The sequence below is a fragment of the Diadema antillarum genome, unplaced genomic scaffold (assembly GCF_040938485.1).
Source record: "Diadema antillarum isolate AM-2024a unplaced genomic scaffold, OU_Dant_1.0 seq00000239_RagTag, whole genome shotgun sequence".
In the NCBI taxonomy this organism is placed as follows: domain Eukaryota; kingdom Metazoa; phylum Echinodermata; class Echinoidea; order Diadematoida; family Diadematidae; genus Diadema; species Diadema antillarum.
The window spans coordinates 192,658-264,746 of NW_027271286.1; the positions used below are offsets into that span (position 1 = coordinate 192,658).

The window sequence follows — 72,089 nt, forward strand, 5'->3', positions numbered from 1 at the left end:
AAAAACCCAACAGGTTAATATTTTTAATACTTTTATAGACACGTGGTCACACAACACGGTTAGTATGATCTGCATACCAGATCAATTAACTGTCAAAGAGGTTAAGAAATAAGTAAAACTTTGATTGAGTGGGAAGTGTCGTGCTCACTAGCAGTTCGACAGAGAACCGGAAAGGAGGCTCTGAAAGTTAGTGAAGTAATCGTATGGGAACACGATGAGTAGGGCTTATAGTTTCCGGAGTCTGTGACTTGAATTGAAAAAGACATAAACAGGGCCGGCGGAACGGTAGTCTGGTTTCCAGACCCTTTGCCAACTGGACTCTGCGGCGACGAAGTCGCTGTCTTTGCCGAAAGGACAAAACCACCTTAAACTATACTAGTTTTCGACGCTGAGGGCGTCAATATCCCGAACAGCGAAATAGCATGGCCAGAGGGTCTGGAAACCAGACTAGCGGGGAACGGGGGGTGGTGGGGGTGGGGAGGCTGCTCGATCGAGTCCCGCTTTTTTGTTTTTGCACAATACATAAGAATGTATATGGTGTAACAATGCACTTTTGTCCCCCCCCCCCCTTTTTTTTAAAGGGGATGGCTAGTACCAGGTAACTGATCAGTGGGAATCAGTGGGAATCCTCGGGATGATTGTTCCAATTCCTGTGGGATTCATTTAAGAGCACATTACATATCTATTTTTGTGTGAAAATCATTTGCTTCAGAACGGTCTCATATTCAAGTAATGTGCAGTTTAATGCTCCGTCACTGTACAGGCATGCTAACCTGGAAACATTACTTGAATATGAGACCATTCTGGAGCAAACAATTTTCACACAAAAACAGATATATAATGTGTACTCTTCAATGAATCCAAAAAGGATTGGAACAATCACCCCAACATTCCTACTAGCCATCCTCTTTAACCCCGGAAATGGCACCGAGCAAACAAGAATAGATTGTGGTTAAAGGGATCGTATAGTTTTGGTTGAGACCTATAGTTTTACGTTTCTAACATTTTTTTGGTGAGATAATGAGAAATCTCTTATGAAATATGAAAGAGCATATCATTCCATGAGGAATTCAACGTTTATTTGATGAAAATGGGTTTTGAAATGGCTGAGATATCCAATACAGAGCGATTCTAATAAATGTGGGACCCACACTTTATTACGATCGCTTTATTTTACTTTGTTTTTTAATGTTTCAGTCATTCCATACCCGATTTTCATCAAATAAACTTTGAATTCCTCTTAGAATGGTAACTGTGTAGGTTCATTGGTGTTTTCTTGGTATCTCGCAAAAAAAGTAAAATCCCAATTCTCATCTCCACCAATACTGTACCATCCCTTTAAGCTTTTGCCGATTGAAAGAAAGTTGCGCGGCTTTTTCTTTTGTTTGTTTGTTTTTGCTTGTTAGCTGATGAAACCCAGAAGTGGCATAAGAAATATAAACTGCCGATCCGCCCCCCCCCCCCCCCCCCGTTGCGCCAGCCTGATAAAGATGATCCAGTGCCAAGATACTAATACATTTATGTTATTCCAAGAAATGCATGGGGGAAAAAAGGCGCTATTAGAGCGCTCTCACAATATGTCATGTGGTGACTTAATTTCAGTCCAATTGAGTCGGATAGGGCGGCAGCTGAGACAGCGCAGAGACTGGATGTGCTCGGATCGACATCATGGGACCATCAGATATCCTGAGAGGAGCAACAAAACAGGTGACCAGTCAACAAGACAGTGCCCACTCTCTCTCTCTCTATTTAAAAAAAAAAAAAAATGAGTGAAAATATTCACTCTTGAAGGAGTGAATACAAAATTGAAGAGTAAAATTGGAGTGAAATTGGGGTGAATTTTGAGTGAAAAAGTTTATTTTCACTCATTTTGGAGTGACCTCAGGGATAACTCGAAGATTTTGGAGAGATCCCTGAGGTCACTCTAAAAACGAGTGAAAATGAACATTCTCACTCAAAAATCACTGCAATTTCACTCTAATTTCACTCTTTTTGTATTCACTCCCTCTAGAGTGCATATTTTCCCTCGATTTTTTTAGAGAGCAGCTGACGGCATTCAAATTGAACAGTGTGGTGATTTTTAAATAACCTCGATCAGTTCTCTCTATAATACACTGCTACGAAACATAATTATGAAGAAAACAAAAAAAAAGTTTATAATTTTGGTTGTAGGCCTATTCTTTCAATTATTAGTTGCAAAGAAATCACTCCATCGCCATAAAAGTCAATCAGTTAGGCCTATGTTTTCATTAGTACGGTAGGTCTACTACCTAAATCATATCAAACATGGACCATGTTTAGATCAAAATAAAATGTATCACCCTAGGCCCACTACGTGAAGAAACAAATTTACTAGGCAAGACTAGGGCAATGAATTACCCACCCTTGCACTCTTCCCTAACCCAGAGACTCTAACTCTCCCGTTTTCGACGGGAGATCTCCCGCCGAAAACCCATTTTTGCAAAATCTCCTGTTCTCCCGCTTGAGATTTAATTTCTCCCGCCCTGGCTCTGTGTCTCCCGTTGGAAAGGATTTCTTACTTATTGCTATTGTATGTTGAAAAAATAAGCCTTAGATAGCACCAGAGAGCATCTAGAAAACTAAAAACTTGGCGCTTCGCACACATCAACTTGGAGTCTCCCGTTTGCTAGGGGTTTCAGGCGGGATCTAATCTCCAAATCAGAAGGTGCTTTGGGTTGGAGTCTCTACTAACCCTAACCCTAATCCTAATCCTGAACCTAATCATAACCCTAACCCTAACCCAAACTCCGAACGCTAAACCTAACTCTAGTCTAACCCTAATTTGCACTCTAACTGAACCAGTAATTAGCCGGGGGTTGTCCTGATACGATTTACAAGAACAGGGGCGGATCCAGGGAGGACCGCAACCGGCGCACGCCCCCCCCCCCCCCCCTTTATTTTTTGTTGAAACAAAAGAAATAAAAAGAAAAAAAGGGGGAGGGGTGCGTGCGCCTCCCCTTTATTTTCGTAAATGCGCCCCCTCTTTACGGAATTCCTGGATCCGCCCCTGAAGAATACTTTAACTAGTACACAAGCTGTAGTACCAAAGGATTGTTTACGAGCGGACGTCGGTGGCGGTTTCCATATAATTATAACTAGTGGATTTTCCGTGCCGGTCACATGATCAAGGTCAGCTGACTCTGCAAGTGCACTTCAACCACAGTACAGTACCGAACTCTACACACACACACACAAGCCGAAGAAGCAGATCTTTATCAACAATACACTACAATACCTGTGTTACGAGAAAACGAAGAACCATGAAATCCGAAATCGCGCTCGTGTGCTTCGCAGCCTTCTTGACAATTTGTCAGGGTGCAAATAACACGACTCTTCCTTTGGTGATCTGGCATGGAATGGGTAAGTCGTTTTACTGGTTGTTATATCTAATTCTCGTTTTCATGTATAGATTCTGACGATGTTCTTAGGCAAATTTTACTACTTACTAGTGTAGTCCCATACGTTCAATATTGTGAAAGCAAAAGGAAAGAAAAGAGAGAAGAAAGAGGAGGAGGAGGAAAAGAAGAAGAAGAAGAAGAAGAAGAAGAAAACAGGTTTAGACCTAGATCTAGAGCTAAATCTAGCCTGCCCTAACAGTTAGTAGGACCCTAGGCCTAAAGTATTAAGTAACGTCAGTAATTTAATGAGTAACTTTTGCCGCAACCCGTATAGATCTAGACCCTAAACATTTACCCTCTTTTTTGTGGAATTATTTGTCTACACACATTAACAAATATGACTGATATGATATCAGTTCAGTTGATCCACCTTGCATATAACCAGAAACATTGTTAAAAAAGAGTACAAAGACTTTTTCCTAGGTGTAAGCAATTGCTTTAGAGTGGGGAATACAGTTTATTACAATGTTAGATCATCTTGTGGACTTTATTAAAAAAGAACACGTAATTTACTGCAATGTGCGATGCTGACCTTTGCGGCTTTATGTGACGTATAAACAAACAGCTAGTTGATCGAGGACACTCAGCAAGATCAAAATTGCAATTGAAAGGAGAAGAAGAAACAGAAGAAGAAAAGAAAAGGAGGGAAAGAATGCAGATGTGTAAGTTTTTCCTAATATAAAAAAGACTAGAACCCTAGTTAGTTTCTTTTGTGTCAGGATGTCAGTTAAATGATTGATTGATTGATTGCTTGATTGATTGATTGATTGATTGATTGATTGAGTAAGCGATTGATTGATTGATTGAGTGTGTGAGTGAGTGATTACTGTATTGTCCACTCTGGAAATTCTATGTACATTGGATATCACAACAAAATAAACGTTCAATACATCACAGGTACACCGCAGACATAACACAGAATATGAATGAAACTCAGTCATGTATACACAATAAACGTATGCACCATAACAACATAGTGTACATTAACCCGACATTTACAATTGTACAAAACTATGAATATGTATCACTTTCATACAATTATTAAACTCATGAATATATTCGAGTATCCCTTCCTGCATCATCATTATACACCGAACAATATATTACCTACATTGTGCATATCCCAATATATGTTATATAATTCACTCCAAAAAATGTATACATTACCATGGCAGTGCCTTATCAAAATAACACAAAGTGTGTCTTACATAACTACACCTATAAATCATTACACATTCCAAATTTAAAATAACATTACTTAAATGGTGTGGAAATAATTCACTCCACAAAATTTAGAAAAAAATGATATTACTACGGCAATACTTTCTCCAGCAAACACACACAAGGAAACGTATCTAACACATGTGCACCTCACTTTCATCATATACACCAAATTTAAATTCAATTACTTCAAATTTATGGAAATAATCACTCAATATCACCATATACCCCAAATTTCATCAAAATGAATTCAAAGATGTAGAAAACGTTTGCAATGCAAACTTTTTGATGAACCGCTGACCAACCACACACAGATTCCTATATACCCTCTTATACTCTGAGTATGCGGGAGTATAATAATGAAAATACACACAAAAAAACCTAATAATAAAACTTGAGTACTGAGTTCGAATTTTGCTTTGATTTTTGAATGTTTGTGAAACTTCATTCTAAACCCAATGAGAATGACAGCTGAGCTTGCTATTAATGTTCTTCATGTGAAATGAATCCTATTGTCACTTCAGTGTACATTTTTATGTGCAGATTCTAATTTCTCATGGCAGTAAATGTGCATTGTACAAATGCATAGCAAGCTACGCATAATTCTACCGTATCTACCCATCCAAAATTTTACCGCCAGCTATTATGTACAAACCTAGAATAGATGCACATGGTTGAATTTTGGCATGGGAGGTCGAACCTTGGTGCAGGTGCTTTTATGTAGCAAATGGTCACGAGTGCAATGGTCAAGATTTTGCACAAGGTTAATTTGGCTTGTTGAATAGAGCACATCTATCTTTAACCGAGTGCGAAATTTTGTACCATCTCACTCGAGACCATTTACTACACCATTTGTATATTATCATGCAAGAAAAATCATGACTCTCTTTTGCCAATCTGCAGGTGACAGTTGCTGCAATCCCCTTAGCATGGGGAGCATCAAAAGTCTGGTGGAGAAACAGATCCCTGGTATCTACGTCCTCTCTCTGGAGATTGGGGATAACATTGTCGATGTAAGCCAACCAGTGGGAGTAGATTCTTTAACACTCAACACATTGGTGATAACATAGTCAATGTATAAAGCCATCCAGTGGGAGTTGATTCTTTAACACTCAACACATTTGTGATAACATCGTCGATGTAAGCCAACCAATGGAAGTACAACTGTAGATTCTTTAACACTCAACACATTGGTGATAACATTGTTGATGTAAGCTAACCAGTGGGAGTTGATTCTTTAACTCTCAACACATTGGTGATAACATCGTCGATGTAAGCCAACCAGTTGGAGTAGATTCTTTAACTCTCAACATGTAGAAATCACCATTTGTCGGACCGTATCTTTTCACATTGCTGGATTCAGGGTTTGTTTACTATGGTTAAGATTTTACTATTTTCAAATAATGATAATGAAAAGTACGAAAGTGTTGCATGTATATATTATGTATCTTAATAGAATTTTTCTCATGAAAGCAGCTGTACTTCAATTTAAGGTTAAAAGTATTGGCCAATGGAGCACCACTTTGCAATGTTCCTGTCAGAATGATATATAAAAAGGAGAACTGAATAATGAAATTCTCTCAGAGTGTGACAGTGTGGTTTTGATTGAATTCCATGGAGTTTTCCCAACAGTGTACTGTTTAAGTGGAAATGTTAGCGCATTCAATGTGACATACAGTTGTACAATAAGTGCCAAAATAAAACAAATGGAGAACATTTTTGTTTGTTGTATGCAATACAATTTTATGTGTATATTATGCTTCCACTCAATTAAAAAAAAAAAAAATTGCAAAGTTAATCTTACCTGACTGAGCGCAAAAAATTGTTCTTGCGAAATTTTCCACTTTTGCAGTAATGTTGAGTTTCTTTAATGTGGAATCCTGCTTATTCATAGGACATGGCAAACGGATTCTTGATGGAAGGTTTCACTCAAGTCAAGATGGCCTGTGACATTATCGCTAAAGATCCCAAGCTGAAGAATGGATACAATGCCATTGGTTTCTCACAAGGAGGCCAGTTTCTGTAAGTCTTCATAAGAGTAGAAAGTGAGGCTTCACACTGTGAGCAACCATAGACTGTATGTGGTACAACCAAACCAACACTTACAGTTGTATAAATAACAATTGCAAACACTCAAGAAAAACACAACAGACAGCCACTATAGACATGTTGGGAGCCAATTTGAAATTGTTCATAAATTACCTGGGGCCCGTTGCATAAAACTTAACCGTTTAATTTCAATGGTAACTACCGTCAAAATTAGGCGTCACAGCCAATCAGCATCAAGGATTATAAAATTTACCGCTAATTTGAAGACTTACCGCTAGAAAGAATTCCAGCGGTAAGGGTTTTATGCAACAGGGCCCGATATGGAAATCACAATTATTCCTCCTTTTTCTGTGCACCTCCCATACGGCCATATGACGGTACTAGTTGTCTCATTTCAGAAAAGCTGTTGAAAAAGAAAGAAGGAGAAGGAGAAGAAAAAGAGATTTGGTTTTTCGCTTCCTTTACTCTAGTTAATTGGTGCTTACAAGCATGGGATGTTATGTTAGACGCACAATTTTTTGCAGAAAGAGTAGCAACTAATATGAAGTAAGGTACCAGGTGGTGCTGTCTCTGAGTCTTTGGCTGCAGTACTTGGTGAAAAATTACCCTGGAAGACAATCTACCGCCTAGTTTGGACATGTCAGGTGGCTGCTTAATGTGAGGTTTTTAATCCTGTATACAACCGGCACATACAATGATCATACAGAAGTATAACTTACTTATACATAAGTATAACTTACCAAACTTTCAAGTCTGAAATTTCCTTGAAGGTCCAGCCCAGAGCCTCTACTATTTATCTACATGTATGTATGTATGTATGTATATGTATGTATGTATGTATGTATGTATCTACAGCTGTATGTATCTATCTATCTATCTATGTATATCTCTCTATCTATCTTTCTATTTCTTTCTATCTATTTATCTATCTATCTGGAATGTTTTTATCTATCTATCATGAGATCTATTTCTTTTTTTTTCGGTTCTCTTTCCAGACGCGGTGTTGCTCAGATATGTCCTAATCCTCCCATGCATAACCTGATCTCGGCAGGTGGACAACACCAAGGTAAGAAGCCCCTTGATATCCAGCATTTAAACCAGTAATATGTGACTGTAGAAGTTTACATTTAGTATGTACACTAAAACAATCGTGAATTAAGTGCACATATGCGTCAAGCTTGCATTTGTGGTTGGATGTCTGCGGATGTGTATGAGGTGTCTTGCCCTCTTTTTGTACTGTATTCATGTCCTATGGACATGGCTGATTATTGGCTGGAAAAAAAGAAATAATTCATTGATTATAAAATTCTAAATTTATTGTATGGTTTGGGACCATTTGTCAAGATGCTTTCTCATGGGGGAAAAAAAAAAATCCAAGAATTCTTTGTTAATGAGAAGAAAAAAATTATTCTGTTGATTATAAAATTCTAAATTTATCATATGGTCTGGGACCATTTTTCAAGATGCTTTCTAATGGGAAAAAAAAACAATTGAATATTGTTTTGTTAATGAGAAGATGTTAAAGGGATGGTATAGTATTGGTGGAGACGAAGAATGTGCTTGTAACTTTTTGTGAGATGCAAAGAAAGCACTCATGAAATAGTACAGAACATACCATTCTAGAGGACTTTAAAGTTTGTTTGATGGAAGTTGGTTTTGGAATGGCTGAGATATCTAGAAACAAAATAAAACAAAGCGATCCGAAGAAGAGGTGGGTCCCACCTTTTATTAGGATTGCTTTGGTTTGGATATCTCAGCCATTTCAAAACCAATTTTCACCAATTAAACATTGAATCTCTCTTGGAATTTCATGCTCTTTCATATTTCATAAAAGGTTTTTCATTATCTCCAAAAAAATGTTAGAAACCTGAAGTTAGGTCTCAACTGAAACTATGCGATCCCTTAAACAAGCGATCTCCTGTTATGCCAGGTTCTCAAAGACTTGCGATCTGCTATGCACGCCATGATTGGCCGTTTGAGGTTAATCATGGAATGTTTATTCATGTCCATCACAATTTGTGCCACGATTGAAATTGTTGTATGAATTGTGGAGTATAAAAATATGATCTTATTAGATCTTGAGGTCAGTCATGCCAATCTCATTGATCGCATACAGTTTTAGAAACGTCTAAAACTTTTCTACGATCATTGCGATTGCTACAACTGACCTCAAGATCAGATATGATCTCCACAATTTTTTTGCAATCAACTACATGCCAATGGCCAGTTGTGTCATGCATAGTAGGTTGCACAACAGTGGGAACCCAGCATTAAACGACTGTGTTGAGTCATTTACACATTGGCATCTGGTTAACCTTCAAAGTATTCTTTCTTTGTTTCCCATCTCTCAGGCGTATATGGGTTCCCCAGATGTCCAGGTGACAGCAGTGCTCTCTGTAACTATGCCAGGGAGCTGCTTAACCTTGGTGCATACACTGAGTGAGTATTAGGAGAAAGGCCCAAATTTGTAGACTTGGCATAATTTACCATTTGAAGGCATTTACAAGGCATAATTTACCATTTGCAGTTGAAACAAAAACCCGGCATTAGTGCCTCAAAATAGTTCTACAATGTGAGTTAGATATAGAAACAACCAATCATGTAAAGAATTTGAGCCAGTATAATGGATGTTAAGTTTTGTTAAATGTACAAAATGTGAACAATAGTTATAATAAGAATATTTCCAGACTAAACCGTCAATATGGTTTAATGAGAAAAATAGTGATATCTCCCTATATTTTAGGCTCTATTGCAACAATTTCATATGGTAGGATGTTTTGTGATACAACTGACCTATACGTATGCATCTGAAGTTCATCTTTTAAATCACTGCTCCCATTAGTAAATAGGACCTTTAAGACTCTCAATTTGTAGGCTGTTTGTTGATTGTTTTATTTTTTAGATAGACAACCCATGTCAGTCCACACACAGGGTATCTTGTAGTTGGTGTAAATTCCCACAGAGGCCACATATTTGACATCCCGTACTTGAAAAAGCAGCAGTGCAGCAGTGCCTTGAGACTTCATTGAATGCTCTAGTCTCTGAATGAATCAAATGCCTGTGACTCGTATGAGTATTGTTTGCTTAGATACACATAGTAAAAGGGCGTGAAGGTTCCCATAATCTATGGCATTTGTGGCACCTTACCACCCTTACCAGTATTTTCTCAATTGAGATATGTAAATACACACAATTTTCTCTCCCTTATTAAGATACATAACTTGCCCATTTTTCCTTTTTTGTTTGCCAATTAGTCGGTTTTTTTAAGAGTTGTCAGTTCAAATGCACTCATGAATATGGCAAAATGGCTTGCCTCTGGCTTGTTCTGAATTGCAACATTTGTGCAGAGCTTTACCTTAGCTGCAGATGGAATGTTGGTACATGAGTAGAGTTCCAGTAATTAAGATGTTGATGATTCATGGGTTGGGAACACAATTACTTTTGCATTACGGTACTGATGATTTTAGAAAGCTTGTAAATAGTTGTATTGCATTTTCCACTTTCTGTCTTGCATGCCTGGACTATGATGTCAATCTGTCGCCAAAAAAGATTTGTCCAGGATCAGTAAGTATCAACACCTTTTCAACAATGTTTTTATTGGTATTTTCTTTGTGACTTGTATCGTTTGAAGTATACGTGTATAGTAATCGTTAATGTTTGTAGCACAATACTGGTGTAAACTTTTTGGTCTTTGAGAACTTCATTCATACATTGATGAAGATGATTTCGTTGGTGGGGTGACAAAACCTCGTATCTCAATATTTGGTGAAAATGAGTTTTCTTCATTATATTGAAGCTAGGAACCATTACTATGTAATTCCCAATCCTTATAAGCCCATCTGCAAAAATAAGGTCACAAATGATAAATAAAAGTTGGCTGTTTCCATTGACTTACATGTTATGGCAGCCATGTTTTTTAGCTCTCCTGAACATTTGACATTTTTGAGATACGAGGTTTTGTCACCCCACCAACGATTTGTGGAGTTCACACAGAATCTCATAACCTCCACACCTGTTAATATTTCCTGTGTATGGTTAGCTACTGAACTGGTTACTTTTGATGGAATGAGCAAAAAAAAACATCTTGGCAATAATTATGAATTTCTTGTGTTTCAATACATTTTCTTCTGTGAAATCCCTTGATGAAGCTCCATCATTACTGACCTAAGAATTCCATGGAAATAGGAATGTCATTATTACACCTTGTATAAACATTTAATTACTACTACTAACTACAAATCTATTACTGCTACTACTACTACTACTACAGGTTATATCAATACTATTACTACTACTACTTGTACTACAACATATCTACATATCTACTACTACTTGTACTACAACATATCTACATATCTACTACTACTCCTAACTACTTTTACATATATCTACACTGTACTACTACCTCCACTACTACTACTACCACTACTACTACTACTACTACTGCTACTACTACATACATTGTATCTACTATCACTACTACTACTACCACTACTATCTACTACTACAACACCTTTACCACTACACGTATCTTCTGCTACTACTACTACGCGCACGCTGTACATATCTTCTACCATATGTACTACTACAACCAATACGGGCACACTGTACATATCTTCTTCTTCTACTACTACTACTACTACTGCTACTACATGTACTACTACTACTACTACTACTACTACTACTACTACTACTACTACTACTACTACTACTACTACTACTACTACTTTTACTAAGTACTACATATCTGCTAGTACTTCTTCTACCACTACTTCAGAGACTCCAACCCAAAGTACCTTCTGATCTGGAGATTCTCCCGACTGAAACCCCAAGCAAACGGGAGACTCAAAGTTGATGTGTGCGAAGCGCGAAATTCCTAGGGTTCTAGATGCTCTCTGGTGCTATCTAAGGCTTATTTTTTCAACATACGATAGAAATATGCAAGAAATCCTTTCCAACGGGAGACAAAGAGCCAGGGCGGGAGAAATTAAATCTCAAACGGGAGAACGGGAGATTTTGCAAAAATGGGTTTTCGGCGGGAGATCTCCCGACGAAAACGGGAGAGTTGGAGTCTCTGCTACTTCACTTCTGCTACTACTGTTCCTGCAAGTGCAATCTCCTGATACTGCTTGGTTCACCACTGCTATAACTGAACTTACAGACTACATCAAAGGAAACTTCTTCTTCTTCCCTTTTGCAGCCTAGTACAGGCTGAGTACTGGCAAGATCCCTTCGCATTGGACGAGTATCGCAAAGTCAGCAAATTTCTGGCACCACTTAATCAAGAGAATGTGAGTATAGGACTCACTGAATTTTTTTCCAGTTTTGCTATTGGTGTATTCTTCAGTGAAAAGGACTCATTCTGTTTTCTGTAAAAACACTGTTATTATTAATCAGTTGTGGAGTGAAGGTTTCTTTTTGAACAGGAGAATGTAAAATTTGCATTGAACATGTACCAACAGACACCTCAGTTTCTGTATCAGCTGTTTAGCACCACCAAAAAATGACAAATATTTAAAAAGCAAAACTTAATTACCTGATATCACAAAGCAAGTGGCCACTAGAACATATAACCTTTGTTCAGTTAAAAAATACTTGAGTACACAGAACAGCCTTTATTTATATGGCATGTCAACACAGATTTATCTTAATTAGGAGCTTGTACACAATACATTGTACCGAGTATGTGTAAAGGACATTCCATGTGGAAACCTAATTGTCATCACATACAATGTACTTTTTATGTGTTTTTGTTTGTACTTTATCACTCTCAGTCCCAGAAATTCACATACAGGTGTACTGGAAAAAACTTAGATATGAACAACCACACCGAAAAATAAACCAGTTTTCCATTTACAACTTATATGGGTTGTGTAGGAAAGAATTACTGGCACCATCCATCTATTACACGTCTGTTTTGATCAATTCACAGCATTGAAAGGATGCCAACTTCATTAACAGAATTGCAGTATTCTGAGGGGGGGGGGGGGAAATACATTTTTTTTTTGGCAGAAAAATAGTATATTTTTTCTCCTGCATTGGACATGTGTAGTGATAGGATTTAGGGAAAACAATATTTTCCATGAAACCTGCAGTATTTTGACTAAAAACAACAAAAACAGACAGCAAAACAACAACAACAGAATACTAACAACAACATCAAACAGTATAAAGTGCAGCAAAAACAGTAACAGTTGGCATCTCTGCTCTTGGTCGTTTCCTTAGTTTGTGAACCAGACTTACAAGCAGAACCTGATGAAGCTGAACAAGTTTGTGATGGTCATGTTTGGCGAGGACACCATGGTTCAACCCAAGGAATCAGAGGTTGGTATCCTTCAGTGGTGGATCCAGAGGGGGCGCAAGAGGCGCATGCCACCCCCCCCCTTTAATCATTGTTAAAAACAGAAGAAATAAAGAGAAAAAACTGAAATGAAACCCGCAAGTGGCACAAGAAATATTAGTTGCGCCCCCCCCCCCCCCCCCCCCCCCCCCCTTTTACAGAATTCCTGGATCCACCCCTGATCCTTGGTACCCTTGGTACCTTTGCTACCATTGCCGGCTCATCTTTTGAGCTCAAGTACCACCAATCAGTTGAAATGTACAAAATGTGCACAAGTCAAAGCTTTTGCTGCATAGATGCTTTGTACAGTATGTCCCCAAAAAAAATTACAATCAGATTTTTGCATTGATAACACCCAAAACCAATTAAAAGCTACTTCAGGGTTTTAAGATATAACATGTTAGCTCTATTTTTTAGCAGAAAACCCCATTTTATTTGGTTAAGTAGTCACAGAGAAATGTGGATTGAGTGTGATTCTTCCAAGTTTAGCACTTGGATGCTCTTTGAACTGCTTATAGACAGAACTCGGAGGGAAGAGATTCCCGACATTCTCTACAAAATTCTTCATTTCTCTTTGACCACTGAAGCAAATCAAATGGGGTTTTCTGTAAGATGTGGGCAATGAGTTATTGTTTCATACCCTGAAATTGAAGGACTATTTGGATTGATTCACTATTTTTAAAGTTATTGTTGTGGAGGTTACAGTTGTAATTTTTTTTTGGGGGGGACATCGATATTTGGGCAACATTCTTGAGATGAATGCATTTTCTTAAGTATGTTCTTTTATATTTGTGTACCATTTGAAAAAATTATGAAAAGCCAAGTCTCAGTAGCATCTTTTTTTTTTTTATGCCTCCGCCACGAAGTGGTGCCGGAGGCATTATTTTGTTTAAATCTCTATCTATGATACACATGTATTTGATTTTGCTGCTGTTTTGCAGTTAGCCAGAAGTCTGCTTGATACTGAACATATGATCATTTCTCATATTCTGTTCATCAGTGGTTTGGCTTCTACCAGAATGGCACAACCTCCAAGCTGTACACACTACGAGAAAGCCCACTCTACATAGAGGTAAGTTCTCTAACTGCACGCCATCACTCTTATTTTTGACCTTTTTTTCTCCTTTTTTGCTTTCCTCTGTGCCTGCTGCCTCACACAATTATAAAAGATTAGAAGGCCACAATTTGATTTTTCTTAGTTCATTCAAAATAAAAGAAGAAATTTGGCAAATACTTTGCGTGTAGGCTGATAAGAACATGTGAAGGGATAACATCATCACATCTTATTTGCATATTTATTGTTTGTAATTGTGATATCATCCTGGTTTTATGAGAACAGAAATAAAAATGTGATTCCCTGAATTTTTATGCAGTGCCCAGATTTTATGAAATGGTTGTCTTCCCTTTTGTTTGATTCTATCCTTTTTTTTCAAAGTCAACAAGAAGAACAAGCTTTGGAGCTTACCTTTGTCGATGGAAAAGGTATTTAAAAATTGCAAGGCACACATTGCATGCCAATACAATAGATCATCTTTTGTATTCAGGCAATTACCCTAAATACTGGTTAGTGGTAAGGTTAAGAGTAAAAATTAGGGTTAGGATTAGGTTTAGGGCTAGGAGTTTGGGTTAGGAATAGGATTAGGTTCAGGATTAGGATTAGGGCCAGGGGAAGGGTCCAGGGTAATTGCCCTAGACCGTAATCTTTCTTCATACTTTTATTTGTGTCTTTGTTTTTGTTTTTGTTTTTTATACTCACTGTAGGACAAACTTGGCCTAAAGCAGATGGACAAGGACAAGAAGCTAGTCTTTCTCACAGCCCCTGGTGATCACCTCCAGTTTACTGACACATGGTTCATCAAAAACCTCATTCCTTACATGAAGTAATGAGGGCATTCTCTTGGATGATTGTGGGAGAAGGGGGGGGGGGGCGAGGGGTTGTCACACTTCGTCAGAACTATATGTGACCGTGCATCACAAAACGAACAAAAAGTCACACGCAGTGAATTTGGACTGAAAATAGGTGAAATGGGTCAACCTAGCCAATCTTGAGTTTTTCATACAACTTGTATTTTCTGAAAGAGCAAGTCTTCTTCTACATTATGTTAAAGTTTTGGATCATAAAACAAAGAGGAAACTGTGTTTTTAGCAGTTTTTCTCAAACACTTTATTTTAGAGCAGTGTGATTTAATAGATGTTTCTAATAGAGTCCACTTTTCATTTCCTAACAATCTTGTACACACCCTTCACTTTCAACTCTAATAACTTTTGAAAGAATAATGCTACTGCTTTGAAAGTTGGCATTATCCATGGACAAACTGTGTTGATAAAGCATGCCTAATTTAAGCTTAATCTGATAATCCCTTCATTGATATCGCTCCGGTGGTTAACAACCTGTTTTTTGTCCCTTTCATGGCACAGCTAACGTGGCTTGGACAAGATTAAGCGCTTGAATAGACTCTTTACTTCAGAGCCTCTTTTCTCAGTTCACACTTTTCTAGAGTGTGTGCTTTCTTTCCAACATTCAGATAAGTTAGGAGAGTCCATTTGAATTGAGTTATACATCAATTAAAAGCTTAGAATCTGCTCTTTTAGAATCTGCCCCTAACTAAAAATCCATGTCTGGCGACTTTTTGTTTGTTTTGTGGTGCAGGGTCACATATGGTATCACAGACAAACATGCCATGGCAAAAGGATTAGTCTTTGTTAATCCTTTGAGTGCCAGGTGACACAGAAAACTCCATAGTGCATAGTGTTGTACACACAGTCAAAAGTCCCTGGCACAAAAGAGGTTAACGAGGGTTAAAAAGGGATCACTATGCATTGCTTAGAAATACAATGTACTAGCACAATTCAGATCCCCTCAGCAATTTATTTTTTTTCTTATTATTTTTTTTTTTTGCTATTGTTTTTTTTTTCCCCCAGTTCCAGCTTTGCTTGATGTGATGCATGTTGTAGTACGTGTCAAGGCAAACTGCTTGTTGGGATGGGTAGATTCATACTGGTTGAGGTCATGCTAAACTAGAAATATGTCAGGGTAGATCATCCCCCGGCGCTAATGGTGGGAATGGCGATTCAGATTCAAGCTAACACCCTGGTGTGCATTCCTCCCAGCATTACAACACTTTTCCTCTTGTTCGGTGCATAGACATTTTATTTCAGGGAAGTGAGAAATTGGTTTGACCCGTAACATTAGTGGCACCAGATGGATCATATCAGTTAACAGTGACAAAATGAAGCACAAGAAGACAAGAAATGTGCAAGGGGAATACCATGTAATCTCTAGTTCTTTACGCAATCAACTGCATATGCAGGATCTTCAGTGTTTGTGTGGTAGATATTGATATTCTTGGCTATTTTTTTAACCCGTGATGCTACTCTTTCCTGTTTGCTATGGTGACATTTATTTGAAGATGTGCAGTGTGAGATTATTGCTTGTTGATATCTAGTCAAAGAATTGGAAATGTGCAATGAAAACCAAAGTCAGGAGATCAGTGGAAAATAGCCTCAAGTTTCAGGGAGGTTGGTATGTACATGTATGATGGAAATCTGGTGATGTATGGGTTGTTGCCAGTTAAAAGTGGATTTTATACTGGATTGGTTTTGGAGAGGTGAAGTTTCTATTCGAGTGTGTCTTTAGGTGTTTTTGAATACACTGTACAATGTGTATTAAATTTTGCTTAGAGATATCCAAAGTTTAAGAAAGAACAAAAATGGACTAATTATAATTAAGAGACCAGCAAAAGGGATTAATCGAATTGTAATGTATGCCCATTCTTCTTTAGTATGCACACACACACACACACACACACACACACACAAACACACACATACACATGTAAACTAGCAACTTGTGTAGAATGCGCAAAGGAATGTCTTGTGTTTATAATATAATGTAGATACTGCAACAAAGTTTGTATTGTACATGCAATTGAAATTGAGATTTAACATCTATGTATGGCTGTTTGTGTGTATATTATGTAACCGAAGAAAGGTAGGCTGTACATGTTGAACAGACAATAGAACAATAATGAGTGTGAAATGTTATTACTGTTTTGTGCCACATTGTTATACATGCTAGTATATTTCTATCAGATATGTCTTTTCAAAGCTACGTCACAGAGGCGTCTAGAAATGCAGCAAAGTTGCAGCGTAAAAGTGCAACTGGTTGTTCATAACTACACTGTATACCGTTTTCTCAGATGATATTTTTGTTAGATGAAAAGTAACTCCTTGCAACTTTTTAATGATGTATGTACACTGTATACAACTTTCTACCAAGTCTTTGTAATAAATGAATCAATTCAAGCATTCTGGTTGTCCATGCAGTCATGAGAGTTTATTCATGATTTCAGAACATACCACATGACCAAAAGGGCCTTCACAGGTGATTCTTTTAAATTTGGAGGGGAGGGGGGGGGGGGGCTAGAAGGCAAGGGAAGCATATGAACAAGACAGGTAAAATTGTGACACTCACTTACAAACTGGATTTGTGGACTGAAGATGCTCAATAAAATGGGCAGACATGAAGAAACACAATATTCTTCAACCACCATACAGATATTTTCTCAAAGTTCCCCGAGGCAAGAGAAATACACTGTGCATGTACATAAACAGTCAAGCCTACTATGAGGACCACTTCTTTACTGGAACTGGATTTTTATCTGTGCTCTGCATGAGGGGATGGGGGAGGGGGAGAATAATGCAAACTTTCATTGGGTTGAGTAGATCTTAGAAAATTGATGAGAAAAGGATGGAGAACTACTTGGCATGTTAGGAGTAGCTGACGGCTGACCCAAGAGGATTTCCTCTGTATCTGAGCAAAATACAGTCATGCTTGCATAAGTCGAATAATCGCCTAAGTTGAAGTTCTTTTCAAGTCATCTTCCCTTTATATTCTATTGCTTTTAACCCCTCGTAAGTCGAATTTTCTCTAAGTCGAAGCTATTTCTACAGTCCAAATAGATCAACTTTAGGCGAGGTTGACTGTACTGTACATACATAATGTACATAATAATTTCTATGATAATCTTCCCAGACACAACCAGACTGTGGAATGCTTTGCCCAAAGATACCTTCAACTGTATCACATAAGCCCAGTTTAAGCAAGTGGTGCAGGATATTCAACTCCCGCTAGATGGGAATGGGGTGTTTTTAGCTCCACTGTAGAAAATGTAGTCATTTTAACCTGCACTGTACATAAATACGTCCACACCATGCCTGCGAACAGTACGACAATACACGAAAGGTGGACTGTACTGAACAGGAAAAAGAGGAAGGATAACTGTAGTGAGCATTATTACTTTACCCGCACTACCAATCTTTCACTACTTAGTGCAGAGGTATGATACACTGTATTCTGGAAGGATAATCACCATCGAGCTGTTGCTAAAGAGGAATTTGCAACATGAAGGCCTCCATGTACACTAGGTCTGTTGCACTGCTTCACCAAAAATGAGTGCAAGGTCTAACTTGCATTTCTTCAATATTTCCAGGGAATCCAATACGTTTCATTACATTGTGTGGCAGGTTACACTTACATTACATATACAATTGATGGCATGTCAAAGACTGGGACAAAATTGTCATGTACCAGATAAAATATTAAACAAATATTTTTAAAGCATATTGGATGACTAGTGACAAAGAGCCAAGAGCATAGCATGCTGCTCATTATTTATTTTTCTGGTGCGGGCTGGAATATACATTGCCCACTTTTACTGTCTCTGGCTACTGCATACACTTATTTTCGCATACAGATATTTTTCGCAGATAACGAGGTTAAAGACATTTTTGCGCAATGTCGTTTTTGCGAATCGATGCCGACGCTAACATTAATGCTCTATTAACACAGTGCATGGAGACATTTTCGATCCAACTGTTATTTGCGAAATTTGCGAAAACTAAACACTTGTGAAAATAGCAGCTAATACAGTATATTACTCAAATTGACATTTAGGGATAGCACAAGACCAAAATGAGTCTGCAGTCCCACAAGGAATGAAGGGATCGCTAGTGACGAGGTGTGTCAGTTCACTCTTGTAACATGGGTCACAACAAAATGCTACACAGCCTCCCAAAATCCTCTAACTCCTGGTAACATTATATGCAAACTCACATGGCATAAGCATCTCTAGCAGTTGGAGTGATCCTGTTAGCTCTCAGTGCCATTTTGTTCAAACACATCTCCTACAATTCTGACATGTCTTCAATCCCACTCTACGTGAGCACAAGATGGGACTTGTTATGTACTGCAGAAGTAGAAATTTTTGCACAAAAATAAGAGTGCAGAAATATTTTTGCTTGTAAGTATGTAATAATGTTTTATTACTTTGATTTTGCAAAATTCAATTTATATAACCGAGGGGGAAAAAAAAAAATAGATATATAGATATATATTCATGCGGTAATTTTCACTTTTACAGTACAACTGTACAGTGGACCTCCATTATAACAAAGTCCTCGGGACTGGCAGATTTCTTTTGTTATATCGAAACTTCGTTATAACCAAACAAATAGACCATTAAAAAAAAACAAAAAACATAGAGATAACTATGTAGCGGCCTGAAATTTTACTTCATTGTAACCGGAATCTCATTATAACCGTGTTTGTTGTATTAAACAAGAGTGCACTGTACTCTGAAATATTCTGATCACTATCAGGGATGAAAGGAAAAAACACCCCATGGAAATGATAAATAAAATCATAAACCTGAAAATTATAGACCTGAACAACAAAATCAACTTTTATCATACTAAGGGTTTCTCATTAATTGACTTCCTCTGTAAGGAGTGTTCATTAGACAGCAGAATAAGTTAAACACTTCAGAGACGTACGACGAGCTCTGCTACCCATTCAAAGACACAGAGAGTGATATTCATGCTCTTCAGTAATTTTCTGGAGCCCAGGGTGCCGGTGGCGGTTGCTATGGAAACAAAATCGGAGAGAATAAAACACATTGCGTCAATTTCAAAATCAAAAGCACAATTCACAACAGAACAGTGTTTTTGTTTGACAGGGTTCCCAGCATTTCCAGAAAACAAAATTCCCTGATATTCCCTGATATTCCCTGATTTTTTCCCTCATGAAGTATCAAATTTTCTTGATAACTATTCCACCTCATTTCCAGCTTCACATCCAATTTCCATCCAGTTTCATCCAATATGTCGTTTTGATATGCAACAAAATATAACAGTCTTGCTGACTACTTTCAATTTTTGGGCCAATCAAAATTCCCCTTTTCCCTGATTTGAGGCATTTTTATCAAATTCCCTGACTTCTCCCTGACTAGAAAAAAAAGTAAAATAATTTTCCCTGATTTCCCTGATGGGCTGAGAACCCTGTTGTATGTGCATGTTATTAAGTGACAAACATAGGTGTACATATACGTACTTTACACCCACACACATGCACATGACTGCATAAAACAAAAGGCGATCTTAGATTGCAAAGAAAGTACATTGTAATTACAGTGACTGATTACGGAAGAGCAAGCATAAAAACTGGTAACTAAAGTAAAATATGCGTGGTCTTCATGTAATCTAAAGTCTCTGCAAAGCTGTTAGTCTTTTTGGTTGAGCCAAACCTCACACTGTCAAGATAATGCCCATCTACTGCAATGACACAAGCCATCTAGGAGAGAGGGGAGTGAGTTTGATTCCTGTGACCAGATCAGCAGAAGCTCGTTATAACAAGGTCAGATATCACAAGATAAGTGATACAGTAGACTTCTGTTTATAACGAAGCCCTCAGGACCAGCAGTTTTCTTTTGTTACATATATATAGAAATTTCAATATAACCGAAAAAATAAACAACAAAAATACATAAAGTGGATAATGTTGCAGCCTGAATCTTTACTTCGTTGTAACTGGAATTTTGTTATAACCTGTACGTTATAACAGGAGTGCACTGTAACAAGAATTTTAGTGGTCCCAAGCAGCTAGTTATAACAGGGCTCCCCTGTAGTAGCAGTGTAGGAGTGCTGTATAGCCTGGTCACTACTGAATGGAGTGGACGGGAAAGCTTGCACTTCGATCTGATCTCCGCACACCTGACGTGAGTTGTCCATGGGATTGGACAGCTCAGAGATAGGCTTGGGCGTGCAGGTCATTGGAGGGGGTTGACAAGATGAGCCATTAACATGTCACACGCTGCAAAGAAACATACTTAACCCGTTCCATACTGAATTCTGAAATGTCTATAGACTTAATACGCATGCCACCAGGTTCCCGTACAGAACAGGTCTTTAAGGCTCGATTTCTGGCATCTGAATATTTGATTTCAGGTGCGATTCCAAACCCGTCCCAGTAGATATTACAGTTTACCCCTTTGAAGACTGGTAAACCACCAAGTGGTCGCAGACTGATCACCATACTCAGGGCTGCACACTAACCCATTGTTTCTACTGGTCCCACCTATCTGTCATACCAGTAGGTACTCAGTTTTTTCCATTTTTTACTGGTCAATTCCTCAAAAAAGTTATGGTCCAACAAGGATTTTTACTAGGCCAGGATCCATTCGACCAATGCCAGTGCACAGCATTGACATACTTATGAAGAGTTTAAAAGGGGGAAAAAAAAAGGTGGTACATCCATTCTTACAGGTAATATATGGAAGTGGTTGCAATTGATATCACTGCCTTGTGAAAACATGAAACTTTGAAATTCCATAACTCAAGATTACGTTTCATTTGAAGCAAACTTGTACTGCTCACTCAACGTTATGTTTCATTTGAAGAAAACATGTACTGCTCTGTTGCTGCATTTTGCTAAATTTTACTCTACTAAAGCCAATTGGTAAACCTTAACTCCTTCTACAGATTTACACGAATAAAGATATTAATGCCGATATGACGGATCAATACCAAATAAAGTGGAAGCATGCAATGAAAGAAAGGCAAGGTTCAGCACTCCTGCTCGCCTATCAAGGTCAATGTCTAGCCCCCTCCCCCCACACCAAAAAAAAAAAGGAAAAAAAAAATTATTGTATTACTAGATACAGTGAAATAAATAACAAAATCAGAGAAAGTTTACAATAATTGCCCCGAAATATTATAAAGAGAAGTTTAAAGGGATGGTATAGTATTGGTAGATAAGGAATGGGCTTTTACGTTTTTGTGAGATACCAAGAAACCACTTATGAAATGATAGAGAGCACACCACTCTGAGAGGAATTCAAAGTTTATTAGATGAAAATTGGTTTTGGAATGGCCGAGACATCCACAAACAATGCAATACAAAGTGGTCCTAATGAAAGGTAGGTCCCATCTTTTATTAGGAATGCTCTGTTTTGGATATCTCGGCCATTTCAAAACCAATTTTCATTAGATAAACGTAGAATCCCGCTTGGAATACACGGTCTTTCATATTTCACAAGAGGTTTTTCATTATCTCACCTAAAATGATAGAAACTTGAAGTTAGGTCTCAACAAAAGCTATATGATCCTTACAACCTGAAAGGAGGAGGTGGGGGTGGGGTGAGAGATGACCAACCTGTTTGGCCGAGTCAAGCTGTTTAATCTGAGTCTCCTTCTTCTCCAGGTTGACAGCCAGGAGCTGGTTCCGGTGGATCAGGTTTTTGGTCTTCTCAATCACCTGCTGGTATGGAGACACATTCTGCGTTCCCATGACAACGTGGCCCTGTTGGAAAAAAAAGAATAAAAAGGGTGAAATTATTCAAACATTGACATGTGAATAAATTACTCAGACTCAAAGGATATCGACTACGAACTGAATATGCTCTATATTTTAAGTAAGTCTTTTTTTTTTGTAAGTCGCAAACTTCAAGACAATTTCAGAAGTGGTTAAATTGGTATCATGGACTACAGTACTGAACAGAAAAATGTGCACATGCATGTCACAATCATATGTGACCCTCTTCAACAAAAGGATCCGAAAGTCGGGGGAGGACAATTTTCTGAAAATGACATGACATTATTCCCTTACTCTTCCACTTTAATGGCATATATAACATGAATCATAAAAGTACTCCGTTGCCGAGATATCAATGATTATATGAGCGCATGTCGAGTGGTCTAAGAAATCAGCGTTTTGAGAAAACCGCCTTCGAAGTTTTCCTTCCGACGCTATCATGATCCAGAGGAGCAAGACGGTTTTCACCATTTGAAAATAGAAGGTATGCTCCTAGCAACCTCCGCGATGTTCATTCAAGCTTAGCGCCAGCGGTTTACGCACGACCAATCAGTAATCAGGATGCCACGCACTGACCAATGAGATCACTCCATCGTTGCTAGGGGTGGAGTCTAGCTGCAGCGCTTAATCCATATCTTCGGACACGTTTCTGTTCCGTTGAAAGTCGGAAAATCATGGCCCAGAAAAATGTTATTTTCTTGCCTTTCCTTTGATCATTTAGCTTCGAAATTTCAGCAGATGATAGAAGATACATTAGGCTACAAAATTATTTCAAAAACAGAAATCCAAACATTTTGATAGATTCCGATGAGATGACTTCAAACTTGATTTTCTCGGCCCACCCGTCAGCGACTTTATGATCCTTTTGTTGTAGCGGGTCACATATGTTCAGATGAGTGTTGATAATACTGTGTGTTGTTAAATGCGCAAATAGCACCGAACTTCCAAAAATTTGCAAAAACAAAGGCCTCATGAAATATATGGCATATACAGTAATTATACTTCTGAGAGGGTGTCGATATTTTTGGTGTATAAGAACAAGAAACATCTTACCTCCTGTCTTTAACTGCTTCATGGTCAGTTGTAAGCAATGTGCAAGTATTATGTTTGCTGTTCTGATTAATATACATATCAATACTTCTGTTTGTCAGAAAGTGCATTTTTTTTTTGTCATTTATCTACAATTTGAATATTTGGCAGAGTACTTCCTATGCAGCTGTGAAAAAAAAACACCCACAAAGAAATACCTCGGAACTTATAACTATCATCATCATCCTTTTTTTTACTTGTTTGTTTCTTTGTTTGTTTGTTGTTGTTTTTTGTGGTGGTGGTGGTGGCTTGCTAAAAGTAATAATTGTAGTTCTTCCCACAAAAGTTTTAACCTCACATAAAGATAAATACCTATCAAAACTGAAGGTACACTTAGTCCAAGCTGTGCTCACAAACTATCACAGATGTTTTGTGTGATTTGAGGTCTTTTCTGGTAGTCACAACAGATGTATCTACAGAGAAAGGTTGTCACTATTATTATATCGCTCTCTTTGGTGGAACTCTCGGATTGAGATCGGAAGAAATCCATACCAATTTAGAGTCGAGCTTGGCGTCTAATCTGGCATTCCTGATGAGGTTGACGATCCATCTCTCGGCCTCATCTGGCTTCATGTTCAACTTCTCAGCCAGCATGCTGGGGGAAGGGAAGGGGAGGGGGTGGGGGGGGGGGGGCGTAGAATGAATAGAGGGTTATCAATATACATCATCTTCTAAACTACTCTCTTTACACTGGAAAATAGCATGGCCTTGAAAAACAAAGGGGATGTCTGCTGATTGCTGCCTATAAGTTGAATTCTGAATTATACTAAAATTCTTTTTTCTTTACTTAATCATCACAAAAAAGTTATAAACTATGATAATTTATAAACATTAAAGGAGGTATGGAGGTCTGTGCATGCTGTCATCCCATGTCCACATTATCTACCTTCTCATAGCTGCATTTACACTGACTGCCCTGTCACTGCAGTGCCTCAGCTGCACTACCATGTCAAATTAAACAAGGAAAAGTAGAAATTACGCGGTGCGTAATATATGTCCCCGCCGGAAGTAGTATTTTGTAGCAAAATGTGCAATATAGGTAAAAAATCAAGGTCAAAGGTCAAAGAAGGCAAAGGTCAAAATTCTGTGTAAAAGTTTTGAAGCCCTCACCTAGTGCCATCACATAAAGCAAACGGAATCGAAATCGGGTTAGAAATGGCGAAGGAGTAGCATTTTATAGCCAATGTACAATACAGGTCAAAAATCAAGGTCAAAGGTCAAAGAAGGCAAAGGTCAAAATTCTGTGTAAAGTTTTGAAGCCTCACCTAGTGCCATCACATAAAGCAAACGGAATCGAAATCGGGTTATAAATGGCGAAGGAGTAGCATTTTGTAGCCAATGTACAATACAGGTCAAAAATCAAGGTCAAAGGCCAAAGAAGGCAAAGGTCAAAATTCTGTGTATAAGTTTTGAAGCCCTCACCTAGTGCCATCACATAAAGCAAAAGGAATCGAAATCGGGTTAGAAATGGCGAAGGAGTAGCATTTTGTAGCAAAATGTACAATATAGGTCAAAAATCAAGGTCAAAGGTCAAAGAAGGCAAAGGTCAAAATTCTGTGTAGAAGTTTTGAAACCCTCACCTAGTGCCATCACATAAAGCAAACGGAATCGAAATCGGGTTAGAAATGGCGAAGGAGTAGCATTTTGTAGCAAAATGTACAATATAGGTCAAAAATCAAGATCAAAGGTCAAAGAAGGCAAAGGTCAAAATTCTGTGTAGAAGTTTTGAAGCCCTCATCTAGTGCCATCACATAAAGCAAACGGAATCGAAATCGGGTTAGAAATGGCGAAGGAGTAGCATTTTGTAGCAAAATGTACAATATAGGTCAAAAATCAAGGTCAAAGGTCAAAGAAGTCAAAGGTCAAAATTCTGTGTAGAAGTTTTGAAGCCCTCACCTAGTGCCATCATATAAAGCAAACGGAATCGAAATCGGGTTAGAAATGGCGAAGGAGTAGCATTTTGTAGCAAAATGTACAATATAGGTCAAAGGTCAAGGTCAAAGGTCACAACTGAAATTCTGTGTAGAAGTTTCAAAGCTCCCATGTAGTGCTATCATATAAAGCAAACAGAATCAAAATTGGCTCATAAATGACAGAGAAGTAGCAAATTGAAAATTTTGATCACACACGGACGCACACACGGACACACGGACGGACACACGGACGGACGGACACACGGACGGATGGACGGACACACACACGTACGGAGCCCGTTTCATAGTCCCCTGCTCGAACTCGTTCGGCGGGGACAATAAAGACATTTTTGTAGATTACATCATGTCGGATCAGTTGCAGTGTCCAATTACAGTACTGATGGATGTAAAGTAAAATATCATCCATGATATCACAATGGTCCTTGTTGGAGGGCATAAACTGCACTGAGATGTACACTAAGTGTGGGGGTGTTTAGCAATCTGTACTGTAGGAATGCTGTATATCCCAGGCACCACTGGTTAGGGTGACTGAAAAAGCTTGCAATTCAAACTCAATCTTTGCAAGCACTGCACTGAGTTACTCATGAGAATCAGGAACTCACTGTCATACAGGCATGCATTCATGTGCTAGTCAATTAAATAAAGACATTTTACAATGTATATTGACAGCATAATGCTAAAAACTGTAATATAGTTGTCGGCTATAGTGTTTGCCTTTGAAAATCATCATAGAGCTCAGACAGCTAAGTTTGACAATTTCCCAAGTTGAGCCATCATGTTATATATATGGTGTCAAACCCATTGAGGATGGACTGATTTTGCTACAACACGCATTCCCCATTTACACCTGCCCGAGTATACTCAAGACTTGTCCTCAACCAGTTAAGTACAGTGCACTCCCATTACAATGAAATTCCAGTTACAACGAAATAAAAATTCAGGCTCCAACATTATCTGCTCCATGTTTATTATTATTTGTTCAGGTATTGCAAAATTTCTACATAATGAAAGAAAAGTGCCTGTCCCGAGGACTTTATTGTAATGGGAGTCCACTGTACCCGGTAGTGTGAGAGAAGGAAATACAGTGGAAACGTAGTATAAAGAGGTCTGATCATCTGACACAACAAAATACCTAAAAATAACAAACCATTGGGCCTTATGGAACAAAGTCCACATTGCAGAAACACTGATTTCCAAGTATTCATCTCTTGCTTGAATAATATGGCATGATGTGCTGGTAGGTCACTTACATTTGCTGACTATCACTTGTTATTAAAGTCAATCAGGCAAACCACAAACATCGCAGACAGAACAAGCCCACTTTCCCCTGAAGTTGAAGTATCAAAATGTATTTGATAGGTACAGGTACAGTGGCGGATCCAGAGGGGGGCACACCAGGCGCGCGCCCCCTCTTTACTTTTGGTTAAAACAAACAAAATAAAAAGGAAAAAATTGGGGGGTGCGTGTGCCCCCCCCCTTAATTCTATAAGGATGCCTCCCATTATGAAATTCCATGGTCCGCCCCTGAGGTACATCGAATAGCTCCTTCACGACGGCCTAAGGAAAAGTATCTGTTCATTTGAATACAAAGTTTCTTGTGACAAGAGTGACTGTGTTGCAGCTGGCTGCTGCTATGGACACTTACTTGATGCTGATGCAGTTGTGGATGCGACAGAATGTTTCAAAGATGAAGAGACGGGCATTTTCAATGAAGTCTTGAAGGCAGGCTACCAAGAAGAAGTCATTCACCAGCACCTGCATTCATCCACAACAGCAAAATAACGAAATCAAATAGAATACGAAAATGATAATACCAATAAAATATTTCTATTCTATTCAAAACACTCTCTGTCAATATATATTTCTATTGGCACTAATACTTTATCTTAGTAGTTAAAGAGCACTTTAAATTCTGTGCCTGTCTGTGGTAATCTGGAAAATAGAAAATATATAGTTTTTTATGGGATTTTTTTTTACGCAATCAGTCATTTCGTTATTTCATTAATGTTGACATTTCCTCAACGAAACGAACATTTCGTAACTAAATATGCCGTGCGACACTTGGTGCCCCATAAAAAACTACAGTCTTTGTCCATGGTTTAAAACATGGTTCTAATTGTACCACCTTGGTGAATTTGGGCCATATAGTCCTACTTGACCCCCACGGCAGCAAAAAGTTCAAATCATGACATAATTTCCAAACTTCCCTTTTTTCTTCCTTCTCTCCTCCTACCCACCTTTTCACACTCTCTGAGTTTCTGCTGTGCACCGTCGAAGTCAAAGTTGACGTAGAGGCATTCCACAAACTCTGTGATGGGATCTCTGTAGGTGTAAGACTCCTGGAGGGGTGGCAAGGAGGGAGACATCCAGCACATTAACTATCACCGAGCTATGAAATATCAGAGTCTCCTACATTTCTTGAAATTATTTTACTGTTTCCTCAAACATGACTTGATTATTATCTGTTGAGTTATGGAATTATAACTGCTGTCATATTTATAAAGCAACACATATCTTCATAAAATCAAATCACTAGAGTAATCAACCCAGTTTGTAGCAGGGTGCCTATTTCTGTAAGGGGCACTTTCGCATTCATCAATAAAACAGCTAATGAACATCATGTGTGCTTAGCCCCACTTCAGAACACAAGCAGGGGTTAGTTGCAAGTGTTATGGGAAGTGACACCTGATTGGGCCTTTTCATCAATGAATGAAACGGCCCCTGCTGCAAACAGGCATCCTGTACAAAGCCTGCCACAAACAGGGTTGTTTACTCTACTTCTAATCATGTTGAACTTCATGTTCTGTAATCCCTATCATTTTCTAAATTAGAGCATGAATAGTAGATGACTCAGAAATGACCACTTCCATTTTCATGACCATCATTTCCACCTTCATTGTCACCATCACCACAATCATGACCGTCATCATCACTATTACGATCAACACACTAAAATTTTAATCAAGACTGCATCATCATTACCTTCAACACTGTCATCATCTGTATCACCATCTGTATCATGTCAGCCTACATCACTATCATCATCACTGCCAGCAACCTCATCCTCACCATGATAATCAGCATAATTACCATCACCACCAGTCTATACATCAGCCAATTAACACAAATTAAATCCACAACAATCTGCTACACTGCCCCATTGCACCTACATGCATGTCTTTGGTGATAAGAGAACAAAATCTATACACACCCATAGTCACATCAGTAAACACACAAACAAGCACATGTATACAGTGGACTCCCGTTATAACAAACTCCTAGTGACCGGCAGTTTTCCTTCATTATATTGAAATTTTGTTATTACCGAATAGATCAACAATAAAAATACATACAGCGGATAACTTTTCGGCCTTAAGTTTTACTTCATTGTATTAAAATGTCGTTACAATCGTGTTCGTTATGACGGGAGTGCACTATACTGCCAGAATCTAGACTAAAGTCTGACCTGCTGTATGACTTTGACCAAGTCCTTGAGCACCTGTCTCCTTCTGGTCTTGTTGGTGATGACCGCTGTCGTCAGGTAGCGTAGGATGTGAGGACAGGTGGTTTGGATTGCATTCAGGTAGCTGGGAGATAAACCAACATCCAAACATCACATACTATATATCCCATATATTTTGTGTGTGTGTATGTGCGTAATATTGGATGAATTGGGACTTACACAACAATTTTTGAGGTGTTGATTTTGCAATCCAGAACCATTGGAAGAATGGAAAAGGGGGAAGGGAAGTGTCATAAAATAGTTATGATTTGTGTTGCACACCCTCTCTGGATTGTACAAAACACCTGCAAGCGTGCGCCCTGACAGAGCTCAGAGGTTATGCCACATGCATGATTCTTGTGAAGAAGAGGAATGAATTCTCTCTGACCAGTGGCTGAAAAACCAGTGAGGATAATCATTTCATTTCTGTGACAAGAAGGTAGAGAAACTTACGCTGGCTGGTAGAGGAACTTGTCGATAATGAGATCCCGCCCCTCGGAGTGGTTGAAGTAGACAAAGAGACTCCAGTGAATCAGCCAGGTTCTCTGCTGCAGTGACTGCAGCGGCGTGATAAAGTGAGACTGGATGGGGAAAAAGACAACCACAAAAGGTCATACAAGAGAAAAGAAAAGAAGTGTGTTTAACAAGGTCATCTCTTGCCATCTGGATGCATGCATATTTCAGATGGTGGGTAGCTCCTAGAGTAGACAAAAATAAAGCAGTAAAAGGAGATTTCTTCTACATTGCATGATTTCAATAGGAGTTATAGGATGAAGACGAAAAACACAAATCTCTTGATCCATTCTACATCAGGGCTCTTATAAAATACAAAATATGGCTAGCTATGGTATTAATTTCAATTGTCGTGCCAAACTGACAGCACTACAATATCATCATGCATGGCCAAGTGTTCCTTAACCCATTGAAGTCAAGGTTCCGAATATGCTCGGGCAGGTGTCTATGGGAAATGCATGTTGTAGGAAAATCAGCCAGTCCTCAGTGGGTTTAAGTGACTACAGATGAACTGGACACAATCGGCTCTCATACAACTTCCAAGAGTAGGACAGTCCAGTGCTGCAATTGCTCATTGGGATATTCAAACAAGGAACATTCCTATGGATATTACTGACCAATCTGTGTGAACAGGACACTGTTTCCTCTATAAGTGTCACAACAAGGCCTTGTGGCACTTACTTCCATCTTGTCTGCGGGGTCGATGACCTCCTGCAGTTTGTTGAGGTCCTCAAGCGCCCCATCCCAATTCTGCATCAGGATCTCGGAGGCAAGTTTGCCCCACAGAGAGCTGGTCGCCTTGGGATCCGAAGGGGAAACCTAAACAAGGTACGGGCAAAGACCAAAATCGTGCATGCGGCGGTATAGGACTAGATCTTACTTCAACTGAATATCAAATAAGCGGTATTACAAGCGGGTGTGGGATCTTTTGTGTGTGTAGCACCCACTTCAAACACTCACAGTGAAGAGTCAAAAAGGCGCGAGGCTAACTTTATCTTCTTTGCAAAGAGTTAATGTCCTCATTCCTCATGGCAAGTGACAAGAAACCTGTCAAAAAGATTAACACAAACACAAAATGCCATACAAAACAAAGAAATTGCAACTTGGTATTCCATTTCCTGGGGCATATATCAATGTATGGAATCTCGCACTAACACTGGTACCACCTTGCATTTGGTCCTATCTCACACATTGTAAGCTGGCCATGTGAGGCAAGTATGTATTGTTTCACAGAACGGCATTTCTATTTCAGTTTCACAAATGTGGGACTAGTCTACAGTACATGATGCCCGATGCCATTACCAAACTAGTTACACTGTAGGTTTGCTACTACACGTTTTGCTATGTGTGTACGCAAATATAGCATAGATTGTGCACATAAACAACAAAGTGTCATATCTGTTTGTTTTTTTGCTTTAATATGTTTGCAAAAATTATCAAATGATTGAATTTTTAATAGTCAGATTTGACAGCAGATTGAAGGCGGTCAAAATAATGATCATCACTTCATATACATGACAAGCGTGATTTCATATTCACAGCTGTAGTTTACCATTGCGTATGGCAAGTTTTGACAAACATCTCTAGGAATAGCATGTGAAAGAATGATAGCAAAGCATTTTTCTTTGTTGTTGCTGTTGAGCTACATTATTGCTGTAGTTGTGATATGCACAAATATACGACACATGACAGAGAAGAAGATGGTAGAGGCATCGTCGCTGGGGTGACAAGACCTTGTATCTCAAATTTTGGCGAAAATTTACTCTTTCTGGATTAATGGTCAGATAATCAATTATAGAGTTAGCTGTCTTCCTAAAAAAATGAAGCCACCACAGCATGTCAAAGGAAAGGCTATCCCATTTGATACAGTGCTTTGGCCATCATATGTTCTTTGCTCTCCTGAATATTTGACATTGTGTAGATACAAGGTCTTGTCATCCCAGCGACGATATATCATTGCATTCTGTCACCAGTTTGGAGAGGAAGTCATCTTTCCTGGATTCGGAGATGACTCTTAGGCAACAAGAATGGGGCTGGTTATTGGGAAGAGGGCAAGAGGTATACATGTGTCTCAAATTCTCACCAGTGTTCTGTGGAAGTAGAGGTATTCTGCCGCACCCGAGTAGTTTCCGCAGTCGTACTGGAACTTGGCGTAGTCATACAGGAGGTTTAGCATCTCCTGCTGGAACTGTGGAACATAGAGGCGACACTGGAAATGTGACTGATGCTGATTTGTTTAAAAGTTTGTGCCAATATGCCTTGCTCGTAATAATCGCAAAAAAGTCACTGAAATTTATTAAAAATCACTCAAATCGTTAATTGAATCATCAAAGTGGTAAAATAATTTGATATAAAGGATATGATTTCTATATTTTCACTTTATTTTAAATACAAAATAACATTCACTATTGAGATTTTTTTCTCAATTCCATGAAACAATTGCGACGCAACAAAATCACCTGCTTTCATTTTCACACACGACTGCGACCTACATGTGGCTGACTGTTTATTTATTTCATTTTATTTGTTTATTCAGCACTCATGGGTTGGATGACCATATTCAGCCAATGGCTGTATTTCATAGGGGTCCAGAGGCTGTTGCCATGAAATGTGGAATATCTCATCCCAAACCTTTCTTACCTTTATCCAAATTCAATGAAACGTTAATTGTTTTTCAACAATGATCAATTTTCAAAAGTCAAAGCCATACATGTCGAGAAAGTTTCACCCTACAAGAGATTTGCTCCCAGACCCACCCCATGGCTCTTGACGAGGTAGTCGATGAGCTGACGGCTGTCCCTGGTAGACTTGATGTGTTCCAGGACCTCTGCATCCTCAAAGATGGTGAAGATTGGTTCCATCTCCTGCTGCAAGCGCTTCAGCCGGTTCACAACATCAGCACGCTTCTCCCTCAGAGCTGTTAGGAAGAAAAAATGCAGAAAACCTTGCAGATGCCAAGCACAGACAACATTTATGCCCAAAGACAAGAATGACAAACAGGAAACTAAAAAACAAAATCAAATACAGTAGCTGACAAATTCATGACAAAAACAACACTTGACATGATCATATAATTATTACACCCTTTACAAAAACTACTAAAAAATTAGAAAAGCACTCTGAGAGCGCAGACCTCTGCAAAGCAGCTACTTTCCACCTATGATCTTGCTCTTCCCAAAGAGATTTTTCTCCTCTCCACCACTGGGGAAAAGCTCTTTGGGCTCTTCCATAGAGATTAGTGATTTCCACCCATAGGTATACATGCTGAAAAATCGCCTTATTTTCCAATATAGAAACCTTTGTTACGTCATGAACCATCAGCTATGTGGCGGCCTCGCCCTAGCAAAAACTAGAGCACACACACGCACAAACAAACAAACCAACAGTAACGAAAACATAATCTTCTCCTTTGGCAGAGGCAAAAATAATGAAATTCCTTTGCTACTGTTGGTCTTTAATTTGAGTCCATGCTGGTCTATGCTGCACAGTTGAAGTACTGTTGTTTATTGGTGTCATCCAACATCTTTTACTCCCCTCACCCTACTCTTCATTCTCAAGTACATGAAGTTGTGCAAGCGGCAAAATGTGATCGTCTTTCCTCAAGACCGCAGTCAACATGGATGCCATGATGCATGTTGGAAAGAGGTCATCTTCTCATCATATATTTGTAACATAGCAAGTTGATAGTTCTCTTTACAAAAAAAAACAACAACAAACAATTGCAAAAGGGTTTTATGAAACAGACCAGTGACAGTGGCGCACTGTGCGCGCATCCCCCTTTAATTATTCTTTAAACAAAATGGAAAACAAAAAAGAAATGAAAGGGGGTGCTTGCCCCCCCCCCCCCCCTTTAATTTTTTTATTGTTGTGGCACCAGAAAATTGTACTGAAGACCTTTTTTTTTTTTGCTTGCCAGCTGATCAAACCTGGAAAAGGTACCAGAATTTTTTTTGCACCCCCCTTTATAAGATTCCTGGATCCAACCCTGAATGATACACTTTCTGAGAGCCAAGCCAATCACAGCCTGTCATCTTTTTACTGTGGAAAAAAAAGACTTACTTGCTGGAACATCCGAATCTTCATGAAGAGTCTTGTACACATCCATGGCAAAATCGACCTGGGTATTACAGTGGGAATGAAAAGTATGAACAACTGAGCAATTCTCTGGGGTCTGTCCTACATTTTCATCATCACATAAATATTGTTAAGAAGTCATACAATTCTTCAGACCAGCCATGAAATAACATCTGTTGCAACCCACAATTTCAGTAGAAACAAAAGGTCTTTTCCCTCACTTCCAACCATGCAGTAATATGCCACTCAACAACAACAAACTTTTAGTGTGCAAGAAAGAATAAACACTAGCACATGAGTAACATGATACAAATGTATGTGGTTCTCATGTCATCTTCCAGAAAGAGATTCTGATGCTGAATATCACAAAATGAAGTTACTGAAGTAATATCAATAACATGCACAATACTGTTACAACAACAACAACAAAATATTTCATAAAGTTGTGAGGAAGTCAAAGTGCAAAAGCAAACTCAAGAAAGATCATGGTTGGAAAACATAGGAGAAGATAGCAAAAAATACCCACCATGTTTGTGTTGCTGAGAAGATCAAGTTTTCCTTGGAGCATGTCATTTTCATCATAAATCTGTATGCAAAGAGGAAAAATAAGGAATAAACAAAATACAACATACTTGAGAATAAGGTTGCTAATTGAAAAGTACTATGTACTGTGATCCATGACATTTTATGTACAAATGTAGCTTACCCCAGTACTTCTATTTTGTTGTTGTTATGAGTTTTGGCATCCACTTCACATTAATCAAATTTGAAGGCTGAAATTCATTAAGTTTGTAGTCATACATTTTCCAGACAATTTGTACTTCACATGCAAAGCTTCTTAATGGCACATTGGCTAGTACAATGAATGTAACTGTGCTGGCGGTACTGCCAGTAGTTGTTCGAGTGTCCAACACATCAACAACCTAATGTTTTTCTACCAATAGATACTTAAAATATCACACAATTTGCCTGAAATTATACTTACATGGAAAGAAAATACTCTGAATTCACAAGTGCACATTGAAAATGCAATTTGCTCTTGCAGTACATGTACATGCTCCAAGATAACTGCTTCAAACACGTCGATTGTTGTTTTGACGCACTCAGTCGCGCCCTATTTTGAAACCAACACTTAATTACCCTGCCCTGCCCTCTCTGAACTCTTGACAATACGTGTGAAATGCATGTAATGCTTTTCCTACATTGTATGTGCATTTATAATCTACAGTATCATTGTTTTTCTGTTGATCTTGCTTATTATCGGGTTTTTCAGTAATATTTTGACATCATCAAATCCCCACTGAAAAATGCAAAACCACTGCGTGTAGTCTCATGCGCATGCATGATATTTAAAGAAAGTTTGTTCTTTACGTGCAATGCTAGAAATAGAGAGGGGTGTCAGTTTCAATGTAGAAAATAACTTGTTAGTGTCGATGTGTTGGACACCTAGAGTAAAACCCCCAATTTTTGGACATTTAAGCTTTTTTGCAATATTTGTTCAACTCAAATAATACTCCACAAAATCATATCCATAATAATGTACAACGTGTATGTTAAATGTATCACACTATCTTTTCCCAATATTCATTCGTTCGTGTCCGAATTTTGGTGACTCTGCACTTGCATTCAGGCCCTGTACATTTATTCACTGCATCGGAATGTACAGAGATTTTGTTATTGTTTTGATTTTTTTAGGATACCATCACACTCTGAGCTTGCGATAAGTGAAAAATCTCGCAACAAAACGGCGTGATTTGTCAATTTTTAGCGCTTTTCTGGTGACCCTGATTCTTTCCACAGGACCTAATTCGCCTGTACTTAGGAAAAGTTGTGGCAATTCTGCGTTCTTGACGGCAAAATTTGGGAATTTAGATGGATTTTTGGAGGTGACTCAGGCACTTTCCTGTGGTGAACGAGTGTGCCAGCATGTGAAACGATGTGATATGCATGTGTTGCGACAGTAGAATTTGCTGGCTTGTGATAAGTGAGAAGTGTCCGGATTTTGGTGGCCGGCCGAAAAATTTTGGCTTTAACTATTACTCTAGCCTAGGCTAGAGCACTGACGGTTAGAGTACACTGAGCTGTAGTTGCTTAGAGAAGGTGTCATGCGTCCGTCTTGCGTCTGGGCAGCTCAGTGCCAGTGGAAGAAAAAAATCATATTCATAAGTTGACATATTAAACGTTAACTTTACCAATTGGTAAGCAGCAAGGACCTCCTGAGTCCAGGACCGGACCAGGATCCAGCATGCATCACAGTAAATTTACTTCTCTCTTGACTAGCGTTCGTGATTCAGCACTAGATGGCGCGCTCGCGCATGTACATCGTTTTCTACACACGCAGTGTGCTCAATTTCTGAGCCCATTCGCGACGATCGCTAGCTGTACCAGTTATGACAGGGGTGCATTGATACTGTTCTTTTTAAAAGTAATACGGCCATATTGCAAACAACATGTTCGAATCACAAACCTGAACTACTTTTGCCATCCTGTACGAGGGTTTGCGTCTGCTACCTACCGCTAGTATAGCCCGAGGAGGACTATCTGTTCGGCATGCTAAGTCGAAATTTTGCACTTATTTGTCGTGACCTTTGGTGTATTTTGTACTTAATCCACATTGCACAAAATACGGCAGTATCGAAACTTCACTTTTTTCAAAATTGAAATGTTTTCTGATTTTTTGAAAGGAAAATTTATCGACTGCATGTTAGCGCATGTGGCAAGAACGGTACACGAAATGGACCTTGCAATGCCTGTTTTAACAGTGAAATTGGCTGCCCGATCAGAGCCCGTGAAGAGCTTCGCAGTTGCTGCCGCGGGAGTCGCTATGGGTGTTGTGTGATTTACGACTGCCTGCGGACGCCGCGCGCTGGCTCAGCTCTCTACTTACGATGATCGGCGAATCGAAGCCGCTAATGTTAGGGCGCAAAATCGTAAACGCGAAAAGTTATTAAAATGCAAGATTTTTACAAGAAAACGAATAAATAGGCTGATTTCAACACTTTTCATGTGTATATTATGTATCAATCTACAGATAATTGATCTCATTTCTATGGCTTGGTGTACATCTGATTTTTATATGAAAAATAGCCTGACCAGACCGCTGTGCAAAGCACAGCAGTCTGACATGTACTAGTGTTTAAACGTTGTAAACGCCCGTCGCTTTTGACGGAAAGACCACAAAAAATGTCTCTTATTTTGTTTGATTTTAACAGTAATACCACTCACCTATATTGTATTTTGCTGATGGTCGAGTTGAATTTGGTGTTTTGTTGGTATCCAAACCTTATTGTCGAATTTTTTGGAGTAGATAGTGCGATGATTCACAAAATCAACGAACTACCACGAACGCTCAACCCGAGGTACCGTGGTAGCATTTTACGTACGCCCGTGCGTTTCGTGTGTTCCGTAAAGCTTGTCGTCTTCTACGTACATGTATTTCCGCGCGTGCTGCTCTCAAGATTTGACCTTTACATGGGTCACTTCCGCTCCGACTAACTCATCCCTTCCGCTCCGACTCGCTACGTTGTAGTATAGGAGAGTGATTGCCATTCAATAACATGCAGAAGATGAGGAGTGAAGCAATACGGACGTTTACAGTCCTGACTTTAGCCATGGATTTCGGTGAGTTTTTGACGTAATCAAACAAAAACTCGCATACCGATTATTGAATGATTATCATAGATTACGGGGATTTCTTATATTTTAGTTTTCCACGATTAATAAAGATATTCATGAAGGAATCACACATCCACCCCTGAAAGATAACAACGCCTGCGAAGGAATAGACGTGCAGCCGCTGTGTCGCTTCACGACAGCGGTTGCGTGTGCAATGAAAAACTAGAGTAAAATATCCCGTTTGCGGCAGTTTAAGCATTGTTAAAGACCTAATAAAATGCTTGCAAAATGTTTTAATATGCAAAAGAAATGTAAAATATATGTCATGATTATCAATGTAAATATGTTGTCAGTGTCGTTCCGGTTTTTATCGCTTCTAGAAACTCCCCCAAATATCACATTTTTGGAGGACCCCGTTGCAGCTTTTGCGAAAAAGATAGTCACGTGACCAACACCCCTGAACCGATTGATGACGTATAAGCACGGAGTTGTGCTCAGTTAGCAGACGCCGCTCAGCACAAGCACTCAGATTACTAGCTTGGTACACGCGCGTACACGATAGCTAGCCCGGCCAGGCCCGGGCCCCGCGGGATGTGCGCTCCCGGTCGACCCACTGACTGTCGACATGTACGCATTACCACGTACATTATCACTAAGTTAGCTTGCACAGATACCTGGTACCTCGAGCATAATGTCTTCCCCTATATGGGTAAACTTCGACATTGATGATGATGATGAAGACTGCAGCTCTGACGATAGCGGAGAAGAAGAGGAGGCACATGAAGTTGAAGGGGAAGATGGGGAGGGAGAGGCAGCCGATGAACCAGAACGTTATCGTGGGGCTGCACCTTACCGATGTGAACCAGCTGCATCTCCCCCGCTGCCAGTACAAGAGCGTATGAACATGGCACCAAGCCCGAGAATAGACCTCACGGAAATGATCGCCTGGGAAATACAGAGTGGTATGTCTGGTATGCCCCCATATAGTTTAACGTTAGAAAGGATATACTGTATTCTACATGATTGACATTGTAAGTTTTAACTGTTTGTCTAGTAAGTAGATTAGAAGAACAGGCCCAGCTCGCTCACAAAGTGAGCGGCTACTCCGGCCGCAGCAAGCAAGCGGGAGCGTCCCGGCTGTGGCCTGGCCCGTCGGCCGGCGCTTACAAGTTAACTACCAGTAGTAGTCTACTAGTAGTTATAGTAGTCTACTAGTAGTAGTAGTCTACTAGTACTACTAGTAGTAGTAGTCTACTAGTACTACTACTAGTAGTAGTACTATTACCACTACGGCACTAGGTCTAGTAGACTAGTAAGTAGTAATAGCAGAATCTTTGGTAGTAGTACAGAGGCTACACTCTAACGCCTAACGGTTAGGGGGATATGTTGTTACAGGGTGGGTCGTGGCTCAAAAAAAAAAAAAAAAAAAAAAGGCCTATCCAGTTTCCCATAGTCAGTTTCTGCGACATTTGTCATCAGTAATTTAGATGCGCCATTTTCTAAGAAAAACGATACCAAGAATTATCGTCAATTTTGGTCGAGTAGTTTTTGTTTTATGCTAAAAATCATACTGTGGAAGGAAGCCCAAACGCCGTGCTTATCTACCGATGAATGCCACGGTGGGGCTGGATTCACGAGTAGGTCTAGGCCTATAAAGCAGGCGAGTCGCCGTAGTACAGACACGCAGTGGTGGTGGGGCTATCGTGAAATAGGCCCCACCGCAGTGCGCGTGCACCGTACCCGTGCGTTTATAGCAAGCAAGGGTAGGTCCTCCTAGGGTTTAGGGTTAGGTAGGGTTGTATTTATGGTTAAATTGGCCGTTAAATTAGTCGAGGGCCATATTATGAAGTCATTTTCGCCGCATTCACGAGTATTCACTGTGGAAGGCAGCCCCACCGCCGTGCTTACCTACCGAGATGAACGCCACACGGTGGGGCTGAAACAGGCGAGTCGCCGTAGTATTACTATTAGTACAGACACGCTGTGGTGGGGCCTATTTCACGAGTTTGCCGAAAATAATGGATATCCAAGCGTACCACAGTTGTAATCTGTATTATTGGCAGTATTAAATCCGATACAGTTCAGGGCAAGTCCAAGATAACACGCGCGTTACGTATGGGACATTCAGAGACTTTTATGACCTGAAAAATAGTGTTAATGGCTTTTGATCATATTAAACTTTATCATGGTGATTGATATCTAGGAGAAGTATAATCATGCAAAAAATGGAGAAAAATGACCTTCACAATTATATTCTAGAAGAGAAAATAAGTGCCGTTACGTATGGGACCAGAAAAATTTTGTTTTTTTGAACATTTTTTTCAACCTCAAAACTCTCTGAAAGTATTTCATTCTACAACTTGTAACTCACTGTGATGAAAGTCACAACACTCAAGATTATCACAGGTAAGTTTCGTGTCATTAGGTAAAAAGCTCTAATTACAGGTTCTAATTAAAGACAGACATGACGTGTTACGTATGGGACAGTTACGTATGGGACAGTTTGTCCCCCATTCATTTAGTGTGTGAAGAACCATGTTTATGGGTATTTTGCATAATTATTGAAGTAAAATCAGTTGAAACTACTCAAATACTGATCCAGATTGTCAAGGAAACAATATTCCCCAAATATTCACCATCCGAATCATATTCAATCATATTTTTATATTTTTATGACCAACCTGAGTATGCATGCCCTTTGTCCCCCATTCGTTTAGTGTGTGGAGAGACATGTTTATGGGTATTTTGCAAAATAATTTTGAAAAATACCCATATAAATTTTTTTTTGCATAATTATTGAAATGGAATCAGTTGAAACTACTCAAATACTGATTCAGATTGACAAGGGAACAATATTCCCCAAATATTTACCATCATAGTCATATTTAATCATATTCTATATTTTTATGACCAACCGGAGTGTAAGTGTATGCCCTATTTCTATCAGGATAGTTAAAAATAATAGTTGAAAAATTGAATAGTTTAAAGTGTTTACTTCCATTGATGATGGGCAGTTTGCCATTTCGTTTCAATAAAAAACAACTTGACACAAGAAATATCAATTTTTATAAATAAGCAATACCTGCTGCGTGGAACCTCAGTGATCGAGTAGATATATGATGTCTGTCTAGCAGTCAGGTCATTGATTCGAGTCACACCTCAGTATGTATACCCATGAATTTTGTCGTGGCTATTATTGAAACCTGAATAAGGACAATTTTTGTATCACTTGCAATAAAAAAAAATCATTTTACTTTATATTTTTTTAAAATATTTATATCACAACCATTTCAAATTGGATCTCCATCACTAAACTTTGAATTCCTCTTGTCTCTGTAGGATTGTATGCTCTTTAGTAATTCATATAATTGGTTTCCAATCATCTCATTAAATGTTGAAAACTGAATCCCCGTTTCTACAAAACACTATACCATCCCTTTAATGCTGATTTTTTATTGTGTATTTTGCCATTTTCCACTCCCCCTTTCTGAAAATTGATCAGTCAAATACATGTATTGTTTAAAGTGTCTATAACTCAAAAAGTAGTTACAATGTTGGGATGCTTTCTTCAGGATGATTGACCATTTGTGTACTGAGAGACCTTCCCAGCTAGCTACATGCATTCACATGCATTATATATGAGGATGTCCCATACGTAACGCATTTGTCCCATACGTAACATTATTTCAATGCCTCATAAAAAATATTCCTTTCGCTGTTTTTTCTTTTTTCTATGGTATTTAATTTCTCTAAACAATAAATTAGAACTTTCCAAAAGGGCATTAATATAACCTTAGCAATTTCAGAAAAAACCTAAAAAAATGACCTCAATTTGTTACGTATGGGACATCTCATGATAGGACACGAGCTAATTTGCATAATCATTTGCATAATCCCTAAATTTTCATACAAAGTTAAACTATTTGATCAACTTCTTATGTCCACATATTAATCAAATATCATTTGCTTTCCTTTGAATCAATATGAATTTTTATAAATGTCCCATACGTAACGCTGTGTTTCACAATTATGCAAATGGAGCCCTTGAAATTTACATAAATTTACGTAATATAATTTTTTCCTCCATGGAAATCAAAACTTCAACTCATAAGCTTCAAAATGATACCAAACATGTCAATATTGAGCAAAGATGAATTTTTGCCTTCTGAGGGGACCTTATCTTGGACTTGCCCTTCATTAAATATTGTTTTGTCTAAAGGCTTAGCCAATGACAATAGTGCAGCGCAGCACCTGCTATGCGCTCGCTAGCTCGCTCCCCCGCCAGCGCTAGCCAGTGCAGCCGGCCGCCGGCCGGCTGTCGCTGCGCTGCGCTAGCATAGCCTTGCCAGCTCGCTGGCTACGGCTAGACTGGTCGTGAACGACTCCGTTCTTAGACGTCATCACAATTTTAAGTGATAGTGCGCCGCATGCGGCGAAAGTATAGCAAGTTTTCCAAAACCGAGGAAATTGCATCCATTATGTTAACAAATATAGAACAAAATTCAGAACAGTAAAAAACCCCGCACAACCATAGAATTACTTAGAATTTAACATTTAATATTATTACATCATTGAGAAAAAAATGCCTAAACCATTTTATTAGGTCTTTAAGGGTTTTTCCAACTTGTAAAGAAATCAGGCAAATTATTTTCAACCATTTCATATATCACAGACAAGATTATTCATTAACGCAATTGTTTTCGTAAAAGAAATTAACCATTGACCAACGCAGTTTTCATGATTTACCAGGGCAAAACCCGGCACAATTTTCGCTGATAAGGGCGATATGCGACGTAGTATTTCTGCTTGCGGCACGATGTACAATCCCTATGCAATACGCGCGCGTGTTACCAGTGGCAGTGTTACGTTAAGAAGTAGGCCTAGGCCTACCGAAAATTTCATTTTGGATGCGATATGTTGTCATTTCGGTGAGAAAATTTCACTTTCATCAGAGATTGTGCCCATTTTATCGGTTGGATTTTGTTGATTGCTAGTGTGTTAGTATATGTGTAGCGTGCATGTAACAGTGCAGTGCTGTGTTTAGCGGTATATGACCGTGTTTGTTGTACCTGCCGCGAACGGCTGCACGGCCGCTTACTGACGCAGTCACTCTACTTTATTTGTCCTGAAGCAAAACTTTTAACAAAATAAAGCCAACGTTAGAGTCACTTAGACTGATGTATGTTCTACTCGGGCGTGGTGTAGACTTGGCCTATCTAGCATTTCTAACGTTTAGACTAATGTTAACGTTAAGACTAGTAAAAGAGTATTATTGATTAAGACCCACGCCACACAACTTGAACAGTAAATTTAGAATCTATTTTACGCGGCATCCGTTCATGAAAGAACCCACACAAGTTTAAGCGCACGGGACCGAACACTATCCACATGTTAGCACAACGACCGCGTACACAATTGCACAGATGGGAGGAGGAATCGGCTGGTTGATTGATACATATGGCACAAAAATAACCACTTTAGATACTTGGAGTATAGATCTACTTACTTCTTGCACTGATAAAAATTCTAGCAAGGGAAACACAAGATGTCTGTCAAGATATTGCCCAATCTTCGAAGTCAGGTCAAATTCAGCCATCTTGGCGGAGGTAACACAGACGTACGCGTACGCACACACACTGTAGTGTAAGTGCTACAACTAAAAGAGAAGAGAAGTTTGCCGCCTCAGTTCCGTTCGTGCGCGCATGGACCACACATAGAACAGGTGAGAGAGATGACACCTCCCTGCATAGAACAATGCGAGTAGAACAATGTACACCTAATCCACCTGTCCCACGAGTTTTCAAAGTTGTCTCACGAATACAGAGAGAGGAAGTTGCAAGGCTTATCCATAATAATAATACATGTAGTAATAATTTGTAAAAATTTATAAAGCGCATGATAACTATCATAAATTCTCTATGCACTTGACGTAACATAATACACAACCATCAATACTTGAAACAGAATGAGTTGAGAAAAAAATTGCATAATATTTTTGCCTTATTTCGCATCAACGTGAGTCACTCCAACCTACTGCCATTAGTGCCAAGTGCACCCCCTCAAAAAAGAAAAGAAAAAAAGACAGAAACTTCAGGGCTGCCAACTCTCACTAATTGAGAGTGAGACTCACTCATTTTGGTCCTTTCTCACTCTAAAACTTTATTTCATTTGCATGCATTTCTATTGATCTCACTCATTTTGACTCCTAAATTACAGCATTGGCCTATATATGGGAGTCTCACTCTCAACTAGTTTCCAATGTTGGCAGCCCTGAAACTTGCCCAGGCCTACTCATGCGAATAGTAGTGCAAAAGATAAAACTTTCTGCAAGATTCAAAATGATGCATGGGGCAAATAAGTTTTGCATGATTATGCCACACATCAAGGTAATTAAAACAAAGTATGGGCCTAAATAACAAACTGCATCATTACACGTCCATCCGATATGGTACACGTTACACAAACACACACATAACATTGAGATTATTAGGTTCCGTACTCTTAAGTGGGGTGTCAAAATAGGCAAACGTATCAAAATAAGACCATTTATTGGAGTATTGACCAAAAAAAAAAATCAAAATAAGACATCTGCTTTTGCTGGATTATGTGGCTGAAAGGATGGTATAGTTTTGATTGAGATACAGGGACTCGGGCAGCTTCATCTTTTTCCATAAGAAATCACTATATGAAGAGTTTGTTCGCAAAAACCGATAAGTCCATTTTTGAAGATTTTGAAGTAAGGTCTCTGTCATAAAATACAAAATAATACCTTTTAAATGATATATTGGTCACTACATATAAAGGTATATTTTTGAAGTTATGGTCAAAAGAAGCAAAAATGTTCTCATTATTCTCTTTATTTTTCTTGACCTTTAATCACAAATAATTATGTCCATTTGGCAAATATGGACTTATCAGTTTTTGCGAACAAGCTCTTCATATGAAATATTAAAGACCAAGAAAGAAAATAAACGGAAAGATGTTAACTCCGCAAATGCCATGGGTCGTCAGCAGCACACCAGGGATCACCAGTGTTTCGGCCATTTAAGTGCTGTACACCTCCCCCTGGCTGGCCGGTGCTGCGTTGGGATCCCCTTGACAGCACCCCCATGGCATTTCAAAGAAAAAACAAAACAAAACAAAACAAAACATCACAAAACAAGACAGAAAAGAAAAAGCTTGGCATCAATCACCTCTCCTCACTCCCGAAACACTCTCTCTACACCCCCCTATTCCCACCACCCCCCAAGCCTTCCCTACTATCCATGCAGATCCTGTCTCCGCTGCCCCACAAATTCTCCTGATCCACCTTTCCCCGTCCCTACCACCTATTCCCATCCCTCTGACCCACCTCCTTACCGATCGACCAGCATATCCCCTGCACCCCACCTCCACAGTATGCACCTCCGCTCTCCACCCCCTTTTCTCACACTCCTCCCTCAACTCAGCATACCTATCCAGCTTCCTTTCCCTTGCCTCATCCATCCTTGTCTCCCATGGCACAGTCAGCTCCACCATTGCTAACCTGTGCACAGACCTATCCACCAGCACCATGTCCGGCCGAAGGGCAGTTACTACCACCTCCTCTGGCACTGTACGGTTTCCCTCATCCACCCGCACCTCCCAATCATCCCCCGCTGCTAAGATTCCCCCACCATCATCCCTCTGACCCTTCCTTCTCACACTGCATCTCACACCCTCCTTCACAAACCGGATACCCCTCACCCTAGGAGGCCCATTCTTTTTCCTTGCCTCCACTGCCACCCTCGCCACCTCCGCCATCTCCTTCAACACCTGGTTATGCCTCCATGTATAGGCCTGTAATAGACCTCTACATGCTGACAAAGTGTGCTCTAGTGAGCCCTTCGCCTTGTTGCAGACCCTGCATCCACCATCCTCCACAATGCCCCATCTCTGGAGATTTACTGGAGACGGCAAAACATCAAAGGTGGAACTGATCATGAAGCGCACAGCTCCAGAGGACATTGACCAAAGGTCATTCCATGACACCTTCCTCTGCTCCACCCCTTCCCATCGGGTCCATGCTCCCTGCACTCCCTGCTGTACAGCCTTCTAGAGGAATTCAAAGTTCATCTGATGAAAACCTGTTTTGAAATCTATGAGATATCCAAACACAAAGCAAAACAAAGTGGTCCGATAAAAGATGGGACCCATCCGATTACATAATAATAATTGTAATGCTCGCAGAAATCCTTTACCCACCGACTAAAGATATAGATCGACAAAGCTGATACAAAAATGAAGAGTTTGTTCGCAAAAACCAATAAGTCCATTTTTGAAGATTTTGAAGTATGGTCTCTGTCATAAAGTACAAAATAATACCTTTTAAATGATATATTCGTCACTACATATGATGGTACATTTTTGAAGTTATGGTCAAAAGAAGCAACAATTTTCCTATTATCCTCCCTATTTTTCTTGACCTTTAATCGCAAATATCTCCATTTGGCAAATATGGACTTATCGGTTTTTGCGAACAAACTCTTCTAATTGTTTTTTAGAAAGTTTATTTTATCTAGTTTTTGAGTCGGTTATCAGTCTTTGGGTGGATAGGAAAATAAGTCCATTTGTGATTATAGTTAGATTAAGTTAGTTTTATCGGAACAGGGTTTTACAATCATCCAAATCTAGTTGAGCAGGATAATATCGTATACTTCAGACAAAGCCATGAATCGATACGCTAAATCAGTACACACTATGAACGGTATAATTGTGATGATATGAAGGGGGATAATGCAAAGAAAAAGAAACAACTAACGCAGAAGCGGTGCAGCCGTGGGGGCCGTGGGGGCTCGGGCCCCCACACTTTTTGTGCACCATACAAAGGAATACATAAGGTGTCATGGGCCCCCACACTTTTTTCAACCCGGAAGTACGTAAGTGGCACTAAAATGGGAAGGCAGAGAATGAGCTGAGGACCTTTGTTTTTTGTTTTTGTTTTTGTTTTGTTTTGTTTTTTTTTTGCTTGTTAGCTGAAGAAACCCGGAAGTGGACGGCGACGGGGAGAGATGAGCTGAGGACCTTTTTTTTTTTTTTTTTTTTTTTGTTAGCTCATTTAGCTCATGAAACCCGAAAGTGAGCCCCCACACTTTTTAAAACACTGCACCGGCCCTGTAACATAAAACCAAAACACACCAAAACGCAATAATTCAATGATTTTGAACATAATGATCCACTGACTTATCAAGGGCGTATTCGATCTTCCTCTTTGGAAAGCTATCAGGCAGATTATCCATGATTATAATGCTTTCTTTACAGGCCGAGTTAAAAGAGAGTGTGCAGGGGCTCTGGGCCTACGAGTTTTGATCAAATCTTTATACGAAACGTCTGTATTTTCTCTATCATGATGTAATCTGATTTGATGCCTTTGACAGCCAATTTGGTACCTTAAATTGCAATCTCCGCGACGTAGAGGGGCACTAATATTATGTAGGTATACACGATCAAAATCCCCCTGTAAACTTTATCTTATATTTGCTTTTGTTTGTCTTGCTACGTTTAGTTTGCTAACTTGTTTGTTTCTGTTTTTTCTGTTCTCGACGACTTCTTTTTTTTTTCTTTAAATTTATCAATATGTCAGAAGAGGAATCAAAATGTTCTGGAGCAGCTCTCACATGAGAGGTAATAATCGGTCTCTTCAGAATGAGAAATCTGCTCGACGCACGGATGAGAGCCGGATTGTTCGGAAGATGAGCAACTCCAGCTGGGGAAAAAAAAAATCAAGTGGGAGGAACGTTTCACTAGGCTAGGGTTGGGGGATCCCGACTGAAAAAGTAACACCAAGACAAACACACTGATCACTATCCCCTATGTAGATCAGTGAAAAAACAAAAACCACTGACGTTAGTCAGTGGACTTCCGACCAGAATACAGGTGCAGTGTATTTTGAAAGCTGTAGAAACCCGCACGTAGATGGCGTCAACATTCGGCGCAGAAAAAACAACAACAACACAACCACATTTTACTTGATGATTATTCAATACCACACATCAGCAGCAGTACAGACATACGCCGAAAGCACCTTCCGTACTGTGGGAACAGTCAAAGATATCATGCTCAAAGGCTCAAACATCTAGACTGCTGTTCTCCGAAAATGTCCGAGGGGTCAATCCCGGTATCTCGTGAGCCAGAGAGAGGAGAATCTGGTACGGTTTCCAGCAAAAAGGGTGCAAAAGTTGAAAGTAAGACAGGTACGTAAGTAAGTGGAGTGAACCACCGCGGTCACAGAATGAGGCAATTCCACTACCATGTCAACCGGGCGGGGGCGGGCTGCTGCTTGCTGACAACAGCGGCACGAACGGCCTCAGCTCAGCTTGCGTGTACTCATTACTGTACGTGGATGGAGTCTGGCTATGTATGCGGATGTACCACTAACTACAGTCATCATACATGAACCAAAGCCAGAAAGGGAATAGAACTCTTATAAACTACCCTGTAGTCTATAGCTTGTTAGGCGACATATGTTGTGATAATATGTCTCGCTCTACTAATGTTTAGTCTAGAACTAACCGTTACTTTCGACTAGGTCTAAACTTTACTACTTATTTGTAGTTGCGAGAGATCCTCGACTAATGGCAATCCAGGCCAGGGCAGGGGGGTTAGGGCCATGGCCCATGCCATGCACGCATGCACTGTACTTTTGAGTTGAATTTTATTCTTACACAAATTGGTTTAATTTTACAGAGAATGAGAAATGCATTTTTTTTTTTTTTCGGTCATGTTTCTTCAGCTCCTCAATGAACAATATCAACTGAACAGTCAAGATGCCATGGCATTCATTCATCAGTTCATAGCACATTGCGAACCATGGCATAGGTTTAGTTGTTGACAATAAAGAATTGAAATTATTGGTTCTATGTAGAAATAACTAGAATATCCATTGCCATAAAAAACCTGCACCAAGCCAAGGACGGGTTTGACATGAGCTCCCATGCCAAAATTAGACCGTGCAAACTGCCAAATGCATAGGTTTCTACAATTGTACGTGTAGCCGGTGCAGCGCAACTGTGGACTAACGTTACAGTGGTCGAATATTGGATAGCGTTTGGAATATGGTCTAATTATGGGCGGCTTGCTTTTCTTTTGTTGAATGCCTACATACACGTGTAGATTGCACAATTAATTACAGATTCACTGTTTGCTCACTAGATACATGTAACTACTCCCATCTCCAATACGAATGCGTGTACGCCTACACTGTATTACGGTGTTAGTGTCATTTAGAGACTGCTCGACTGTAGGGTATAAAGGGTACCACTACCAGTATATTGTCAGCTACCAGTATTCGGTCACTTATCACTTGTCACCAGCCAGTAAGTTCAACTGTCACAACACACACAAATCACATCAATTCACATACTTGCACACTTATTCACAACAGGAAACTCTCTTTCATAGCCCCCACCATATATCCATCCAAAATCCCAAATTTTACCGTCAAAAGTGTGGAATCGGCGCTACTTTCCAAAAGCGCATGCGGATTGAGCTCAGTTATAAGAGTACAGGGTAAAGCCCTAATATTATTGAGAAATACGCCGTTCTCTCGCGGGACTTATCGCAAGCTTGGAGTGTGATGGTATCCTCAAAAGCGCAAAAGGAAAACAAAATTTCCGTATGTGTCGATACAGTGTCTCAATGTACAAGGGTTGAATGCAAATGCCTATTTCCCAGTATTCGGTCACCAACGGGCGCCGCAACGTCGCCGATGCAATTTTGCGCCAACAAGGTAGTGCGCGGCGCATTCTTCAGCTGCCTTGAACATGCATTGACTTTGAACGCGCATATCGTGTGACCGAATTTTCAAGGTGATATATTTTGGGATTTTGTGAAATTCTGTGTGATATTTAACAAAATGAAAATTGAGATTTTAGAAATGGATATATAGTATTATTTCACATGCATTGCTGTGGATATGATGTACAGATTGTATGCATACTCTATTATTTTAGTTTGAAAAATATTGCAAAAAAGCTTAAGTGACCGAATACTGGGGGTGTTACCCTGTGCCATGATCTCTAACACTAACGTTACAGAAAAGAAAGATTGGACATCATTAAAATTCTGAATGAAATCTTGAAGTCTAAGTCAAGAACTGTAGATTCATATAAATTGAAATTTGTAAATCTATGTAGACATATGCCCTACAGTAAAGTGTACTATGTACAATTCTATACTATTTCAGCAATACAGTGCACTCCCGTTATAACGAAATGCTCGGTACCGGCACTTTTCTTTCGTTATAACGAAATTTTGTTATAACCGAACAAATACGTACATGTATATAACGAAAACAAGGAACCACATATATATATATATATATATATATATATGTTTGCTGAATACTCATCATACACTGGAAAGCTATGTGAAATTTGATGGGATAACTGTATTACAATAATAAACACAAGTTCCCCTCAGAAACTGTGCGTAACACAAGGAGCGAACATACAGTGGTGTGAAGCGTTCACCCATGCAGAGACTCTATAAATGCTTGTTCCGCTACATATTTTCGAAAGCAATTCACATTTCGTTATATAACAGAGCACATTTCTTTTGTTTTTCTTTGTCTGTGGCGCTCAGAAAAGACTTCATTATAACAGAAATTTCGTTATAACAGTGTTCGTTATAAGCAAATTTTGTACCATAGACTTTAATGTTAATAATTTTGGGACCAGAAGATTTACTTCGTTATAACCGTGTTCGTTGTAACGTGAGTGCACTGTATGCATAAATTTTGAACATTTGCATGATTCACATTAACTCTGAGGTGCTCCATTATGCAGTTGTACTGTGGTAGCACTCTGAACAGCATGTTGTCTTCGTATGATGAGAGAGAGAGACAGAAAAAACAAAACAAAACAAAACAAATCATAAATTCTTTGACACAAGTCCTCTATAGTGCCCTATGTTTATAAGAGGCTGGCATACTGTAAAAGTGGATATTTTCGCGTGACTAATTTTTCGCGCTTGGCCGGGTCGGAAGAGTTTCGCGTGTTTTTAATTCCGCGGAATCAAGACATCACGCACAGGCACATATGGCAAGCAAAAATATTCGCGTGCTTTTATTTTCGCGCTCGTTTCTGGTTGCGCGAAATGCGCGAAAATTAGAACACCGCGAAAATTTCCACTTTTACAGTATATTAAATCATTTCATATGCATTGTACAGTAAAAACATTAAAACAAAATCTAATGTGTACCTGCCGTAGAACTTGCTCATTTCTGTACCATTCCCATAGTCTTGAAAAGACATTTTTCCTTCTGCTGCCGTTCATTTTTCAAACAACTTTTTGTTGTACTGTGCATGTACTGTACTTCATGAATATTCATAATATAAATTATTTGTTCATGATCGGTGGGGCAGTTAAGGAGTCACAATGCACTAATAGCCTTTTTGACAAGACCCTCTCACTGTATGGTGATGAGCGAATTGGGTCTAGTTAATCACTCCCAGCCCAGAGCGAGGGGCTCTTTGTGCTATCACACTCAGCCGAGCTTGCTTCTTTGCTCGAAAGTAATACCATACAGCTAGAGGGCCTTCACACTGCACTGAGTTTCTGCCGACGTGTAGGTACTGGATGTAAAGGATAAACAACCAGTGCATGGTTCCAAATCCTGCAAGTGGATAGTTGTCATACTACAGTCCCTTCGTTTTGACCGAATCAAGGAATTATCAACTTTTACAGTACTTAAGGGATTGTTGAAGGTACCACATTATTCTGTAAAGTTAATGTACGTATTCAAATTGTATATAATTCAAATCTCTATAAAGTTAAATTTCATGTCCAGTACCACCACATACCAAACACGAAATGCTTACATTATAATACAGTTTGTACATCCACTGATCCGCAGCCCAAATTTAATGCTTTGTCTTTGGGCTGGTTGCAGTTTTACAAAAACTGTATCTGGAGCCACATTTTAACTCTGGTCCTGTTTTGCGTAGATTATTCCTTTATAGTCTATTCATTCTACAAATTTCAAATGTCTGAAATCAATAACAGTGTCCCATTTTGTCCTTCATTATGCACTGGCAGGATATGACTCATACACTTTGACGTGTACTTGCAAACACAGTATCAAGTGTACAAGCACTGAATACAATGAACATGTGTACAGTAAGTCTTTGGCTCTCCCTTCACCACACAGCATGTACATACTGTAATCATTATCTACTGGGTATATGCACAAGTGTATCTTGGTACCTTGTTATTCAGCAACTTCCAGTCTCAAGTAAAAGCTCCATGTACATTGTACATGGTGTGTACCAGTAGTTCATGTGTAGACTACAGCTTGCACAGTTGCTGGCATAGGATTTGTTCTAGTACAGTTACAAGGAAATCTGAAAGGGGAGATGACTTCCCCATTATGTCAACTACACGTACAAACGTACATTGTACAAGAACAGGAAGGACGTTGATCTCATGCTAAGTCTATGGAATTAACACCTACAGTGTACGCGTAGCTGTCCAGCTGCTTATGTACAATGTACATGGTACATAATGTGGAAAATCATGTCCGGGCAATTACTGTACCCCAGAGGGCAATTACCCCCAGCTAAATACTGGTTAGTGGTAAGGTTAGAGTAAAGATTAGGGTTAGTTTTAGGATTAGGAGTTTGGGTTAGGGTTAGGATTACAGTAGGTTCAGGATTAGGATTAGGATTAAGGCCAGGGAAAGGGTCTGGGGTAATTGCCCAGGAAGTAATTGCCCCAGACCCTCGGAAAACCTTCAAAATTCATACATTTTATGTCTACTCTTCCCCTTCTCTCTTTACTCTTTGAGAGATGATCAATGACTGCAGAAATTAATGAATGAAATCAAATTGTGTATGCCTTATTGATTCACTTTTTGTTCTCCTCATGTGAATGAGTTTATGAGCAAGTATGTGGTTAGCTATGTTACATTTAAGCAAATTTACGCATTTCTTTTAACTACTAAATCACCATTAAAACTAATAAATTAAAGATCATCAGTTGAAAGGGGCACATTTCTTTAATTGATGTGTCGTCCTGCTGAGTGCATAATTGCCTTTATGACTATTGAAGTGATTTGTAATTTTCTTTTGTATTGTTTGCTTCTCCTCCTTGCAGACACCATGAGTAAATCAGACCCAGCACCTCCCAGCTGCGTGGCCCCATCCATCCCGGACTGTGCGGTCTGCCTTCAGTCCTGTATCCATCCCGTTGAGCTGCCTTGCCATCATGTGTTCTGCTTCCTCTGTATGAAGGGCGCCTCCACCCAGTACCGTCGGTGTGCCCTCTGTAGGCAGGAGATCCCCCAGGACTTCTTCTCCAGTCCCAAGCTCTTGTATCTTCAGGAGGAGGAGAGGGCTGAGGAGGAGGCGGAGGAGGCTCGGACAGCGGTTGCAAAGGAGAGCGAGGAGTCCTACACTTGGTTCTACGAGGGGCGCAACGGCTGGTGGGAGTACGAGGAGAGGACCAAGGCAGAGCTGGAGGACAGTTACCGTGCCAACAAGAGGACTTTTGAGCTGCTCATTGCAGGCTACGTTTACGTGATAGACCTCGACAGCATGCTGCAGTACCGACGGTCGGATCCGTCCCGTCGGCGGAGGATTAAGCGTGACTTGGTGAGTGCCCCAAAGAAGGGCATAGCAGGATTGAAGATTAAGGTAAAGCGAGAGGAGAACTCGGTTGCCAGGCAAGTGGACGGGGCGGAGGAGGAGAAGGATAGTGGTGGCGCAGTTGGAGGAGCTGCTCCGCCCCTCACCAATAGCAGAGCACTCCAGTCAAAGACTGTGAAGCCAGAAAATGAGACTCTGTCATCTGGGGATAGTGGCAAAAAGGGCACTGATAGTCCAGAAAGTTCCTCTAACCCCAACATCAATCTTGGCAACTCTATTTCTGATGAGACTGTTTACGAGGTAATGAGAAATTCCTCCCCACACCAAACGACAGACCAGTCTCCTGCCTCATACAGCTATAACACCTCGTCTCCGGCGAACACTAGCCCCCCTGTGTACACCATGCCATCTCGCCCTCGAAGGAGACCTGCCAATGAGTCTCCAACGAACCCCGACTCCCAGTCAGGGAGGGACAGTCCAGGTACCTCTGCGGACCCGCCTCCATATGACCCAAGTGCCAGCCCTAGCCTTCCTGTGCTCCATCAACGTACACATTCCGCTCCGGAGACACGCTCCGTGGGGCGGCCCCGTTTCCCTGCCCCACAGGCCCCACCCAGAGTCCAGGCTTCTGCTGCTCAGAGCAGTGAGCAGCAGGCAGGAACTGCCATGGGCAGTGCCGTTAGCGGTACTTCCCAAGAACCTATAAGCCCCACCCACTTGGAGTCATCAGTCAATGTCCGCTCGACAACACAAACTCGGCAACGTCAAACCCGTCGGCGTGTCCATGAAGTGTGAAAATATAGCTCACTCACCATCTACGTGGTATACCCACACATACTCAGGAAGCTGTCTTTTGATACACTAAAGTGACAAAATGCATGTTCTTGTGAGGATAAGTCTCTAGATGTGACAGTTGCACTGCCATGAAGTTACCACAGTCACTGAATTTAGTAGCCTTCTTTTTGCGAAGTCATATGAGGAGGTCTTAAAAAATGTTGAGCTATTTAAGTATCAAAACAAAGCAAAACATTGAGGCTACATGCTGATGTATGCCATGTACTGGAACCATGGAAATTATGATATTCCTGAAGTGATCTTACATTTATTGACTCTGGAATTGTATTCAACTTTAATAGATTTATCATTATGAAGAATCTGTGCCACTGACATTATGACGGTAAAAGCTGGGAACTTTTGTGAGGAGTCCGTAAAAAGAACTATCCTCATGTTGCACCCGTTGGTAAATTGTGCCCACAAATTCCATTCTAATGCCAGTCATCTTTTGCATAATAATGGAATCATGATGAGAATGGGAGAAGCTATTGAAAGGTGGGCTGTTAGGCCCATGTTTACAGTGCGGGGCTGGGCCGAGCCGCGGCTGAGCCGTGGCCGAGTCCAGCCTCAATTGCGAGGCCAGGCCCTGCAATTTTGTCCGTTTACACTGCCGGGCTCGCCCGCGCTTTTGATTCAAACCTTTCAATATTTTGTTGTAGTGGCGCTCTGCTTGTAAACAAACGCAATTTGGTATTGCCTGGTTTTCAGACCCTTTGCCAAATGAATTCCGTGGCGACGAAGCTGTTCGGGCAAAGGCCTTTACCGAAGGAAAAAATCCTTTGCAGGACAAAACCACCTTAAACTATACTAGTTTTCGAGGTTGAGGGGGTTAATATCCTGAATAGCGAAAGATACAGGCAGAGGGTTTGGAAGCCAGACTAAAATTGGCCGCGCATTTGGCCCAGTTTGCGGTTACACCAAGAAAAGGCCGGGCGGCCGAGACCACCTCCAGAGCGAGGCCAAATACGAGGCCAATTTTGGCCTCGCATTTGGCCTTTTGCGCGTTTACACTGAAATGAAGGTGGGCTCGGCCGCGGCCGAGCCACGGCCGAGCCTCGCACTGTAAACGGGGTCTAACTTCCCAAGCTGGCATACTCTAGTATGATGGATGCAGAAAGTACCGATTTTATCTAGCTGTGGCTCAGAATTTTCCTCCTATTTCTCTGTATGTCCATAAACTTCACATTTCCTTCATCTTGTGTACCATAAAGTTTGTGTGGACATCACACAAACTGCATAAAAATGGTTGTGTAATATTGGTCCTGAATCAGTTTTATTCAGCTTTTTTTTAAAATTTATTTTCTCTTTGTATTTCAATTGCAGTGAAAGTGACCTAGATTTAGCTCTTGAGAAATTATGCATGTGTATTATATGAAAATAGATTTGAAAGATTTTGGAGAGTTTTTCATCCAGTGTGAAAGCAGCATTTAAACGTACAGACTAGAAATCAGCATGCACCCTTTCTTTGTTCTCCCCCCCCCCCCCTACAAGCTCATGAGAGCTACAGATATTATTGGCATTATAGGACTAATTCTTGATTTACCATGTAGATGAGAGAGAGAGAGAAAAAAAAAAGGATTTGCTTCAACTACTGTATTATTACCAGTAAAATCCAGAAATAAAGTTGTAGAAGTTATTTTCATCGCGTTGTGGAAAGCATGATGCCTGTCTTGTAGATCGTATTTTCTTGTGTAAGGAAGAGGAGTTTTGTTTTGTTTTTGCTTTTGTTTTTTTTTGCAATCATGGCCACTAATTAAACATGTTAAAACATTGCCAGTGTATCAAGGATGGTGTCACTTTGTTAAAGGTGCATAGTCCCGGTAGTGTAGAGGGCGCTGTTGATGATACTGCCGATCACCGTTAGCATTGATACAAAGATTACCAAAGTTGAGCTGTCATCAAGAGTAAAGTGTGTAGGTTTTGCTACGTAACGTTGCCTTCGTTGTCTTCTTTGCGCATCACGCAGTCTGTAGTAATGCCAGGGTGCGTGCATATGTGCTTCTTATTTTGACATCACAAAAGAAGTTTGCTGAAGCTGTCATCCCCCTCAGCCGAATCATGAGCCGAAATGTGATCGGACCACTGATTACAGTGGATCGGACTTCTTCGGACTTGGGGGAAGTGGGCCAAAGCGTAAGCGCTAAAGAGGAGTCGATAGCGTAGGTCTCTATAGGAAACTTGCGCCGTGTGCCCGCGTACGCATTTGACTAAAACACCGGGACCATGCACCTTTAATGCTGAGATTTTATAAATTTGTGTATTGGTCAGAATGCCATGTTGAAGTGATGCCCAAAGTTTGGTGTAGTTCCCACAGGTGGCAATGTCAGGATCAAGAGAAAATCAGATGCAGTGGCACTTTTGGACAGACCCTTCAAATTGGATAGAATTTACTCTTTCCTTGCTTTTTTTTTTCTCTACCTAGTGTTGTGAATCTATCAGGGTATGTCATAATCGAGATTCTCATTTCTAGAGGAATTCTGGGGGGCGTTTCATCAACGAGTTCGTCGGAGTTTTCACCGACAAATTTGCTATCAGCCAATCAGACGCAAGGATTTACACTGACAACTGTTAAAAGCTAATGAAATCCTTGGTCTGATTGGCTGATAGCAAATTTGTCGGTGAAAACTCCGACGAACTCGTTGATGAAACGCCCCCCAGATGTGTGATTTGTTCATCATTTTATTGTCGGGTGACATATATGTAGCCTTCAAATTTCTTGTCTCTTCTGGTAGTTTGGCCCAGTCAGCAGTAAGCCTTTAGACCATGATTTTGTTTTTAATAGCATCCTGTCTTTGTATAATGACATGTGAGTCTCGGGTGTGAATTGCTTGCTGTCATTCAATTTGAGTTTTTAAGACTGTATCATCATCACACAATTCATACTGTATTTTTTATTTCTATTTTTTTAAATCCATGTAGGTACACGTACATGTATATTTTTTCCGCAGTATCTAGTGTCAATTGTTTTGAATCCACAATGTTTGCTAAAAAGCAAACCACAAATCAGTTGTCATCACAGAGCAACCTCTCCATGGGGACAGGCTAATTTTCGTATGTACATGTAACACGCACTTCCCAGATATCTGCCCTAAGTACATACTCAAGTCTATCCTTGAGCTGGTAAATCTTGCCTAGACCCTTTGTTCATCGACTACATGGTGTTTGGAAAACTCATGTTTAGCTTTGACAGCATAAACAATGTAGTACACAGAGGCAAGTCAAAAGTTATTGAACCCAAGATATGCAGAAGTTACATATACGAGTACATTGATCTTTAAATCTTCTATCATGCATTGTATTCAATTAATATTTTGGCATTCTGTTGCACTTTGTGATCATTGATATTTATGATCTCTTCAAGATTCTTCAAGAGAATCTAGTCTTTTCGTAGATAGCAACATAGCGAATATTTTCCTGCTCTAGCAGCAATTGTCAGCCGGCAACGAGATACAGTTGTAGTCCTGCACTTAGATCAATGAGTAGATCAATGAGGCTATTCTGTAAAGAGAAGAAAAAAGAAGGACAAGACGGAGTACATAGTGTAGTAAGAGGAGGAGGTGGGAGAGGAACGAGAAGGAATGAAAAGTTCATTGTGTTGTAGTTTTGACTTCAAAACTTTGTCTGTTGTATAGAAAAAAAAAGCATTGTTTGTCTTTAAAGAAAGTATTTCCTCGATATGCAGGTGAAATATTGTCATCTTTGATTTCTAAGTATTGCAGTTTTGATGCATTTGACTGGTAGGCCTACTTAGTATTTATTTGACCAATTGCTGTAGCTAATGATCAAATAAGAGGAAATGTGAATTTATTGGTTTCATGCAACCTACAAATTGTATTTCCTCTTTCCTCTATGTTTTCTTCATTTGTTTGTCAGGGTTTTTTTTTGTTTTTTTGTTTTTTTTTTCTTTGGGGGGCATATTCATGAGACATTCATATTTCTAATTTCACTTTGCTTTTAGCAACTCTTGCCATTATATTGTAGAGCAACACATGTGTTGGGCTTTTGCCTTAAATGAATTTAGTCTGTGGCCACGTGGCTTTGGTCAACATAAGTCTAAGCATCAAAGAGTCATCCTGCTGGAATTTAATGAGATATTAAAGCAGTTTTAAGTTTAAGTATAAATTTGATCAGGTTGTCATGTAAAAAATACTCGTCGTACCCTGTAACAAGGCCATCTTCATGCTGTGTTGATAACGAAATGATCTGAGATGAAGTATATAGCAGTGTTATTATATTTTTCCATTTGTGCCCGGAGAAAAGGTAGTTTTCTTGTCTTTGTGTGTATTGTGTATGCTTTATGATTGCAGCCTTTGCCAACGTTCACCTTGTTGTAGTAGTTGTAAGTAAGATAGAGTCAAGCTGCCAAGAAGAGAATCTTTAGAGACCTGTCCAATTTCTTTATCTGAAACTACACTTTTGAATTATATCCCCACTCCGCAGAGATTTTCTCTCATCGGTCACTCATCGGAAGTAAAGTTTATCGCTTCCAGCCACCCACCAGAGTGTACTGTAAAAGTGGTTTCTTTCGCAGTGGTTTTATTTTCGCGCTTTGAGGTTGAACCACGAATTTAACATCACACGAAAATGTTTTGAACTCGTCGATTGTTACAACGCTATCATTACCGACCGCGAATTTAAAAACACGCGAAAAAGTCGGCACCAATGGAAACCGCGAAAGTTTCTGTACGCGAAAGAAACCACTTTTACAGTATTGGATCACAGTCCAAGGAATATGGCTTGTGTTGGTCAGCTATCGGGTCAGTGTCATACGTGTTTGGTGATGATCCGACGAGGCAGGATCGTCCGATGAGGATCACGCGTGACATGTCTGACATTTACTTGATAGTCGACCAACCAAGTCGGATTCATCAAACTGCGATCCTAGATACACTTCAGTGGGTGGCCGGAAGCAAAAAACTTTGCTTCCGATGGGTGACCGATTGAGAAAAAGAATTCTGTGGAATGGGGGTATTACAGAATTTTGTCACCAGCATTAAGTAGCAAAGATCACTACCCATCAGTAAAGTTGCCATGAAGAAACCCATGTGTGGTACATTTGGCACTGACAGCAAATCGGCAAAATCTTGCAAATCCATTGGTCAAAGTGAGGTACTGAATTATTCATGAGGGGGAGGGGGATGCGAGTTACATGGGGGCTTTGTGCCGACTCATGAATAATAATATTCGCAGATCTTGCCTGGTAGTGATGCACCAAGCTTCAGCTTTCTTCACCTTTAATAGGCTGTTGTTGCTAACAAGATTGTAAGCATGAGGGTCTTTCTCTTAATACTGTAGTTTGCTGAAAGACCCAGATATGTAGACAGCAGTGTAGCCTAAGTTCTGTCAAACCAGGGAGGTGGGAATCTCTTCCCACCTCCCTGGTGAAACCATGTTTGCACAGATTGAACTGTACACATACACATACTTTTGTTGTTTTTTTTTTACTCCTTCTGCAGCTGTGTAGACCCGTTCTGTGATTCACTTTACTCAGTATCTTCTGTACATTGTACATGCACAGTTTATTTCATGTGTGTGATATGCTGTCATTTTTGCTGTTGTTGTTACCAAATGTTGCTACATGACAATAGATATTAATTGCATCAATCAATGCAGGATATGTTTGCTTTCACAAACTCACACTGTGTATTCACATTTATATTACCACAAAATACACTGTGTAGTAACAGAGTAGGACCAAATGAATAAATGAACAAATAAATGTCTCACTTGCCCTGGTAAGCCTCCTACCTAAAGCAGGCAAGTTCCCAATTATTTTTCTTTGACTGAAAACAAAGTTGATTATCCTAGGCAGGCAAGTGATTTATTTAGCATGCTGGTGTAAGAGCTGTGTTGGTTAGCAGTACTGATTTTCCTTGTGGAAATGAAGTACTGTACATACGCCAAATATTTTGCAAGGTTTTTATTTTTGCGAATTTCGCGACTCGGGTGCTATTTGCGAAATTAAAGACATGCGAAAATATTGATTCTGATCCCAATGTGAATGTGATGTACGTGTTTACACTTCTCCGTTCAGTACAGGACTCCACAATCGCGAATTTAACCACTCGCAAAATCATAGGGAATTCCCGATTCGCGAAAATTTAGACTCGCGAAGTACATGGCGTATACAGTACATGGCCACATGAGAACAGATGATACATAGCCAATTACAATGTACTACACGAGTAGAAAATATTGCTCATTGCATCATCCATGCAGTTGTGTTTAGAATGTGCTGTTCTGAATCAGAAAGTTGGATTTTACTCGTAACTTATCAGTGATGCTTTGCCAGCTGAACAGGGAGCTTCTTCCTTCTACTTTCTCTGTGGAATACTGTCTAGGAGTGCTTTAGATGTCATATATTTACCGTGTATATTTTCACAAATCTCACAATTTTCTGATCTTCAGTAAAGTAACAACACACCAAAATATCTCCCTGTGTACTAAATATGAAATGACGCCAGGGTGTGAAATTGATTAATTTTCCTATGTGAAAAGGTGTAATATTTACATCTCACTCTTTTGTTGTGGTTCACAGTTGCCAATTTAAACACTCTCAAATTGCCATAATACCGGTAGTCTTTATTCACAAAATATGATGACCTGACAAAATATGTCGCTTAACTCATTTCATTTTAGGCGCTGGTAGCTTGTAGTGTGTGAAAAACAACTTGAGTCTTACAGAATCCAATCCCTGTATTAAAAGAAGTTGAAGTCTAGCTTTCTGATTCAGAATCACTGTATCCAACCTCAACGAAATGATCATAACAACTTCATAGTCACTGTGTACTTATCATTCTGAATTGCATTCAAGCATATGAGAATTCCAGAAATAGGAATGACAACATCTTGAACAGTCGTTTAGGGGAGTTATATATGAATAGTTTGTTTGCAAAAATCAATAAGTCCATTTTTGAAGATTTTGAAGTACGGTCTCTGTCATAAAGTACAAAATAATACCTTTTAAATGATATATTGGTCACTACATATAAAGGTACATTTTTGAAGTTATGGTCAAAAGAAGCAAAAATGTTCTTATTATTCTCTTTATTTTTCTTGACCTTTAATCACAAATATCTCCATTTGGCAAATATGGACTTATCAGATTTTGCGAACAAACTCTTCATATGTACCGCCCTATGATGGTTAAAGCAAAACTGCACAATGTAGAACCTTCATTTCCTCCAAGCTTGTACTTACATGTATAGGCCCGAATTCACAAAGGTGGTACAATTGAAACCATGGTTTAAACCATGGACAATTTGTATAGGGCGCCAAGTGTCGCATGGCCTATTTCCTTATGAAATCAGTCATTTTGTTGACAAAATGACCGTTTGGTCGATGAAATGATGTCATTTTGTGATAAAATGATCATTTCAGCAACAAAATGACTGGTTTCGTAATGGAATAGGCCATGCGACACTTGGCGCTCCATACAAATTGTCCATGGTTTCAATTCTACCACCTTCGTGAATTTGGGCCAATTTGTCACTTATTGTTTTGTCTTTGTCTGCCATTCTACTTTACTTACAAGTTTGATACGTAGAACTTTGGTACACATTTGGGCAGTTTAGGAGTATAGTGAGAAAAAGGAGGATATATCAATATTTGAAACATGTTCATAGGCAAAATCAAGCAAACACCCTGCTGTTTTATTCATGATTATTATGCTGATGTTAACCCTTTGAGGACGAGTCCTGAGTATACTCGGGCAGATGTCTATGGAAAATACTTGTCGTAGCCACACCAACCTTCCTCAATGGGTTTTAATAAGGAAACAGAACTGTGCACTCTGCAAATTCGAAATTACAATGCAAGTAAAACTTAACATTATATTTTTGAGGTCTACTTTGTAACTTGTAGGGTGCATATGAAAGGTGTTCACACTTTACAAGTATGCGTTTGCTCATATGTTTGTAAACATATTTCATGCCTGTCAAGTACAGGTACTTTTTGTTTATTTAGTAATCATATTTTTGCCAATCTCTTCATCAAATTGTGTATGGCCAATCATTTTGTGGAGACATTTTCCAGTCAAGTTCTGCTGGATTTTGGGTGTGTGTCTGCAGTTTTGATGTCTATTAAAAAGAGTTGAAGACATTATCTTAGCCAGTGAGAGAGAGAGAGAGAGAGAGAGCAAGATTGATTTCTTTTTATTACTTTCCTTGTTATGAAGAAAGTATTATCAAACTAGAGGTTGTAAATTTGTCCGAAATAGAAATGTGGTAGAAATATATTTATTTATTACTGAATAATGAGTGTCAATGCATGAATGCTTCTCTTATTTAGAATTGCATTTTTTTTTCTGAGTGCATAGTAATTGTTTACAAATGTATTTGAATGTTATCACACACATTTGCCCCTTTACTTTAACATATCTTTTGTCGTTTGTGGACAAGATTTAAGATAAATACAGGTTGTGTTTTCTGGGGTGTGTGGACAGAAACATATTTTGTAGTAGAGTTTATGTGTCATTATTATTACCTCTTCACACTTTTCTGTGCACAATAAAATAGAGCGTGAATTTGACTTGTTTGTATTGAGTTGGCTTCATCTTTTCCTGGTTGTTCTTGAACTTCATCAATTTATGTGGCTTCACAAGTTCTGCATTATATTCTGTAAAGTATAAAAAAAAACATTGAATATTAAAATTCAGTGTTTCATGAAACAAGTCACATTATCCAAAAAAAAAAAAGATATTTTATATTTTGGAAGTGATTACATCAAGTCTTGACTTTATTTCCATGTTAAGCCCAAAAGCAAAAAACCCCCCAAAAACAAAACAAAACAAAACAAAAACAAAAGACAACAATACAATTAATTTTTATTGCATTATTTGCATCAGTCTTTTTTTTTCCACTTTTGTAGTAGGAAGCAAAGATGACTCTTAAGAAGTGAGGTTCAGTTGTATTTGCCAAATGAAATCAACCAAAAACATTTACAATTCTGTATAATTGTCATGTGTGTGTGTGTGTGCGTGTGTGTGTGTGTGTGTTAATACCAAGTGAGAAATTATGAGTTGATATCTCTTCATGGGATCGTCACATCTATTACACAAACTTTACAAGGGACTCTTGCAAAGAGTTCAAGAAATGGCTTTGACTATTATAGAGCTATCGGTGAGTTCATGTCTACAGACCTACTCCAGGGTAGAGCCTACAAGGAGAAGTTTCTCTTTCCACCTCCCTGCAACAGAACTGCAATGTGTAGGACCCTATCGGTACTGAAATGCACAGCCTAGTTGAATATAGGCATACCATAATATACCAGTCATTCATTGATATCCAGAATTCTAGGGAAGAAGCACTGATTAAAAAACAAAAACAAAAAACAAAAAACCCCCAAAATAACCTACAACAACAACAGCAACAAAAACAAAGGGGTGCATTTACACATTGACGCGTGGTGTTTATTTGCATAAATTATGAATATGAGTAATACATGCATGATGCAGCTAATTTTCTAGCTCTTCATAAGCAGACCTTTCGTCATACAATTCTATCTTTCGCGTCGAATAGAAAGCGGCAGGGCTTTGTACATGTATACAGTGTACGTAGCGTCAGCTCGGTGACTCCGTTACCGTATTCCCGATCCCGGCGCCGCGCCGCCACACGCATGCAGGCTAGGTTGGCAACGAAACGGCGTCAGTTTCAGTCTTTTTTCAGTCGTTTTTATCCATACAACAAAATGCTAGATGCTATAAACATCATCTACATCACCACTAAATGTCAATTAACTTTTAAGAAGAAACAAATAATTTTGACTGTAAACACCATGTACAGTTGTTTGTGAAATCATGTTAATTATTCTATCGTTTCTCTGATGGTATATTTTACGGCGCCCGTACATGAAGCTAATTCCGTCCAGTGTTGTGTGCACGTAGAAAACCGTAGGGGTAGAGATGCTGGCTAGCTGGCAAGCCGGCCGCGCCGGTGGCCGCGGCTAGCTGCACTGGCACACATTCATACACCGCGCCGCATACACACCTACCGTGCCGGGTTGTTGTACGGATAATTGGGTTGGATTGATGCCGTTGGGTGGGTTGTAGGAAAATCCAGGAGCAGGGATTTGTGAATTCAACAGGCAGGCAGGCAGGGGGAGCATCGTTTCCTCAATTGAAACGTACAGGATGCCTCCAAAGAAGCCAGTGACGAAAGCTGGTGCGAAACCAGCTGCCAAGCCCACCACTTCCAGGGCTGGAACAACTGCAAAGAAGCCAGCAGCTCCTGCAGGAAAAGGTATGGACTTATCGCACTACTTGCAGTTGCACGGTGGGCTTCGTATAAATTTAGTTCTGATCTGACGTTGGGATGATAATGTATGGTCAGCCTCCCTCCTCCCCCGTTTAATAGCGTTTAATTAAAATGCATGTCCCAACGTCAGAAACGAAGCCCACCGTGAAGAGACAGATGCCATATCGGTCTAGGTTAATATGCCAAGCATGTCAACATGGTCAAGGGAGCTATACGTACTACACTGGCTACAGGCCTATGGTATGGTTACACGAGTCACGACTTTTGTACATTGTAGTAAAAATTGATGAAGACACTTGTTCAATAAGTTCTTCTCTGTTTGTTTTTTCTTCTCCACTTTCTACATCTCATATATGAACTGTGTACCATTCCTTCTCTTCATCCATCTAATGACAATGTGTCTCATCCCCTTTCTGTCTTCTTCATCTTTTCGTGCTGTATTTTTTCTTAAAATCTTACTTCGGATGGATCTCCTTCCCTCCTTCCTTCCTAAGCTGGAGCTGGTGCAAAGAAACCGGGCCCTGCTCCAAAGGGGGGCAAGGAAGCAGGAGGCAAGTCGGCTGCAAAGAAAGCCGCTGCAGCCCCCGCCAAGCCCAAAGCCCCGAGCAAGGAGGACCTGGCCGCCGTACAGATCCAGAAATGGGTGCGCCGGTTCCTCGCCAAATGTCAGCTGAGGAAACTGCGGAAGGAGAAGGAGGACTATGAGGAGATGGTGGAGAAACTGGAGAAAGAGGTGAGAACAGGAGTTGTGGCAACCCAGGGCCAGCTTATCCAAACATTTCAGATATGCACTTTGATTCCATGGTTTCAAACTCTTGTATTTCAGACCACATCATAATATTGTATCCCCTGTCTCACTTTCACTTTGTAACAAAAATTAAAAGCCTACCAATCCCCCCCCCCCCCCAGAAAAAAAAAGAGAAAACTTTCTGAAGTTTTGACATCATCTGGAATGTTTCCGGCCAGGACGATATTTCCACCTGTTTTTATGTGCAGCAATATTCAAACAACCAAGAAGCGAGGTATTCCATCAAAGTCTACTGTACTTTTAATTTACCAATTTGGCAAAATATATTGAGCATGGCCCTTTATTTTCATGAATCTGAAAGATATGAATCGCAAAGAAGACATGTTACTGTATAGATCCTTCATTGATAAACCTTTCAGGTTCAATCTAAACAGTGTCAGTGTTGCATGGGGGGAAAAGGAGGAAAATTTGGCAGAGGAAAGTCCACCAATTTTAAGATATAATCGAGGTTACCCAGAAATTATATAATTGCACTCTAAACAGTTTGATGTCTTGATAAATCCATACCTTATGCGACATCATTTTATTTTTGGAATCTTCATAGGATGCATGACAAGTGTGTACAAAGGATATAACTATGAGGCATTTTCACTTCTGTGTTTACTTTAATGCAATCATCAGGCATTCCTTGCGATAGTCAGGAAAGAACAAGAGAGGGCAGAGGAGGAGCACCGGAAGGAGATGGAGATGAGGCGAAGGAAGAAACAAGAGAAGACCTGGCAAAAGACGATGCTTGAGGCCGCGTTCGACGGAAACTTGGATGAACTCTTGACAGTCCTCAAAGAGGTCAGGCACTTTTGACATTCCGTGTAGTAGCCAAGATAACTCTCAACCTTTACACATTACCACCCTGAGTGAAAACAAGTCACACATTGTACCCAGTAATAACTTGTATACTCTGAAGACCTTGTACATTACTGCAGTGAACTGCCATTTTATCTTGGTATGGTGATGCTCATGATATGTATATGTACAGTGCAAGTGTTTTTTTCATTGATAGTTCAAGATTTTAGTTCAACTGCTTCTTCATTAATAGTTCAAGACAGAGATGCTGTATGTGATCATATGAGAAAAAGAAAATTAAAAGTAATCACAAAGTACCTGAAAAACAGAAGCTGTTTTTTGTTTGTTTGTAAGTGTCATTTTCAGTAATTTACAGTGATTCTCAAAAATTGTATGCTTTTGCAGCCAAAGTTTTGAAAGGACCTTTTTTTTGAAACTCCATTTGGAAAGCATAGTACATGAATTGATTTACACAATCTGAAATGCGAGCCAAGTATGGCATACTAATAACCAATAGAACAAACCGTCGGGTGCCCGTGCATTGGCCGCTAACGCAATACAATTTGTATTGCGTTAGCGGCCAATGCACGGGCACCCGACGAAACATACCAGCGCAAAAGCAAGAAAGGAGATATAAAGTGAGAAAGAAAAAAATCCTGTGGTGGTTAACCCCATAGCAGTATATGCAAACCCACTTTGTATTGTCCTCTAGGACTAATTAAGGACTTCAAACGGTTGTACTCCCATGATTAGGTGGATGCACGGGACAATTCTGACGGGGTTGGTACAGATGAAGCGGGGCGGGCAATCAGAGCGCGTCACCAGCTGGCCATGGTGAACTGTGAAGACGCCAATAATAACACGCCCCTGTCGGAAGCAGCCAGCGGCGGCGCTGCGGACGTGATTCAGATGCTGCTTGACCGCGGGGCGGACATCAACATGAGGGGTCAGTTTGAGAGGACTCCTCTCTACAGGTATGCAATCGTCAGGATGACCGCTCATGGCTCAGTCATGCTTGAAGCATATTAAGAGAACTTCTTTAAGGATACAACGCCTCATTGGTCCCCATCAATATCTACAACTTTTAGCACAACTGCAAATTTGATGACCAACAAACCATCTGTATAGAATCCTCTCTTCAATCATACTTAAACCACAAACTAGAATTCTGTCGTGACTCTGTTGCACATTTGTGGCCATGAGAATGGTTTATGCATCACTGCTGTGGAACTTTGCTTAAAGGTAGTATTGTTTCTGCAGACAGATTATAAAAGAACATTTTCTCTTAAAGAAAAAGTTATGGTGACCATTAGTATTCTCTTTCTTCTTCATATAGCACATTGTTCCGGGTTGACCATTTGCTGAATATATAATGGTAGTTACAAATATGTACCTGGGGCAAACCACAAGGGGTTGGCATCATTTGCCCATTTTTAGGTGTGTCACTTCCCTGGGTAAGCACCCTGCTTTATGCGATCAATGAATAAAAGAGGGATCTTTTACCTTTTATCCGAGGGACAGAGTGTTTCTGCCTCTTACTAGTTGGGATGGCATGATTATGCAGAATATTGCTCATCTAGATTTGGTGGGAATCGAACTTGAGCCATTTAATACAAGGCATACAAGCTTCTGACTGAGCCACGTCACCACCTACTGTGACACAATTAAAACGAAAGCAACAAGTGAGTGAAACTTTTTTTAGACCCAGTAGCATGGCGATTCATAAATGGCCCAATTCATTTGCTGTCCACCAGGGTACATTGAAAAACCATGAATAACACCAATATGTGCGTCGAAGCATACGCTCATTGGTAATGGTGGACTCTAGTAGAAATTCTTCAGCTGTGTGTCCGTACTTAGAGATCAGTGATGATGCTGTACACAATTCATTACAGGGATTATCAACTATACCCGAACCTGGCCAGCCTTCCCACTTTACAAATCCTCATGTTACTGGGTCAAAAATGAAGCCAGACAAGCTTTGAAAAAGTTCTTGCAATTATCATGCTTGAGAGTCCACTAAATCATCACTTTTTTTTTTATAGAGCTGCCTTTGCTGGTCACCTGGAGGCCGTCCAGACGTTATTGCAAAATGGGGCGGATCCTCGTCTCTATGCCAACGATGGTGCCACGCCCGAGCAGGTGGCCTCCCAGGATGCGGTGAGGGAGGTGCTGGCGTCGTGGGACGTTTCCATGACAGAATCCCTCCTCAGCCGCATAGAGGAGGTCAAGGAGAAGCGTAGACAGGAAGAGCAGAGGAGGCACGAGGCCGAGATGTCCAAGTGAGTTTGACCTTTGACCTGTACAGTGACCTTTGACCCAGTCAAATCTTTTGTATCTACAGACATTTCTAATGAGATTGGAGTTAATTACCTTAAACTGCACCATGATTTACTAACCCCATTAGCTCATCTCACTGGAGGGTTTTCTTTGCCAACTGGCATGGATGGCTGAAAACTAATAGCCAATTGATAAGGATCACCTAATTCCCTTTACTCCTATTTTCGCACCATTTTGATTATGGTCTTTCCTCCGGACTTAGACATTGCTACACCTGAGTAGGTTGGCTAGCTTTGTACAATTGGATCACATTTGCAGGGTTACAGAGAGCTGTTATTTTAGCACACAGATATTTTCGCATATGAGGAGGTCACAGACATTTTTACAAGATGTTGCTTTTGTGATTTGACACCCTGATTTGACAATTGCTGCTGCTAACACATCTGCTTCTGGTAAAGACTTGTGTTTCATATTCCACCCCCCCCCCCCCTTCCCCCACACTAGACTTGAAAACCAGCTGGCTGACGTTCAAAAGATGTATGACGCAACACAGAAGCAGCTCAATAAGGCATATTGTGAGCTGAACAAGAGAATAGAGGAGCACGACAAGTGCATGCTGACAGGATTTAAGACTGACATCACTCTGCAGGTAAGAAGGATTGATAGGTAGACAAAAGAAGGGAGTGTTTCACTAAGAATTTAATTGATCTTAAAAGTGTAGAACTTAGAATTATGGTATCCCACTTGTTTCCTTGTTCAGTTTTGATTAATGTTTTCAGGATCCACTGTGATTTGTCTTGAAAATTTGAAAACAAATTCCTTTGTCACTTGTTTTAGGTATCTTAGTGGCTACATGAAAAAGTCCTCAAACTTACCATTTTCATTAGGAAGTTACCATTGACGACACGCTCAGCATACCATAGTTTTTTTATTGTAACTTTTAAGATCAACTTGAATTCATTGTGAATCACCCCACGGAATAATTCACATAATATGGAAGAGATCATAATTATTTAGCCGTGATGCAAGACTTCAAAGTAAAGTCAAAACACACCCACACTCGTACATGAGAAGGATGTGTAAATGTGTTGACAGCAGACACTAAGGCCCGAATTCATGAAGGTGGTACAATTAAAACCATGGTTCAAACCATGGACAATTTGTATGGAGCGCCAAGTGTCGCATGGCCTATTAGTATTTTGTTACGAAATCAGTCATTTCGTTACGAAATGTGACCCTGCACCTCAAAACAAACAAAAAGTCGCCAGACATGAATTTTTAGTTAAGACCATATTCTGAAAGAGCAGACTTTAAGCTTTAAAATGATGTATAACTCAAATCAAATGAACTCTCCTAACCTATCTAAATATTGGAAAGAAAGCACAAACTCAGGAAAAGTGTGAACTGAGAAAAGAGGCCCTGAAGTACAGTGTCTATTCAAGCGCTTTCTTTACCAACCGTGCTGGCTGTGCGATGAATGGGACAAAAAACAGGAAGTAAACCACCAAAGTAACAACGATGAAGGGATTATCAGATTAAACTGAAATTCAGCATGCCTCATTAACACATTCTGTCCATAATTAATGCCAACTTTCAAAGCAGTAGCACTATTCTTTCAAAAGTTATTAGAGTTGAAAGTGAAGAGTGTGGACAAGGTTTTTCAGAAATGAAAAAGGGATTCTAAAGACACACCTAATCACAATATTCTACCAAAAATGTTCGAGATAAACTGCTAAAAAAACATACTTTCCTACCCGTTTTATGATACCAAATTTTAGCATAATGTAAAAGAAGACCCGCTCTTTCAGAAAATATGAAAAAGTCAAGTTCGGCTAGGTTGACCTATTTCACTTATTTTCAGTCCTCACGCAAAATCAGTGTGTGCGACTTTATGTTCGTTTTGAGGTGCACAGTCACAAATGATCATAGCAACACAATGATTTTGCCGAACAAACAATGTATGCACACTGAGATATTGAACCCCTTGAGGGAATAAAGAGAAAAAGAAAATTATTAATAAATGCCTGCTGATTTCTGTGATGATATAAAATGCCAATCTTAGGGGTCATTAGAATCAGTATTTTTTCTGTAAAACTTCATTTTCATTTATCTTTTACTGTGCTGCACCTCTCTAGTGTGTTCATGATGCAGAGAAGGACCTTGAAGTGGCCAAGATCAATGCAGAAGAAGCTCGGCAGAAAGTCACAAAGCTGAAACTGCAGATGAGGGAACAAGAGAGGGCAGCAACAGGTATGTGGGTTTTCTATCTCTACACTATGTATGTTTTACTTTGTTACCTCCACCAAGGGAGGAGGTTATGTTTTCATTGGCATAGGTTTGTTGGTTTGTTTGTATGTTTGTTTCTGTGTTTGTTTGTCTGTGTGCAAAATAACTCAAAATGCAACGAGGGCGGAGGGGAAGGGGGGCATGTTCAACAGCACATTCAGCAATATCATTGTGGAAAGCGTACTTAAAAGGACAAGTTCACCTTCATAAACATAAGGATTGAGAGAATGCAGCAATATTAGTAGAACACATTAGTGAAAGTTTGAGGAAAATTGGACAATCGATGCAAAAGTTATGAATTTTTAAAATTTTTGTGTTGGAACACTGGATGAGGAGACTACTAAGGCTCGTGATGTCATATGAGTACTGGGTACAACAGTATAAAGAAAATATAAAGAAAATTCAACATATTTTCACTTTTTTCGCATAATAAAAGAGAACTTGACTTGCCTCTTTCTAAAGGCAATGGGAATAATATTACCCATAACATATGTCAGTAATGAGTCAAGGGAATGTGTACTTTTTTCAAAAGATGAAATTTTGTGAAATTCTCTTTATATTTTCCTTATATTGTTGAACGCATGTGACATCATACACTGCAGTAGTCTTCTCATCTAGCGGTGACTGCACAAAAACTTCAACAATTCATAACTTTTGAACAGATTGTCCGATTTTCCTCAAACTTTCAATGATGTGTTCTACAAATATAGCTACATTTTTTTCAATCCTTATGTTAATGAAGGTGAACTTGTCCTTTGAAAAACATCAAGTCAAATGCATGGACAGTACACTTTTCTTACCAATTTAGACCAGGAATTACAGTGTATTCTTTGATTATATACCCTGATGGAAATTTAACCATAAAGTAACATATATGTTCCCACGTCAATCTGTATATCTTTATCAATGTTATCAATATTATAATTATCATTATCGTTGTAAAAATAGTAATAACACGATTATTATAGCAACACATTCAACGATAAGATTATATGAAGTGTACCTACGTATGAAAATCAAATTGACACACGTTTTCCCCACAAATTTAGACAAATTATACAGTTTATTCTTCGAATATATATCTTGATTATTTATTGTGTAACCCTAAAGTAACTGATATAGTCTCCTGTCAATTTTATATCACAATTATTATCATCATAATAGTATTATTATTATTTTCACCATCATTATCATCATCATTAACTTCGCCTTTTCTGTCCCCTTGCAGGAGATAGTGCTGACATTGGTGTCAAGGTGAACTTCAAGGAGCTTAGTGACGTGCTGCTTAGAGACGTGGGTGGGAAGATTAAGGCTGATGGGCGATGGCCTCTCCTCTTTGACGAGTCGGGGCGGGCGTCGACCTTCCTCCGCTACCAGGACACCAACTTCATCAACGCTCTCAATCCAAACCACATGCAACCGGAGGTCATCCGGAAGGCGATCCTAGGGGCCATAAGGTTAGACTGTGAACATTTCTTGTCTCCCTATTTCTCTCTCTAGCTTTTCTAGGAAAGGTATATGATCAGGGTCCTGTTTCATAAAACTTGTTGTCAGTGACAACTGCCACATTTCTGTAACAAATTTGGTCTCAGCCAATCAGATGCAAGGATTTCAGTAGCTTATAACAATGATAGCAACTTGTCACTGATAACAAGTTGTATGAAACGGGGCCCTGGTTCCATGATATGTACTCCTACGACAATTATTCCCATGAAATATCTGCACATTAATCCAAATATAAATTCTACCCACAAACAGAACCCTTACCCAAATCCTAATCCTCACATCAAACTAAACCCAAAACCCTATCACAACCCTTACCCGGGGCTCGATACTAA

The 72,089-nt window shown here is 39.6% G+C and overlaps 4 protein-coding genes across 4 annotated transcripts in view; 3 read left to right on the plus strand and 1 right to left on the minus strand.

Moving 5' to 3' along the window:
* The first annotated feature begins 3,255 nt into the window (after positions 1-3,255).
* LOC139729414 (palmitoyl-protein thioesterase 1-like) lies at positions 3,256-14,934 on the plus strand. The gene is made up of 10 exons (XM_071640342.1): positions 3,256-3,381; positions 5,544-5,653; positions 6,535-6,662; positions 7,685-7,755; positions 9,041-9,128; positions 10,239-10,253; positions 11,890-11,980; positions 12,915-13,013; positions 14,030-14,101; positions 14,791-14,934. The coding sequence occupies exons 1-10, from the start codon at positions 3,282-3,284 to the stop codon at positions 14,911-14,913; spliced, it is 897 nt and encodes a 298-aa protein (XP_071496443.1). The 5' UTR covers positions 3,256-3,281; the 3' UTR covers positions 14,914-14,934.
* Positions 14,935-19,835: 4,901 nt separating this feature from the next.
* On the minus strand, positions 19,836-43,014 carry LOC139729415 (eukaryotic translation initiation factor 3 subunit E-like). The gene is made up of 13 exons (XM_071640343.1): positions 42,912-43,014; positions 34,317-34,376; positions 33,776-33,833; positions 32,473-32,633; positions 31,800-31,904; positions 30,398-30,535; positions 29,657-29,784; positions 29,168-29,288; positions 27,939-28,040; positions 27,347-27,456; positions 24,260-24,362; positions 22,520-22,666; positions 19,836-19,952 (listed from the first exon to the last, which is right to left on the minus strand). The coding sequence occupies exons 1-13, from the start codon at positions 42,999-43,001 to the stop codon at positions 19,914-19,916; spliced, it is 1,362 nt and encodes a 453-aa protein (XP_071496444.1). The 5' UTR covers positions 43,002-43,014; the 3' UTR covers positions 19,836-19,913.
* A 4,462-nt stretch (positions 43,015-47,476) lies between these two features.
* On the plus strand, positions 47,477-53,802 carry LOC139729427 (uncharacterized). Its single transcript, XM_071640353.1, has 2 exons — positions 47,477-47,616; positions 52,517-53,802. The coding sequence occupies exons 1-2, from the start codon at positions 47,520-47,522 to the stop codon at positions 53,800-53,802; spliced, it is 1,383 nt and encodes a 460-aa protein (XP_071496454.1). The 5' UTR covers positions 47,477-47,519.
* A 10,168-nt stretch (positions 53,803-63,970) lies between these two features.
* Positions 63,971-72,089, plus strand: part of LOC139729428 (IQ motif and ankyrin repeat domain-containing protein 1-like) — a 13,199-nt gene continuing 5,080 nt past the window's right edge. The window contains exons 1-8 of the mRNA XM_071640354.1: positions 63,971-64,079; positions 64,589-64,827; positions 65,524-65,688; positions 66,439-66,659; positions 67,731-67,967; positions 68,470-68,614; positions 70,101-70,219; positions 71,487-71,708. Of these exons, the coding sequence (XP_071496455.1) occupies positions 63,971-64,079; positions 64,589-64,827; positions 65,524-65,688; positions 66,439-66,659; positions 67,731-67,967; positions 68,470-68,614; positions 70,101-70,219; positions 71,487-71,708 (1,457 nt within the window). The remainder of the gene's footprint in view (positions 64,080-64,588; positions 64,828-65,523; positions 65,689-66,438; positions 66,660-67,730; positions 67,968-68,469; positions 68,615-70,100; positions 70,220-71,486; positions 71,709-72,089) is intronic.

What these genes read in the sequence shown, in the direction of transcription:
- LOC139729415 (XM_071640343.1), bottom strand. Translation starts at nt 43,001, where the DNA reads ATGGCTGAATTTGACCTGACTTCGAAGATTGGGCAATATCTTGACAGA. An exon ending in AATTTTTATCAGTGCAAGAA is followed by an intron (nt 34,377 to 42,911) that starts GTAAGTAGATCT and finishes CTTTGCATACAG; the next exon opens with ATTTATGATGAAAATGACAT. An exon ending in CCAAGCTCGACTCTAAATTG is followed by an intron (nt 22,667 to 24,259) that starts GTATGGATTTCT and finishes TTTTTCCAACAG; the next exon opens with GGCCACGTTGTCATGGGAAC.
- LOC139729414 (XM_071640342.1), top strand. Translation starts at nt 3,282, where the DNA reads ATGAAATCCGAAATCGCGCTCGTGTGCTTCGCAGCCTTCTTGACAATT. An exon ending in GGTGATCTGGCATGGAATGG is followed by an intron (nt 3,382 to 5,543) that starts GTAAGTCGTTTT and finishes GCCAATCTGCAG; the next exon opens with GTGACAGTTGCTGCAATCCC. An exon ending in TTGGGGATAACATTGTCGAT is followed by an intron (nt 5,654 to 6,534) that starts GTAAGCCAACCA and finishes GCTTATTCATAG; the next exon opens with GACATGGCAAACGGATTCTT.
- LOC139729427 (XM_071640353.1), top strand. Translation starts at nt 47,520, where the DNA reads ATGTCCGAGGGGTCAATCCCGGTATCTCGTGAGCCAGAGAGAGGAGAA. An exon ending in AAAAGTTGAAAGTAAGACAG is followed by an intron (nt 47,617 to 52,516) that starts GTACGTAAGTAA and finishes TCCTCCTTGCAG; the next exon opens with ACACCATGAGTAAATCAGAC.